We start from the raw sequence: 72,089 nt of genomic DNA on the forward strand, positions 1-72,089 counted from the left end.
CGATTTGGGCGATTCACTCGGTTATGCTGTCTACAGTCACACCAGGGAGTTCATACTGGGGCGAGGCCATTCACCTGCTCTCAATGTGCAAAGGGACTTTGTAATTCATCGCACTTTCTGAGACACCAACAACTGCACAACTAATTACAGGGATTGGATTCTGCTGTTATAGTTTCTGTTCTCAACTACATCAAAGACTGCATTTTATTCATTATGTTGGCCAATGGGGATGGTCAGAGGGTTTCTTTCTGCTGGACTGGCCGGTCTCACGACTTCGCCTCCAGTGGGCTGATTCTCTCTGAGCCATCTTGCGAATATCTGGTTTCATATTTCACAATGAATGAAAGGGGGTTTGGAGGTTTGAAGATGTTTCATGACCATTTCTGTTTGGATACCCCAAAAATCACGCCATATTGCCATGAAGATGGGCTATGGTGGTTACATGGTTCTTTTGTTTAATTTATCTTGGTGCTTCTCACAGAAGAAAACTATCAGGGTATGAGGGGCAAGTTGTCTGAGGTGCACTGGCAAACTACATTAAGTAGTATGGTGGGAGACAGGCAATCACTAATATTTAAGGAATTATTACAGATTTACACGGGGATCGGTTAGCTCAGTTGGCTGGATGGCTGGTTTGTGCTGAGTGACACCAACAGCACAGGTTAAATTCCCATACCGGCTGAGGTTAGCCATGGTCTGTGTCAGTATTTATGCTCCACCTGATCCTCCACCCACCCCTCTACATCTCCTCCCCTCCCCCCCCTCCCCCTCCCCCTCCCTCCCCCTCCCCCTCCCCCTCCCCCCCCCTCCATCAGCACCTCATTCTATTCCTTTCTCCATCATTTGTGTATCTTGCTTTACGTCCAATGTATTCCTGCTGTTCACCTCAACCACTCGCTGTGGTAACGAGTTCCACATTCTCACCACTCGCTGGGTAAAGAGGTGTCTACTGAAATTCCTATTGGATTATTGAATCCATTCATAATCTTAAAGATTTTCTACAGGTCATCATTCAGTCTTCTCTTTTCCCGAAAAAAGCAGCCCCAGCCTTTCCTGGGTGTTAAATGCTCTCAGTTCTGTATATTTTGAATCTTTGTTGCACCTTCTCCAGTGCCTCTATTTCCTTTTTCTAAATGGAGATAATCAATGTTGACAGAGCTCCCAGTGTAGTCGAACCCTGGGTCTAAACAAGTTGAACATTTCCTCCGTGCTTTTCAATTCTATCCCTCTACAATGGAACCCTATATAGGGGCCCCACACTTTAGGAAAGATGTGAAGTTCGTAGAGACAGTGTAGCGGACATTAACAACAATGGCACCAGAGATGAGGGACTCCAGTGAGTTGGAGTGACTGGAACAGCTGAATTTCTCCCCTGAGATCACAGCATCTGGAGGGTGGGGAATGGGGCCATTCAGCCCTTTGAGACCATGTCGGCTCCCTGTGGAGGAAGCCAGTCTGTCCATTGCCCCGTTCTATCCCCAAATCCCCATGGTTTATTTCTGTCAGTGCCCACCCAATTTCCTATTGAAATCCTTCCTTCATCTCCTATGCTCTTGAGCAGTAGGTTCCAGGTTGTTACCACTCCCTTTACATCTACACAAGGCTCATGGAGCATCGAGGAGTCTATTTGGCCCATTTTTCCCGTGCCAGCTCTTTGTACAGCGACGCATTTAAGCTCATAGTTCGACTATTTTGTTTTCTTTTTCAGAATGCACTAAATTTCCTTTTGGAAGTTACAGTCCAATGAGATTCCAGCACCATTTATGGACCGTGCATTCCAAATCACAACAACTCGCTGTGTTTTACAACAAATAATTGTGCATATGGTGTGTCTGGAGTTTCACAGAGTATTCAAAATGGTGTCAACGACGTGCTTATTACACAAAATTAAGACTCTACCTTTATCAATAAATTGGTGAGGACACCAAGTGTAATATATCCTAGTTTGCGGACAGTTAGAACAAATGTACATTTCTATAAAACCTCTCATGACCACTGGACCTCCGAAAGTGTTTTAAAGCCAATGGAGTACTTTTGAAACATATTCACTGTTGTAATGTAGGAAGCTGTAAGTACGCATGTGTAATCACATTTAGTTATAAAATTGTTATTTTCATAGTGTAATCACTATCATTAGTAACAAGGTCAAGGAAGCCCTTTTATACCTCGAACATGTGGCTTCCTGCAGCCATTTCACCTTCTGTATCTTTTCTGTGTTAACTATGTATTGATTTCACAGCAAAAAACAACAATTAAATTCATGATTATTCAGTAGTGAACATTGATTATCATTAGTGAATTGGGTAATTATGTTGTAAAGACTAGATCTTTATTTTAAAAAATAACACTATCAACCAAAATGTTTCCAGAAACTGCAGAGTTATCAGAATTTGGTTGAAAAAATAAATTACTTTATAATTTTGAGAAGTTACTAGACATCATATTCTGCCAAGTCTATGTGGGCTAGGCAGTGGTGTAATGGTATTGTTACTGGGCTGGTAATCCAGAGACCCAGGTTAATGTTCTGGGGATCTGGGATCGAATCTGGCAAGATAGATGGTGAAATTGAATAAAAGTTTGCAATTAGAAGTCCAATGATGACATTGTTGATTGTTGTAAAACCCACCTCGTTCACTAAAGACCTTCATGAAATCTGCTCTCCTTATGTGGCCTAGCCTAAACGTGACACCAGATCCACAGCAATGTTGCGGTTAATTTGTAAGTGTCCCCTGAAATAGCCTCACGCAGTTCAAGGGCAATTGGAATGCACAGTAAATGCTGGCCCAGCCAGTGACTCCCACGAATGAATAATTTTTAAGAAGACTCTTTGTTCAATCTGAAACTAGTAAGAAATTCTCTTTGATTGGATTTTTAATTTTTTTTTTAAATTTAGAGTACCCAATTTTTTTTTTCCAATTAAGGGATAATTTAGTATGGCCAATCCACCTAACCTGTACATCTTTGGGTTGTGGGGACATGGGGAGAATGTGCAAACTCCACACGGACAGTGATCCAGGGCCGGGATTCAAACCCGGGTTCTCCGCGCCGCAGTCCCAGTGCTAACCGCTGCGCCACATGCCACCCTCTTTTTGATTGGATTTGATTTGTTGTCACGTGTACCAAGGTACTGAAAAGTATTGTTCCATCCATGAAAAAACATAGGACATGCGATACATATACAATGTAAATACACAGACACCAGGTGAAGCATATGGAGTTTAGTACGACTCAGTAGAGAACAGTGCATCTTGTATTAACCAAATGTATTAATTACAAATTACTGTATTAATTATTTTGTAACATGATTAAATGTGTAGTGATCCTTAATTGAGTTACAGTTAATGAAACAATTTGTTTTTATTCATTGGACGTGGGCGTCGCAGGCTGTGCCAGCATTTATTACCCATCCCTCATTGCCCTTGAGGGGGCTGATAAGAGTCAACCACATTGCTATGAGTCTGGAGTCACATGTAGGCCAGACTGGGTAAGGACGGCAGATTTCCCTCCCTAAAGGACATTAGTGAACCAGCTGGTTTCATAGATTTTTAATTCCAGATATTTTATTGAGTTTAAATTCCATCACCTGCAGTAGTTGGATTCAAACCCGGGTCCCCAGATCATTATCCTGGGTCTCTGGATTACTTGTCCAGCGACGATACCACTACACCACCACCTCCTCACTGTGTAACTGGTTAAATCTCTTTCCACTGTCAGTTCACTGGAACACTCTCACTCGGCTGCGTGTGTATTTCGGTGCTTTTCCAGTCACACTGATGTTTGAAATCTTTTCTCACAGGCAGAACAGAGAAACATTTCTCCTTCCACATTCGAAGGATGATATTCAGTTGCTGATGAATCAACTGACTTCTGTCCGAACTTGATGCAATATTTAATTTGAATTTCCTGAATGTAAACTTCTATTGTCCTGTGAAAGGAGTTTACAAAAGTCATCACTGTCAGGACAGGATAGATATTCACAACACCTAGTGCTCGTTTCTATGGAATATTCCTTCCTCTCCCATCCCCAAAACCTGTATATCTCCATCTCACACACTCCCTCCATTCTCTCTGCTGTGCCTAATATACACCGTCCCAATTCTTATGAATGACAAAGAACAAACAAAGAACAAAGAAATGTACAGCATAGGAACAGGCCCTTCGGCCCTCCAAGCCCGTGCCGACCATACTGCCCGACTAAACTACAATCTTCTACACTTCCTGGGTCCGTATCCTTCTATTCCCATCCTATTCATATATTTGTCAAGATGCCCCTTAAATGTCCCTATCGTCCCTGCTTCCACTACCTCCTCCGGTAGTGAGTTCCAGGCACCCACTACCCTCTGCGTAAAAAACTTGCCTCGTACATCTACTCTAAACCTTGCCCCTCTCACCTTAAACCTATGCCCCCTAGTAATTGACCCCTCTGCCCTGGGGAAAAGCCTCTGACTATCCACTCTGTCTATGCCCCTCATAATTTTGTATACCTCTATCAGGTCGCCCCTCAACCTCCTTCGTTCCAGTGAGAACAAACCGAGTTTAATAAATCGCTCCTCATAGCTTATGCCCTCCATACCAGGCAACATTCTGGTAAATCTCTTCTGCACCCTCTCTAAAGCCTCCACATCCTTCTGGTAGTGTGGCGACCAGAATTGAACACTATACTCCAAGTGTGGCCTAACTAAGGTTCTATACAGCTGCAACATGACTTGCCAATTCTTATACTCAATGCCCCGGCCAATGAAGGCAAGCGTGCCGTATGCCTTCTTGACTACCTTCTCCACCTGTGTTGCCCCTTTCAATGACCTGTGGACCTGTACTCCTAGATCTCTTTGACTAATTCATGCTGATGAACATATCCATGTTCACTAATTCCTGTGCAGGGCAGAGACCTGAAAAGGATCATATAGGTAGGATATATGTATATATTACTGGATTAAAAATGTGTGTAACGTACACTGCATCACTCGGTGAGGCGATGACATATTGTTAATATCACATGACTAGTATGGGCAGCATGGTGGTTAGCACTGCTATCTCATGGTGCTGAGGTCCCAGGTTGATCCGACTCTGGGTTATTGTCCGTGTGGAGTTTGCACATTCTCCCCCTGTTTGCGTGGGTTCCATACCCACAACCCAAAGATGTGCAGGCTAGGTGGATTGGCCACGCTAAATTGCCACTAAATTGGAAAAAATGAATTGGGTACTCTAAATTTACTTTTAAAAAGTAGAAGTCCAACACACTATCCATTGCCCATAGAGCCATACATATCCTTTGATCACTTTAGCCCTAAGAGCTATATCTCACTCCTTCAACGATTTTAGTATTGACGGGCAGCATGGTCAGCGCAGGCTTGGAGGGCCGAAGGGCCTGTTCCTGTGCTGTACTTTTCTTTGTTCTTTGTTCTTGAAATTGCACAATGTTTCGGCCTCAGTGACTTTCTGTGGTAATGAATTCCACAGGCTCATCACTCTCTGGGTGAAGGATTTCTCCTCACCTCAGTTTTATTCCTTATCCTCAAACTATGGGCCCCTAGTTCTGGACTCCCCACCAGCGGGAGCATTATTTCTGAATCTACTCTGTCCACTCCTGTTAGAAATTTATATGTTTCTATGAGATCCCCTCTCAGACCCACAACAATGTGGTTGATCTCAAATGCCCGAACAAATCAACCCAGTTCAAGGGCAATTAGGCAATAAAGGCTGACCCAGCCAGCGAGGTCTAGATATCATGAATGAATGAAAAAAAATTACAACAAAGAAGATCTTTATTTATGAGTGAATGCACATGACCAGGAACTTGTTACCTATGAGATGAATGAGTTCTAAATGAAATTGGATCAGCACTTGAAGAAATAAACTTGCTGGGGAAGGGGATACAGGCAGGGGATATAGACCGGGGAATGGACTGACTGGATTGATCTAAAGAGAGTCAACATGGACACAAGTTGTTAAATTTGACTTTGTGTGCTTTAGTGACACTATAACTGGAAAAATATAACACAACTAGAGTAATATATTACAAGACTAGAAATAATTATGAATGAAATTTATTGCAGGCCAATAAATATCTAAAACATACCATATAACATCACGAGACATATCTCTATCCTCTCTTAATTTACTGCCCCCTTAAATGTCAATCGCCTCCTGAGGAAACCAGCCCTTTAATTGCGAACATTAGGAAAGAGACCATCCTTTTAGCCAGACAAATAAATGTCATGCTGAGAGTGCAAAGGATGTTAATGTCTTTAAGAGAGAGAGTGAGAGGAAGGCATGGTGGCTAGCATTGCTGCCTCACAGCTCCAGGGTCCCGGGAGATAGGATGGAGGTGTGGGCTTAAGTACTTACCTACCCTTAAGTAGGGTGCTCTTTCCAAGGGCCGGTGCAGACTCGATGTGGCCGAATAGCCTCCTTCTTTACTGTAGGGATTCTATGACCTGGACCAACCTTTCCAGAGTGTCCAACCTCCCTGGATTCACTTCCTTTCCCTTCAGTTTCAGCAAATCAACAATTGAAATCCAGAATTAGAAAAGAAATGGAAAGGGGAAAGAAAGTAAAGTGATTTTCTCACAGATGTTTGAAACAGGAGGAAGTTTCAGTCTCCGTGAAGCTCAATCTTCATTCACACAAAGCCCGTTCTCTGATTGCCTGGAGGTGCAGAGTCCTTCCGGTCCTCCAGAGCTCCTCGTTGGCCGGTTACCGGGAAACCTTGGCTGGAAGGGGTCTTGGGGTGGGACAGGGTAACAATGACGTCACTGTGAAGCAGTGATTCTTATTGGCTGATTCAGGCAGGACTCCGTTGTGGCGTCACAATGGCTCAGAGGGTTTACCCAGCACACAATTGGAGTCCTATTGGGAGAATATCACTGGTTCCTGCAGTAAAACACTGCGGATTGGACAACAGTTCAGCGCATCAAAGTGTCTCCCAGCCCCACGTGGGGTCGGAATCCGCTCCGCGCGAGTTGACCAATGGGAAGAGTCAGCGCACCGGAAGCACTATGATCATCTCGCATCTGAATACGGAAGTTGGACAATGGGTCTGTGAACCTGTCCATTGCTGTGCAGCAAAGCGGCTGCTGCTCCATCGCTGAATGAAGATTCAGATTCACACAGACTAAACCTCCTCCCGTGTCCAATATCTGTGAGTAACACACTTCTTTTTCTCCACATTTCTAATTTTGAACTAAATTGTTGACTTGCAGGTGGGACAGGAGGTGAATTTAGGAAGGGTGCAGACTCTGGAAAGATTGTCCCAGGTCTTTCTCAGAGACATTGACATAATTTGCTCCCTCAGCTTGAAACATTTATTTCTAAGACAAAAGCAAACTACTGTGGATGCTGGAATCTGAAACAAAAACAGAAAATGCTGGAAAATGTCACGTCTCGAGCCTGGATGGCTTTGTCAAAGAGTCGTCCAGACTCGAAACATTAGCTCTGTTCTCTCTCCACAGATGCTGTCAGACCTGCTGAGGTTTTCCAGCATTTTCTGTTTTTGTGACATGTATTGTCTGGCTAAAAGGATGGTGCTTTCTAATGTTCATAATTATAGGGATGGTTTCCCCAGTAGATGGTTGACATTTAAGGAGACAGTGACTTCCGGGTGCGGCGATGACCAGCTGAGTCGCACGTTTCGGCAGCTCCCTGTGAAACAGACTTTTGGGCTATTGATAGGAGCCCCAACGGCAATTTTGACGGCTAAAAACGCTGTGCGGTAAACCAGAAGGGAATCCCCCCTGGATACGGATGGAAAAAGGAGAAGAAAGTGGCCAGATTGCAGTGGATCCTTTAGAACAGCGGCAAGGAAGGCAAGCAAAAACCAAGATGGCGTCGGAAGGTGGCAGTTTAACATGGGGCCCTGAACAACAAGAGTTCTTGAAATGCTGTGTGGAAGAGATCAAAAAGGAAATGAAGAAAGAGCTGTTGGCCCCGATACTACAGGCGATCGAAGGGCTAAAGGAGGAACAAAAGACCCAGGAGCGGGAGCTTCGGGTCGTGAAGGCAAAGGCAGCCGAGAATGAGGACGACATACAGGGCCTGGTGGTGAAGACGGAGACGCAGGAGGCACATCAGAAACGATGTGTGGAAAGGTTGGAGGCACTGGAAAACAACGCAAGGAGGAACAACCTGAGGATTCTTGGCCTTCCTGAAGGTGTGGAGGGAGCGGACGTCGGGGCATATGTGAGCACGATGCTGCACTCGTTAATGGGAGCGGAGGCCCTGGTGGGTCCGTTGGAGGTGGAGGGAGCATACCGAGTGATGGCGCGAGGACCGAGAGCAGGAGAAATTCCCAGAGCCATAGTGGTGAGATTCCTCCGTTTTAAGGATAGAGAAATGGTCCTTAGATGGGCGAAGAAAACTCGGAGCAGTAAATGGGAGAACGCGGTGATCCGCGTTTATCAAGACTGGAGTGTGGAGGTGGCGAGAAGGAGGGCGAGCTTTAATCGGGCCAAGGCGGTGCTTCATAAAAAGAAGATAAAATTTGGAATGCTGCAACCGGCAAGACTGTGGGTCACATATCGAGGGAGGCACCACTACTTTGAGACGGTGGATGAAGCGTGGACTTTTATTGTGGAAGAAAAACTAGAATGAGCGGGTTATTAAAAAGAACGTTCAAACAAAGTGGTGGGCAAATGTGGGGGGCAAAGAGGGGTTTTATGTACTAATCCTGCGATGTGGTAACTTTTCTCTCTCCCACAGGTGGTGATGGGGGGAGGAGGGGAGGTGGAGGAGATGGGGCGTTGGCCATTGGGGGCGGGGCCAAGGGAGAAGCGCGGGCTTGGTTCCCGCGCTATGATAATCATGGCGGGAAGAGAGAAGCAGGAAGGAGGGGGCGTCGCACGGTGCGAGCCGAGGTCACGGGGGGAAGCCGAGGTCAGCCAGAGTTTGCTGACTTCTGGGAGCAACATGGGGGGAGTAATTACGCTAGCGGGGGATCTAGCGGGGGGGGGGGGGGTGGGAGGGGTGAATTACTGGGTTGCTGCTGCTGGGGAGAGGGGGGAGCTGGTATGGGAGAGGATGGGCGGGGGGGCACCGCCTGGGGGAGATACAGCTGCGTGGGAACCGGGTGAGGAGCTGGAAAAAGGTGATGGCTAATCGACAAGGGGGGGGGGTAGGAAGCCCCCCAACTCGGCTGATCACGTGGAACGCGAGAGGGCTGAACGGGCCGATAAAGAGGGCACGGGTACTCGCACACCTTAAGAAACTTAAGGCAGATGTGGTTATGTTACAGGAAACGCACCTGAAACTGATAGACCAGGTTAGGCTACGCAAAGGATGGGTGGGGCAGGTGTTCCATTCGGGGCTAGATGTGAAAAACAGGGGGGTGGCTATATTAGTGGGGAAGCGGGTAATGTTCGAGGCAAAGACTATAGTGGCGGATAACGGGGGCAGATACGTGATGGTGAGTGGCAAACTACAGGGGGAGATGGTGGTTTTGGTAAACGTATATGCCCCGAACTGGGATGATGCCAATTTTGTGAGGCGGATGCTAGGACGCATTCCGGACCTAGAGATGGGAAAGCTGATAATGGGGGGAGATTTTAATACGGTGTTGGAACCAGGGCTGGATAGGTCGAAGTCCAGGACTGGAAGGAGGCCGGCAGCAGCCAAGGTACTTAAAGATTTTATGGAGCAGATGGGAGGTGTAGACCCGTGGAGATTTAGCAGACCTAGGAGTAAGGAGTTCTCGTTTTTCTCCTATGTCCATAAAGTCTACTCGCGAATAGACTTTTTTGTGCTGGGTAGGGCATTGATCCCGAAGGTGAGGGGAACGGAGTATACGGCTATAGCCATTTCGGATCACGCTTCACACTGGGTGGACTTGGAGATAGGGGAGGAAACAGGAGGGCGCCCACCCTGGAGAATGGACATGGGACTAATGGCAGATGAGGGGGTGTGTCTAAGGGTGAGGGGGTGCATTGAAAAGTACTTGGAACTCAATGATAATGGGGAGGTCCAGGTGGGAGTGGTCTGGGAGGCGTTGAAGGCGGTGGTTAGAGGGGAGCTGATATCAATAAGGGCACATAAAGGGAAGCAGGAGAGTAAGGAACGGGAGCGGTTGCTGCAAGAACTTTTGAGGGTGGACAGACGATATGCGGAAGCACCGGAGGAGGGACTGTACAGGGAAAGGCAAAGGCTACATGTAGAATTTGACTTGCTGACTACAGGCACTGCAGAGGCACAATGGAGGAAGGCACAGGGTGTACAGTACGAATATGGGGAGAAGGCGAGCAGGTTGCTGGCACACCAATTGAGGAAAAGGGGAGCAGCGAGGGAAATAGGGGGAGTGAGGGATGAGGAAGGAGAGATGGAGCGGGGAGCGGAGAGAGTGAATGGAGTGTTCAAGACATTTTATAAAAAATTATATGAAGCTCAACCCCCGGATGGGAGGGAGAGAATGATGGGCTTCTTGGATCGGCTGGAATTTCCCAAGGTGGAAGAGCAGGAAAGGGTGGGACTGGGAGCACAGATCGAGGTAGAAGAAGTGGTGAAAGGAATTAGGAGCATGCAGGCGGGAAAGGCCCCGGGACCGGATGGATTCCCAGTCGAATTCTATAGAAAATATGTGGACTTGCTCGCCCCGGTACTGACGAGGACCTTTAATGAGGCAAAGGAAAGGGGACAACTGCCCCCGACTATGTCTGAAGCAACGATATCGCTTCTCTTAAAGAAGGAAAAGGACCCGCTACAATGCGGGTCCTATAGACCTATTTCCCTCCTAAATGTAGATGCCAAGGTCCTGGCCAAGGTAATGGCAATGAGAATAGAGGAATGTGTCCCGGGGGTGGTCCACGAGGACCAAACTGGGTTTGTGAAAGGGAGACAGCTGAACACGAATATACGGAGGTTGTTAGGGGTAATGATGATGGCCCCACCAGAGGGAGAAACGGAGATAGTAGTGGCGATGGATGCCGAGAAAGCATTTGATAGAGTGGAGTGGGATTATTTGTGGGAGGTGTTGAGGAGATTTGGTTTTGGAGAGGGGTATGTTAGATGGGTGCAGCTGTTGTATAGGGCCCCAGTGGCGAGCGTGGTCACGAATGGACGGGGATCTGCATATTTTCGGCTCCATAGAGGGACAAGGCAGGGATGCCCTCTGTCCCCATTATTGTTTGCATTGGCGATTGAGCCCCTGGCGATAGCATTGAGGGGTTCCAAGAAGTGGAGGGGAGTACTTAGGAGAGGAGAAGAACACCGGGTATCTTTGTATGCGTACGATTTGCTACTATACGTGGCGGACCCGGCGGAGGGGATGCCAGAAATAATGCGGATACTTGGGGAGTTTGGGGATTTTTCAGGGTATAAATTGAACATGGGGAAAAGTGAGTTGTTTGTGGTGCATCCAGGGGAGCAGAGTAGAGAAATAGAGGACCTACCATTGAGGAAGGTAACAAGGGACTTTCGTTACCTGGGGATCCAGATAGCTAAGAATTGGGGCACATTGCATAGGTTAAATTTAACGCGGCTGGTGGAACAGATGGAGGAGGATTTCAAGAGATGGGATATGGTATCCCTGTCACTGGCAGGGAGGGTGCAGGCGGTTAAGATGGTGGTCCTCCCGAGATTCCTCTTTGTGTTTCAGTGCCTCCCGGTGGTGATCACGAAGGCTTTTTTTAAAAGGATTGAAAAGAGCATCATGGGTTTTGTGTGGGCCGGGAAGACCTCGAGAGTGAGGAAGGGATTCTTACAGCGTAGCAGGGATAGGGGGGGGGCTGGCACTACCGAGCCTAAGTGAGTATTATTGGGCCGCTAATATTTCAATGGTGAGTAAGTGGATGGGAGAGGAGGAGGGAGCGGCGTGGAAGAGATTAGAGAGGGCGTCCTGTAGGGGGACTAGCCTACAGGCTATGGTGACAGCCCCATTGCCGTTCTCACCGAGGAACTACACCACAAGCCCGGTGGTGGTGGCTACACTGAAGATTTGGGGACAGTGGAGACGGCATAGGGGAAAGACTGGAGCCTTGGGGGGGGTCCCCGATAAGAAACAATCATAGGTTTGCCCCGGGGGGAATGGATGGGGGATATGGAATGTGGCAACGAGCAGGAATAACGCAACTGAAAGATCTGTTTGTGGATGGGAAGTTCGCGAGTCTGGGAGCGCTGACCGAGAAATATGGGTTGCCCCAAGGGAATGCATTCAGGTATATGCAACTGAGGGCTTTTGCGAGGCAACAGGTGAGGGAATTCCCGCAGCTCCCGACACAAGAGGTGCAGGACAGAGTGATCTCAAAGACATGGGTGGGGGATGGTAAGGTGTCAGATATATATAGGGAAATGAGGGACGAAGGGGAGACTATGGTAGATGAACTAAAAGGGAAATGGGAAGAAGAGCTGGGGGAGGAGATCGAGGAGGGGCTGTGGGCAGATGCCCTAAGCAGGGTAAACTCGTCGTCCTCGTGTGCCAGGCTAAGCCTGATTCAGTTTAAAGTATTACACCAGGCACATATGACTGGAGCACGGCTCAGTTAATTTTTTGGGGTGGAGGATAGGTGTGCGAGGTGCTCGAGAAGCCCAGCAAATCATACCCATATGTTTTGGTCATGCCCGGCACTACAGGGGTTTTGGATGGGGGTGACAAAGGTGCTTTCAAAAGTAGTAGGAGTCCGGGTCGAACCAAACTGGGGGTTGGCTATATTTGGGGTTGCACAAGAGCCGGGAGTGCAGGAGGCGAGAGAGGCCGATGTTTTGGCCTTTGCGTCCCTAGTAGCCCAGCGCAGGATATTGCTAATGTGGAAAGAAGCCAAGCCCCCGGGGGTGGAGACCTGGATAAATGACATGGCGGGGTTTATAAAGCTAGAGCGGATTAAGTTCGTCCTGAGGGGGTCGGCTCAAGGGTTCACCAGGCGGTGGCAACCGTTCGTCGAATACCTCGCAGAAAGATAGACGGAATGGGGAAAAGAAGGCAGCAGCAGCAGCCCAGAATCGGGGGGGGGGGGAGGAGGAACCAGAAGGACTCTCAGGGTTGTTAATATATACTGTATAGTATGTATAGGTTGTTGCTACAGATAATTATATATTGGACTGTTAAATTATATTTTTGGAGAGTGTTACTTGTGACAAGGCAGTTGCCAATTAGGGCTAGTTTTCATTTTTGTTATTTATTATTTATTCATTTTTTGTTTATAAAATAGGTCATTGTTATTTGTGTTGTTATAATATTGTGTAAAGGATGCACAATGTACTGTTTTGGTTGACCAAAAATTTTCAATAAAATATTTAATAAAAAAAAAAATTTAAGGAGACAGTAAATTAGTATAGGATAGAATGTATCTAGTGGTGTTATATGGTACTTATTTTATCTAAATTATTTTGATTATGTGAAAAACTGCATTTATTATTTCTATTTTTAAAAATATATTACTATATATATTCCCAGCCATAGAATCATTAAGGCACAAAAAGAGTCCATTCGGTAACTCGAGTCCATGCCGAGACTCTCTAGAGCAATCCAGTCAATCCCTTCCCCCTCTATAATCCAGTTTCTGAGTCGGTTTATTTTCTCCAATTGCCCATCGAATTTAATTTTGAAATTATTTGTCTCCACTTCCACCATCCTCCGAGATGGGGATTTCCACGTTATGACCACTGGCTGTTTAAATAAAGCTCTTCCACATGTCCCCTTCCAATTGTATGTCCCTCCAATTAAGAAATACATTACTGTATGTCACACACACACATACATGCAAGCAGTCTCTATAAAGATTTTTAATCCACTGTCCTGGACAGAAAGCAATGACCGTGGATCTGTCAATCAGCATGAATCGCTCCTTCAGAAGAATTGGGAGTGTGAATATTAAGTACGGCAAAGTGCAAAAGGGAGTCTGTCTGGGATAACTTTAGGCAAAAGAGTGATGAAAGAATAATCCATTGAAACTAGATTTGTCTGTTGTATTTCTGTACTGTACTGACAGTGATGACATTTGTAAACTCTTACAGGATAGTCAAAGGGGAGGATTTGAAGTAAGAAATCTCAAACCAAACTTCACATTAAGATCTGACAGAGTCACTCAATTCGTTGGGACGGGGGAAACCGTCGGCCGTTTTACTGTCAGTGTGACTGGAAAAGCACTGAATCAGGGACACCCGCACCATGGGGAAACCGTGGAAATGTGGAGATTGTGAGAAGGGATTCGGATCCCCATCTGAGCTGGAAACTCATCGACGCACTCACACCGGGGAGAGACCGTTCATCTGCTCTCAATGCGAGAAGGGATTTAGTACGTTATCCAATCTGCGGACACACCAGCGAGCTCACAGCGAGGTGCCACTGTTCATCTGCTCTGAGTGTGGGAAAGGATTTACTACTTCATTCAACCTATGCACACACCAGCAAGTTCACACTGGGGAGAAGCCATTTACCTGCTCCGTATGTTTGAAGGCATTTGGATGTCAATACAACCTGCAGAGACACCAGCGAGTTCACACTGAGGAGAGACCATTCACCTGCTCAGTGTGTGGGAAGGGATTCACTCAGTTATCCCACCTGCAGAAACACGAGCGAGTTCACACTGGGGAGAGACCATTCACCTGCTCCAAGTGTGGCAAGGGATTTACTGATTCATCCAACTTGCTAGCACACCAGCGAGTTCACACTGATGAGAAACCGTTTAACTGTTCCGTGTGTGGGAAAGGATTCAGAAGTACAGCCCACCTGCAGAAACACCAGCGAGTTCACAAGTCATTACAGGGGTTGGATTCTGCTGTTCATGCTGCTGTTAATCACATCCAGGACTGACCCATGTTCATTCTGACAGTTGAAGTGGGAGGGTCAGAGAGTTTGTTTCTGTTGTACTGGCTGGTCTCCCAATTTACAATCCAGTGACTGAATTTCCTTGAACGAGGGCACATTTCCACTGAAATGATTCACAGAAGCAGATGTAATGTATTAATTTTATCTTGTACAGTTATGATGAATGTTTATTATATTAAATATATTGTATTGTAGGGACATAGGAACCGGAGTAGGCCATTCAGCCCCTCGATTCAATGAGATCATGGCTGTTCTGTGGCCTATCCCCATATACCTGCCTTTGGCCCATGTCCCTTAATATCTTTGCTTAACAAAAATCTATCTATCTCTGATTTAAAATGAACAACTGTTCTAGCTTCAACTGCTGTGTGTGGGAGAGAGTTCCAAACCTCTCCCACCCTGTGTGTGAAGAAGTTCTTCCCAACATCTCTTCTGAATAGTCTGGCCCTCATTTCCAGATTATGCCCCTAGTTTTAGAGCCTCCAACCAATGAAAATAGTTTACCTTTATCGACCTTATCTTCTCCTGTTAATATTGGATTGGATTGGATTTGTTTATTGTCACGTGTACCGAGGTACAGTGAAAAGTATTTTTCTGCGAGCAGCTCAACAGATCATTAAGTACACGAGAAGAAAAGGGAATAAAAGAAAACACATAATAGGGCAACACAAGATATACAATGTAACTACATAAGCACTGGCATCAGATGAAGCAGACAGGGTGTAGTGTTAATGAGGTCAGTCCATAAGAGGGTCAGTTAGGAGTCTGGTGACAGTGGGGAAGAAGCTGTTTTTGAGTCTGTTCGTGCGTGTTCTCAGACTTCTGTATCTCCTGCCCGGTGGAAGAAGTTGGAAGAGTGAGTAAGCCGGGTGGGAGGGATCTTTGATTATGCTGCCCGCTTTCCCCAGGCAGCGGGAAATGTAGATGGAGTCAATGGATAGGAGGCAGGTTCGTGTGATGGACTGGGCAGTGTTCACGACTCTCTGAAGTTTCTTGCGGTCCTGGGCCGAGCAGTTGCCATACCAGGCTGTGATGCAGCCCGATAGGATGCTTTCTATGGTGCATCTGTAAAAGTTGGTAAGGGTTAATGTGGACATGCCGAATTTCCTTAGTTTCCTGAGGAAGTATAGGCGCTGTTGTGCTTTCTTGGTGGTAGCGTCGACGTGGGTGGACCAGGACAGATTTTTGGAGATGTGCACCCCTCGGAATTTGAAACTGCTAACCATCTCCACCTCGGCCCCGTTGATGCTGACAGGGGTGTGTACAGTACTTTGCTTCCTGAAGTCAATTACCAGCTCTTTAGTTTTACTGGCATTGAGGGAGAGATTGTTGTCGCTACACCACTCCCCTAGGTTCTCTATCTCCCTCCTGTATTCGGACTCGTCGTTATTCGAGATCCGGCCCACTATGGTCGTATCGTCAGCAAACTTGTAGATGGAGTTGGAACCAAGTTTTGCCACGCAGTCGTGTGTGTACAGGGAGTAGAGTAGGGGGCTAAGTACACAGCCTTGCGGGGTGCCGGTGTTGAGGACTATTGTGGAGGAGGTGTTGTTGTTCATTCTTACTAATTGTGGTCTGTTGGTCAGAAAATCGAGGATCCAATTGCAGAGTGGGGAGCCAAGTCCTAGGTTTTGGAGCTTTGATATGAGCTTGGCTGGGATTATGGTGTTGAAGGCGGAGCTGTAGTCAATAAACAGGAGTCTAATGTAGGAGTCCTTGTTTTCGAGATGCTCTGGGGATGAGTGTAGGGCCAGGGAAATGGTGTCTGATGTGGACTGGTTGCAGCGGTATGCGAAATGCAGTGGATCAAGGCCTTCTGGGAGTATGGAGGTGATGCGCTTCATGATCAACCTCTCGAAGCACTTCATTACCTCTGAAGTCAGGGCCACTGGTCAGTAGTCATTGAGGCACGTTGCCTGGTTCTTCTTTGGTACCGGTATGATGGTGGTCTTCTTGAAGCAGGTGGGGACCTCGGAGTGGAGTGGGGACAGGTTAAAGATGTCCGCGAATACCTCTGCCAGCTGGGTGCGCAGGCTCTGAGTGCACGACCAGGGATCCCGTCCGGGCCTGTCGCCTTCCGAGGGTTCACTTTCAGGAAGGCCAATCTGACTTTGGAAGCTGTGATGGTGGGTATGGGTGAATTATGGGCTGCTGGGGCACACGACAGCGGATTGTTGGTTACCTGCTTGAACCGAGCATAGAATGCATTGAGTTCATCGGGGAGGGGTGCACTTCTGCCAGAGGTACTGTTCGGCTTCGCTTTGTAGCCCATTATGTTGTTTAGTCCTTGCCACAACGCCGAGAGTCTGTCTGTGAGTCTAGCTTGGTTTGATATTCTCTCTTGGCATCTCGGATGGCTTTGCGGAGGTCGTACCTGGATTTCTTGTATAGGTCAGGGTCGTCTGCCTTGAACGCCTCAGATCTGTCCTTCAGTAGGGAGTCAATCTCACGATTGAGCCATGGTTTCCGGTTGGGGAACGCACGTACTGCTTTATTTGGCACGCAGTCGTCCACACGTTTGCTGGTGAAGTCTGTGATGGTGGTGGCATACTCATTAAAGTTGGTCGCTGAGTTCTTAAATATGGACCAGTCCACTATCTCTAAGCAGTCACGTAAGAGTTCTTCTGTCTCCTCGGACCAGCACTGCACAACCTTCTTAGTTGGATCTCCCGCTTGAGTTTCTGCTTGTATGCCGGGAGAAGGAGCAACGTCTTATGGTCTGATTTCCCAAAGTGCGGTCGGGGGATGGAACGGTAGGCGCCCTTGATTTTTGAGTAGCAGTGGTCAAGAGTGTTGTCGCCCCTGGTGGGACAGGAGATGTGCTGGTGGAATTTTGGCAGTACACTCTTGAGGCTGGCCTTGTTGAAGTCTCCGGCCACGATGAACAAGGCCTCCGGGTGTTCTGTTTCGTAGTTATTTATTACTGTGTATAGTTCGTCCAGCGCCTTCCTCACTTCTGCCTGGGGTGGGATGTAGACCGCTGTGATAATGGCTGAAGTGAACTCACGTGGAAGATAATATGGGCGGCACTTCACGGTCATGGCTTTTTCATATTTTCTCCTAAATTTACACCCACCGAATACAATGTCAATCCCCATCTCAACAACAACAATCCCATCTTCCCACCAAACCCCCAAACAACTGCTCGCATGTTAAAATAAACAAATCACAAAAAGGAAACAGGAATCACCCACCATCACCATTACCACATACAGTCCCAACCCACCCCCCTCCCTAATGTTCGATGTTATCCAATTCTTGAAAGTGCATAATGAATAACGCCCATGAATTGTAGAACTCCTCCATCCTTCCCCTCAGTTCAAACTTAACCTTCTCACGAGTTAAGAATTCCAATAGGTCCCCCTGCCACGCCAGGGCACAGGGTGGAGCGGTTGCTCTCCATCCCAACAGGATCCGCCTTCGGGCTATCAACGAGGCGAAGGCTACAACATCTGCCTCCACACCCGTTTCCAACCCCGGCTAGTCCGACACCCCGAATATGGCCTCCCGAGGGCCCGGGTCCTGTTTCACGTGCACCACTTTAGTGATTACCCTAAAAACCTCCTTCCAGTAATCCTCCAGCTTTGGACCGGACCAGAACATATGAACATGATTCGCTGTAAAGTAAAATGGGAAAGATGTCAATTGAAACAAGTAAGTCTGACAAAACCCAAAGGTCTGAGAAAAAGCAAGCAAAAATCCCACAATCAGAAAAGAGGGTTTGAAATGCAAATAGCCTTTATCAGCTTGAAAACCAGCTTGAGACAGCTTAATCTGATGCTGTCCTTTCAAGTTAAAGAAAAACTAGTCATTTAAGTTTTTAGTTACATCGAGGAAAAAATACTTCACACTTTCATAGAAGTTAATTATTTTAGCAAGCGGTTGATACGAATTGCCAGAGTCTAATAAAGCAGAAATTAACACCAAGAAGGAGTCTGTTTAAACATGACCAGAACCAGAGGTATCACTCCTCTAAGATTAAGAGACAAATATCAAAGCATTTTTACCAATGCTTATCATTGAAGCATCCTCTTGTTAGACATGATGGAAACTAGGAGTGTACAACAGACAAATAAAATTACATAAATGAGCAGAAGATATTACTTGAAGATAATAAAATGTAACCAGCACTGCTGTGAGAAGGAAATAAATATCGTGAATTGGGGCAGTCATTCACTTCCAGCTCTCAGAGCTGTTTCGGTAGATGGGAATGATTGAATGCACGAACCTAACAAGGGATCGAAGCTACTGAGAACACCCACAGATAAGAAGAGAGATTGTCAAGGATGCCACGAAGGTCTGATCAACTCGAACGGAAAATCCAGAAGCAAGATCTTTTTTACTTGTTGTAAAGTCAGTGATGTTATGTTTTGAAGTAAAATAAAGTAATTTAAAAATTAACCGTAACCTGAAACAGGTTATTACAAAATATCGATGAGTCTACTATACGTTCTTAGCAAGGCGGGCCCCAGGATCAAAGCTATTAAGTGGTAAGTAGATAAAACCTTCTTTGAAGATATAGATTATATCTTCTAACTTGAAACACTAGTTTGGCCTGAATAGCACCTACTTAAATCTGCGAAGGAATCGAGGAGTGAAAATCCTTGTTCACCATTTGGAACATCTTTTTTGATCCTTTTTGGTTCAGGGGGAGATTTCTAAGAATAGTGGTGATTTTACCTTCAAGGCGTTCACTCTCCGGGGCACCTCACAACAGAACCCCTCCTCCATACCCTCTCCCAACTCTTCCTCCCACTTTGCTTTGATCCCTTCCAGTGGTGCCTTCTCCTCTTCCAAATTAGCCCGGTAAACCGCCGACACTACGCCCTATGTGTAGGTTAAGTTAAGGAGTTATTGGGACAGAGCAGAGGAGTGAATTTGGATGTAGTGCTCTTTCAAAGGGTTGGTGCAAACTCAATGGACTGAATGGCCTCCTTCTGCACTGTAGGAATTCTCTGATTCTATCATTTATTGGTCCAAAATGAACAACCTCACATTTGCTAACTATTCCATCTGCCACAATTTTGCCCATTCTAGTCTGTCAATATCTTACAATTTTTTTGTTTTTTAAAAATAAATTTAGAGTACCAAATTATTATTTTTTTCCAATTAAGGGGCAATTTAGCCTGGCCAATCCACCTAACCTGCACATCATTGGGTTGTGGGGGTGAAACCCACGCAGACACTGGGTGAATGTGCAAACTCCACACGGACGGTGACCCAGGGCCGGGCTTCAAACCCGGGTCCTCAGCGCCTCAGTCCCACTGCTAACTGCGCCATATGCCACCCTATCTTGTAATTTTATGCTATCATCTAGCCTGTCGACAATGTCACCTAACTTTGTATCATCTGCAGATTTGGATGTATGACTTTCTATGCCATCATCCAAGTCATCAATGAATAATTGCGGTCCCAACACATCCCTGTGGTACACCACTAGTCACATCCTGTCAATTAGAGTACTTCCCATTATCCCCACTCTGTCACCTGCCACTCAACCAATTTCTAACTATCCTGGCCGCGAGGTTTGCTAGTGTCACACGGGAGGGTTTAAACTAGTATGGCAGGGGGGTGGGCACGGGAGCAATAGGTCAGAAGGTGAGAGCATTGAGGGAGAACTAGGGAATAGGGACAGTGGGGCTCTGAGGTAGAGCAGACAGGGAGAAGTTGCTGAACACAGCGGGTCTGGTGGCCTGAAGTGCATATGTTTTAATGCAAGAAGTATTACGGGTAAGGCAGATGAATTTAGAGCTTGGATTAGTACTTGGAACTATGATGTTGTTGCCATTACAGAGACCTGGTTGAGGGAAGGGCAGGATTGGCAGCTAAGCGTTCCAGGATTTAGATGTTTCAGGCGGGATAGAGGGGGATGTAAAAGGGGTGGCGGAGTTGCGCTACTGGTTAGGGAGAATATCACAGCTGTACTGCAGGAGGACACCTCAGAGGGCAGTGAGGCTATATGGGTAGAGATCAGGAATAAGAAGGGTGCAGTCACAATGTTGGGGGTTTACTACAGGCCTCCCAACAGCCAGCAGATAGAGGTGCAGATAGGTAGACAGATTTTGGAAAAGAGTAAAAACAACAGGGTTGTGGTGATGGGAGACTTCAACTTCCCCAATATTGACTGGGACTCACTTCGTGCCAGGGGCTTAGACGGGGCGGAGTTTGTAAGGAGCATCCAGGAAGGCTTCTTAAAACAATATGTGGACAGTCCAACTAGGGAAGGGGCGGTACTGGACCTGGTATTGGGGAATGAGCCCGGCCAGGTGGTAGAAGTTTCAGTCGGGGAGCATTTTGGGAACAGTGACCACAATTCAGTAAGTTTTAAAGTGCTGGTGGACAAGGATAAGAGTGGTCCTAAGATGAATGTGCTAATTTGGGGAAGGCTAATTATAACAATATTAGGCGGGAACTGAAGAACATAGATTGGGGGCACATGTTTGAGGGCAAATCAACATCTGACCGATTGGGGCAGCACGGTGGCATTGTGGATAGCACAATTGCTTCACAGCTCCAGGGTCCTAGGTTCGATTCCGGCTTGGGTCACTGGCTGTGCGGAGTCTGCACATCCTCCCCGTGTGTGCGTGGGTTTCCTCCGGGTGCTCCGGTTTCCTCCCACAGTCCAAAGATGTGCAGGTTAGGTGGATTGCCATGATAAATTGTCCTTCGTGTCCAAAATTGCCCTTGGTGTTGGGTGGGGTTACTGGTTATAGGGATAGGGTGGAGGTGTTGACCTAGGGTAGGGTGCTCTTTCCAAGAGCCGGTGCTGACTCGATGGGCTGATTGGCCTCCTTCTGCATTGTAAATTCTATAATCTATGACATGTGGGAGGCTTTCAAGTGTCAGTTGAAAGGAATTCAGGACCGGCATGTTCCTGTGAGGAAGAAGGATAAATACGTCAATTTTCGGGAACCTTGGATAACGAGAGATATTGTAGGCCTCGTCAAAAAGAAAAAGGAGGCATTTGTCAGGGCTAAAAGGCTGGGAACAGACGAAGCCTGCGTGGAATGTAAGGAAAGTAGGAAGGAACTTAAGCAAGGAGTCAGGAGGGCTAGAAGGGGTCACAAAAAGTCATTGGCAAATAGGGTTAAGGAAAATCCCAAGGCTTTTTACACGTACATAAAAAGCAAGAGGGTAGCCACGGAAAGGGTTGGCCCACTGAAGGATAGGCAAGGGAATCTATGTGTGGAGCCAGAGGAAATGGGCGAGGTACTAAATGAATACTTTGCATCAGTATTCACCAAAGAGAAGAAATTGGTAGATGTTGAGTCTGGAGAAGGGTGTGTAGATAGCCTGGGTCACATTGAGATCCAAAAAGACGAGGTGTTGGGTGTCTTTAAAAATAATAAAGTAGATAAGTCCCCAGGGCCTGATGGGATCTACCCCAGAATACTGAAGGAGGCTGGAGAGGAAATTGCTGAGGCCTTGACAGAAATCTTTGGATCCTCGCTGTCTTCAGGTGATGTCCCGGAGGACTGGAGAATAGCCAATGTTGTTCCTCTGTTTAGGAAGGGTAGCAAGGATAATCCAAGGAACTACAGGCCGGTGAGCCTTATTTCAGTGGTAGGGAAATTACTGGAGAGAATTCTTCGAGACAGGATCTACTCCCATTTGGAAGCAAATGGACGTATTAGTGAGAGGCGCATTGGTGTTGAGAAGGGGAGGTCGTGTCTCACTAACTTGATAGAGTTTTTCGAGGAGGTCACTAAGATGATAGATGCATGTAGGGCAGTAGATGTTGTCTATATGGACTTCAGTAAGGCCTTTGACAAGGTCCCTCATGGTAGACTAGTACAAAAGGTGAAATCACACGGGATCAGGGGTGAGCTGGCAAGGTGGATACAGAACTGGCTAGGTCATAGAAGGCGGAGAGTAGCAATGGAAGGATGCTTTTCTAATTGGAGGGCTGTGACCAGTGGTGTTCCACAGGGATCAGTGCTGGGACCTTTGCTCTTTGTAGTTTTTATAAATGATTTGGAGGAAAATGTAACTGGTCTGATTAGTAAATTTGCAGACGACACAAAGATTGGTGGAATTGCGGATAGCGATGAGGACTGTCAGAGGATACAGCAGGATTTAGATTGTTTGGAGACTTGGGCGGAGAGATGGCAGATGGAGTTTAATCCAGACAAATGTGAGGTAATGCATTTTGGAAGGTCTAATGCAGGCAGGGAATATACCGTGAATGGTAGAACCCTCAAGAGTATTGAAAGTCAAAGAGATCTAGGAGTACAGGTCCACAGGTCACTGAAAGGCGCAACACAGGTGGAGAAGGTAGTCAAGAAGGCATACGGCATGCTTGCCTGCATTGGCCGGGGCATTGAGTATAAGAATTGGCAAGTCATGTTGGGGGCAGCACGGTAGCATTGTGGATAGCACAATTGCTTCACAGCTCCAGGGTCCCAGGTTCGATTCCGGCTTGGGTCACTGTCTGTGCGGAGTCTGCACATCCTCCCCGTGTGTGCGTGGGTTTCCTCCGGGTGCTCCGGTTTCCTCCCACAGTCCAAAGATGTGCAGGTTAGTTGGATTGGCCATGATAAATTGCCCTTAGTGTCCAAAATTGCCCTTTTGTTGGGTGGGGTTACTGGGTTGTGGGAATAGGGTGGAGGACCTTGGGTGGGGTGCTCTTCACAAGAGCCAGTGCAGACTCGATGGGCTGAATGGCCTTCTGCACTGTAAATTCTATGTTGCATCTGTACAGAACCTTAGTTAGGCCACACTTGGAGTATAGTGTTCAATTCTGGTCGCCACACCACCAGAAGGATGTGGAGGCTTTAGAGAGGGTGCAGAAGAGATTTACCAGAATGTTGCCTGGTATGGAGGGCATTAGCTATGAGGAGCGGTTGAATAAAGTTGGTTTGTTCTCACTGGAACGAAGGAGGTTGAGGGGCGACCTGATAGAGGTGTACAAAATTATGAGGGGCATAGACCGAGTGGATAGTCAGAGGCTTTTCCCTGGGGTAGAGGGGTCAATTACTAGGGCGCATAGGTTTAAGGTGAGAGGGGCAAGGTTTAGAGTAGATGTACGAGGCAAGTTTTTTACGCAGAGGGCAGTGGGTGCCTGGAACTCGCTACCGGAGGAGGTGGTGGAAGCAGGGACGATAGTGACATTTAAGGGGCATCTTGACAAATACATGAATAGGATGGGAAGTGTAGAAGATTGTAGTCTAGTCGGGCAGCATGGTCGGCACGGGCTTGGAGGACCGAAGGGCCTGTTCCTGTGCTGTACATTTCTTTGTTCTTTGTTTGTTCTAACCAAGTTAATAATTTTCCCTCAACTCCATGGGCTTTCACTTCCGTTAATGGACTCTTATGTGGGACTTGGTCAAATGCCCCTGGAAGTCCAAGTTAATAACATCAATAGACATTCTCCTGTCCACTAGCTCAGTCACCTCTTCAAAATATTCACTGAGATTTGTCAGGTATACCCTTCCCTTCACAAATCCATGCTGGCTCTCCCTGATCGATCAAAATCTTTCAATCTGTTCAGTTACCCTCTCCCTGAGTATAGAATCCAGCAATTTCCCCACCACAGATGTTAGGCTAACTGGTCTGTAATTCCCTGGTTTCCCCTTTCACTCTTCTTAAAAAGTGGAGTGACATGTCCAATTTTCCAATCCAGGGAGAGTACTCCTGAATCTCTGGAACTCTGAAAGTTTATAGTTTGGGCATCTACAATGTGCTGCCCTCCTTCCTTTAACACGCTCGTTTGGAAACCATTAGATCCTGGTGAATTGTCACTCTTCAGTGTCATTAATATCCTAATTACTGATGCTATACGTACGTAAATTGGATTAAGTTCCTGTCCTCTAACGACATTACATTTTCAGGACTACCGGCAAGTTATCCTCCTTTTCAACTATAAACACTGAGGCAAAGTAATTGTTCAACACGTCTGCCATTTTCCCATTATCACTGACAATCTCTCCATTTTCAGCTTTTAGTGGCCGACACTACTTTTGTCCACCTGCTTTCCCTTTATATAACTGCAACATTTCTTCTTATATACTTGCGCTGTATCTCATTAAATGTTTCTTAAATATTCTCCACAGATCTTCAGTTGTTTGACCCGTTAACAGATGTTCCCAGTTTACCGTGGACGGTCTCTGCCTCATCCCGTTAACGTCAGCCTTACCCAAGTCTGAAACTCCAGTATCTGAATCGTGCTTTTCACTTTCAAATGCTACATTGAGTTCAATCATGTTGTGATCACTATTTGATAAATGTTTGTGCACACTTAGGCCATTAATAGAATTTGGTTCATAACTAAATCTATTACTGATCCCCTGGTTACATCTCGAACATGTTGCTGCAGGAAACTACATGTTCCAGAAATTCACTACCTTTCTGATAGCTGCTTGTCTGCCTCTCCCAATCTTGTGTAAGTTAAAATCTCCCATTAATATTACACTGCCTTTGTCACACATGTGCCTAATTTCTGGATTAAGCATTCTCCTCCCCACTACCTCAGTCACCTCTTCAAAAAATTCAATGAGATTTGTCAGACATCACCGTCCCTTCACCAATCCATGCTGGCTCTCCCTGTTTGATCAAAATGTTGATAGATGCTGTACACCTCAGAGCTCCCAATGGGGAAGTCTGGGATGAAACGGTTCCTTGATGGACTGGACATTCCAGTCGTGGGGGAGGGCAAAATACGGGGCTTGGAAGCACCACTAGCACTGGGAGAGATCATGGACAGCATTAGCTCCATGCAGGCGGGGAAGGCGCCGGGACCCAACGGGTTCCCGGCGGACTTCTACAAAATATTTGCGACAGCACTGGCCCCGCATCTGCGGGAGATGTTCACAGACTCGCTAGCGAGGGGCACACTGCCGCCCACGCTAGCACAGGCCTCAATCTCGCTGGTACCTAAGAAAGACAGACCCAATGGAATGTGGGTCATACAGACCCATCTCACTGCTGAATGCAGACTCCAAAATACTGACCAAAATCCTAGCCAAAAGGTTAGAAGACTGTGTACCTGAGGTGGTCGCAGAGGACCAGACAGGCTTTGTCAAAGGTAGACAGCTTACCTCGAACATCAGGCGCCTGTTGAACGTGATAATGACCCCCTCCGGGGAGAGAACACCAGAGGTGATGGTCTCCCTAGATGCAGAAAAGGCCTTCGACAGAGTCGAATGGAAATACCTCATAGAGGTACTGGAGCGGTTCGGACTTGGAACAGCGTTCACCTGGGTAAAGCTCCGATACAACACTCCCATGGCGAGCGTACGGACCAACAATACCAACTCCCGATACTTCCAGCTGCACAGGGGCACCAGACAAGGATGCCCACTGTGGACGGAATCATCGCGCTCCTGAAAGAGTTTGGCACCTTCTCGGGCTACAAACTCAACATGAGCAAAAGCGAGATCTTCCTGGTACACCCAAAAGTAGGTGAGGCAGCCCTAACGGGACTGCCATTTAAACAAGCCCGACTCAAATTCCGCTACCTGGGGATCCAAATAGCCCATGACTGGAAAGGCATCCACAAATGTTACCTCACCAGTCTGACAGAGGAAGTAAAGATGGAACACACTCCCACTCTCCTCGCGGGGAGAGTCCAGACGATCAAAATGAATGTGCTGCCCAGGGACCTCTTCCTATTCAGATACATCCCGATCTACATCCCCAAGGCCTTTTTCAAAGCACTAGACAAACTAATCATGCCGATTGTATGGGGGGGGGGGGGGGAGAGAGAATGCTAGGATCCCAAAGAAGGTCTTACAAAAAACAATATCCAGGGGAGGGGGGGGGGGCTTGCCCTCCCAAACCTACAACTTTACCATTGGGCGGCAACGGCCGAGCGAATAAGGGGATGGATCAAGGAGCCAGAAGCCGAATGGGTGCGCGCGGAAGAGGCCTCCTGTATGGGGACCTCCCTCCGGGCCCTCGCCATGGTGGCGCTCCCATCCCCCCCAAAAAAACACTCCAGCAGGAGTGAAGGACAGGACAGGACACTGACAGTCAGGGGCCTATACACGGATGGCAGGATCGCAACACTGGGCGAACTGACAGAGAAATTCCAGCTAGCCAGGGGGAACAAGCTAAGGTACCTGCAACTAAAAAACTTCCTACGAAAGGAGACCGGGACATACCCACAACCACAACAACAGAGACTACTGGAAAAGTTACTGGATGCAAGTAGACTAGATAAAGGAAACTATAGTACAGGGGAAAACAGCAGCAGCCAGAGCAGTGGCACCACGGCTGGCTCTGATGTTCAGAAGGGAGGGTCAAAGCGCAGAAGAGCAATAGTAATAGGGGACTCTATAGTCAGGGGCACAGATAGATGCTTCTGTGGATGTGAAAGAGACTCCAGGATGGTATGTTGCCTCCCTGGTGCCAGGGTCCAGGATGTCTCCGAACGGGTAGAGGGCATCCTGAAGGGGGAGGGCAAACAGGCAGAGGTTGTTGTACATATTGGTACTAATGACATAGGCAGGAAGGGGCATGAGGTCCTGCAGCAGGAGTTCAGGGAGCTCGGCAGAAAGTTAAAAGACAGGACCTCTAGGGTTGTAATCTCGGGATTACTCCCTGTGCCACGTGCCAGTGAGGCTAGAAATAGGAAGATAGAGCAGCTAAACACGTGGCTAAACAGCTGGTGTAGGAGGGAGGGTTTCCGTTATCTGGACCACTGGGAGCTCTTCCGGGGCAGGTGTGACCTATGTAAGAAGGACGGGTTGCATCTAAACCGGAGAGGCATAAATATCCTGGCCGCAAGGTTTGCTAGTGTCACACGGGAGGGTTTAAACTAGTATGGCAGGGGGGGTGGGCACGGGAGCAATAGGTCAGAATGTGAGAGCATTGAGGGAGAACTAGGGAATAGGGACAGTGTGGCTCTGAGGCAGAGCAGACAGGGAGAAGTTGCTGAACACAGCGGGTCTGGTGGCCTGAAGTGCATATGTTTTAATGCAAGAAGTATTACGGGTAAGGCAGATGAACTTAGAGCTTGGATTAGTACTTGGAACTATGATGTTGTTGCCATTACAGAGACCTGGTTGAGGGAAGGGCAGGATTGGCAGGTAAACGTTCCAGGATTTAGATGTTTCAGGCAGGATAGAGGGGGATGTAAAAGGGGAGGCGGAGTTGCGCTACTGGTTCGGGAGAATATCACAGCTGTACTGCAGGAGGACACCTCAGAGGGCAGTGAGGCTATATGGGTAGAGATCAGGAATAAGAAGGGTGCAGTCACAATGTTGGGGGTTTACTACAGGCCTCCCAACAGCCAGCGGGAGATAGAGGAGCAGATAGGTAGACAGATTTTGGAAAAGAGTAAAAACAGCAGGGTTGTGGTGATGGGAGACTTCAACTTCCCCAATATTGACTGGGACTCACTTAGTGCCAGGGGCTTAGATGGGGAGGAGTTTGTAAGGAGCATCCAGGAGGGCTTCTTAAAACAATATGTGGACAGTCCAACTAGGGAAGGGGCGGTACTGGACCTGGTATTGGGGAATGAGCCCGGCCAGGTGGTAGATGTTTCAGTAGGGGAGCATTTCGGTAACAGTGACCACAATTTAGTAAGTTTTAAAGTACTGGTGGACAAGGATAAGAGTGGTCTTAGGATGAATGTGCTAAATTGAGGGAAGGCTAATTATAACAATATTAGGCGGGAACTGAAGAACATAGATTGGGGGCGGATGTTTGAGGGCAAATCAACATCTGACATGTGGGAGGCTTTCAAGTGTCAGTTGAAAGGAATTCAGGACCGGCATGTTCCTGTGAGGAATAAGGATAAATACGGCAATTTTCGGGAACCTTGGATAACGAGAGATATTGTAGGCCTCGTCAAAAAGAAAAAGGAGGCATTTGTCAGGGCTCAAAGGCTGGGAACAGACGAAGCCTGCGTGGAATATAAGGAAAGTAGGAAGGAACTTAAGCAAAGAGTCAGGAGGGCTAGAAGGGGTCACGAAAAGTCATTGGCAAATAGGGTTAAGGAAAATCCCAAGGCTTTTTACACGTACATAAAAAGCAAGAGGGTAGCCACGGAAAGGGTTGGCCCACTGAAGGATAGGCAAGGGAATCTATGTGTGGAGCCAGAGGAAATGGGCGAGGTGCTAAATGAATACTTTGCATCAGTATTCACCAAAGAGAAGAAATTGGTAGATGTTGAGTCTGGAGAAGGGTGTGTAGATAGCCTGGGTCACATTGAGATCCAGAAAAAAAGGTTTTGGGTGTCTTAAAAAATATTAAGGTAGATAAGTCCCCAGGGCCTGATGGTATCTACCCCAGAATGCTGAAGGAGGCTGGAGAGGAAATTGCTGAGGCCTTGACAGAAATCTTTGGATCCTCACTGTCTTCAGGGGATGTCCCGGAGGACTGGAGAATAGCCAATGTTGTTCCTCTGTTTAAGAAGGGTCGCAAGGATAATCCAGGGAACTACAGGCCGGTGAGCCTTACTTCAGTGGTAGGGAAATTACTGGAAAGAATTCTTCGCGACAGGATCTACTCCCATTTGGAAGCAAATGGACGTATTAGTGAGAGGCAGCATGGTTTTGTGAAGGGGAGGTCGTGTCTCACTAACTTGATAAGAGTATTTCGAGGAGGTCACTAAGATGATTGATGCAGGTAGGGCAGTGGATGTTGTCTATATGGACTTCAGTAAGGCCTTTGACAAGGTCTCTCATGGTAGACTAGTACAAAAGTGAAGTCACACGGGATCAGGGGTGAGCTGGCAAGGTGGATACAGAACTGGCTAGGTCATAGAAGGCAGAGAGTAGCAATGGAAGGATGCTTTTCTAATTGGAGGGCTGTGACCGGTGGTGTTCCACAGGGATCAGTGCTGGGACCTTTGCTCTTTGTAGTATATATAAATGATTTGGAGGAAAATGTAACTGGTCTGATTAGTAAGTTTGCAGACGACACAAAGACTGGTGGAATTGCGGATAGCGATGAAGACTGTTAGAGGATACAGCAGGATTTAGATTGTTTGGAGACTTGGGCGGCGAGATGGCAGATGGAGTTTAATCCGGACAAATGTGAGGTAATGCATTTTGGAATGTCTAATGCAGGTAGGGAATATACAGTGAATAGTAGAACCCTCAAGAGTATTGAAAGTCAAAGAGATCTAGGAGTACGGGTCCACAGGTCATTGAAAGGGGCAACACAGGTGGAGAAGGTAGTCAAGAAGGCATACGGCATGCTTGCCTTCATTGGCCGGGGCATTGAGTATAAGAATTGGCAAGTCATGTTGCAGCTGTATAGAACCTTAGTTAGGCCACACTTGGAGTATAGTGTTCAATTCTGGTCGCCACACTACCAGACGGATGTGGAGGCTTTAGAGAGGGTGCAGAAGAAATTTACCAGAATGTTGCCTGGTATGGACGGCATTGGCTATGAGGAGCGGTTGAAGAAACTCGGTTTGTTCTCACTGGAACGAAGGAGGTTGAGGGGAGACCTGATAGAGGTCACAAACATAGACAGGGGCATAGACAGAGTGGATAATCAGAGGCTTTTCCGCAGGGTAGAGGGGTCAATTACTAGGGGGCATAGGTTTAAGGTGAGAGGGGCAAGGTTTAGAGTAGATGTACGAGGCAAGTTTTTTACGCAGAGGGTAGTGGGTGCCTGGAACTCGCTACCGGAGGAGGTGGTGGAAGCAGGGACGATAGTGACATTTAAGGGGCATCTTGACAAATACATGAATAGGATGGGAATAGAGGGATATGGACCCAGGAAGTGTAGAAGATTGTAGTTTAGTCGGGCAGCATGGTCGGCACAGGCTTGGAGGGCCGAAGGGCCTGTTCCTGTGCTGTACATTTCTTTGTTTGTTCTTTGTTTGTTAGTGACATGTATGACCGACTGGTAGAAGGGGCCGACATCTTACTGGAAGCAACAAGAATGAAGTGGGAGGAGGACCTGGGGATCGAGATAGGATGGGGACTCTGGAGCGAAGCACTGCATAGGGTCAACTCCACCTCCACGTGCGCAAGGGTCAGCCTGATGCAGCTAAAAGTGGTACATGGAGCCCACTTAACAAGAACCCGTATGAGTAGCTTCTTCCCGGAGGTGGAGGACAGATGTGAGCGGTGCCAAGGAGGCCCAGCCAACCACGCCCACATGTTCTGGTTCTGCCCCAGACTTGTGGAGTACTGGACTGCCTTCTTCGAGGCAATGTCCAAAGTGGTGGGGGTGAGGGTGGAGCCATGCCCGAAAGTGACGGTCTTCAGTGTTTTAGACCAGCCAGATCTATTCCTGGGGAGGAGGGCGGACGCCCTTGCCTTTGCCTCCCTGATCGCCCGCCGTAGAATCCTGTTCGGCTGGCGGTCAGCAGCACCACCCAAAGCTGTCCGACTTCTCAGAATATCTCCAAATGGAGAAAATCAAATTCGCCATCCGAGGGTCAGACGACGGCTTCCACAGAACGTGGGAGCCATTCACCCAATTGTTCCGGGACTCGTTTGTGGCCAACAAACAAGCAGAAGAATAGCCAGGTAGCCAAGAAACAGGGGAGAGTAGCCAAAACATGAGAGGGAGAGATAGACCGGGAGGAGGACGGGGGGGGGGGGGGGGGGGGAGAGACCGCTAAATCTAAGAGGAAGGAAAGGTGAGCCACAGGGGGAGGTGGGGGGGGTGCAGGAGGGGGGGGGGTAGAGGGAAGAGACAGGGAACAATAGAGGAGAGCCAGGGAGGGGGGAGGCAGGGAAACGTTAACAAACTTAACGTCCAAAGGAACAGAGAAAACGGGAAGATGGGAGGGCCGCAGAAGAGGAACGAGACGACAGCGGCAGCGCCCTCCGTCTGGGAGAAGCAAGGGACGACAACACCACAAACAGATACCTACTTGTGTGTAAATAATTTTGCCAAGTGTACAGAGCTGCTGCTGTTGAGCACCGAGGGCGTAATACCGTCCGATGGCTTCTCAGGGAAAATTAAAACGTCAGCAGCAGCAGCGACCCGTAGGGGAGTGGGGGGTGAGTGCTCCGTTGGGAGGGTGTGGGAAGACTGAGGCGCATGTGGTCACGTCTAGTCAATTGCTATTGTATATTCTCTTTTTGCACTATGTTAATGTTCACTCTATTTTGCTGTGTTAGGATTATTACTATTTATTATGAAAAACTTTGCAAAACTTTATTTAAATTTTTTTTTTTTTAAAGTAAAGAATTGGCGATATGTTTCCAAGTCTGGATCGTGAGTGGCTTGGAGGGAAACTTTCAGATGGTGGCGATCCCTTGTATCTGTTGTCCTTCTAGACGGTAGAGTTTGTGGCTTCAGAAGGTGCTGCCCAAAGAGCCGTGGTTAGTTCCTACAGTCCATCTTTTGGATGGTACAATCTGCTGCTATTGTGCATCATTGGTGGAGAGATTGAATGTTTGTGGATAGCGTGCTCATAAAGGTGGCTGCTTTATCTTGGATGGTGTTGAGCTTCTTGAATGGTGTTGGAGCTACACTCATCCAGGTTGGTGGAGAATATTCCATCAGACTCCTGACTTGTGCCTTGTAGATGGTGGATGGGCTTTGGAGAGTCAGGAGGTGAGTTATTAGCCACAGGATTCCCAGCCTCTGAACTACTCTTTTAGCCACAGTATTCATATGGTTAGTCCAGCTGAGTTTCTGACCAATGGTAAATGCCAGGTTGTGGATAGTGGGGGATTCAGTAATCCTGTCATTGAAAGTCAAGAAGCACGATTAGATTCTATTTGGAGATGGTCATTGTGTGGCATGAATGTTAGTCGTCACTTCCCAGTCCTGGCAAGATATTGTCCAAGTCTTACTGCATTTGAAGATGGACTGCTTCAGTATCTGAGGAGTGATGAATGTTGCTGAACATCAGTAATCCTGACCTTATAATGGAGGTTGTTGAGGAAGCTGTTAAAGACGGTTGGGCCTCGGACAATAACCTGAAGATTTCCTGCAGTGATGTCCTGGAGCTGAGATGACTGACCTCCAACAATGACAACCATCTTCCTCTGTGCTCGATATGATTCCATCTTTATCTTCATTGCACATTCTTTACATAAACAGTAACTAAAGTTTGACATTTTACCGCAAGTAAAATTCAACCTTGTTGTATAACTACTCATTGATTATTGATTCATTAATTGCATTAGAATTAAGGATCACTACTTATTCAATCTTCTGTTACTGACAGGTAAGTAGTGAATACAGTAATCTTTAATGAATACAGGTATCAGCCCACACTTTTCAGGCTTAAATTCCATTTGCCACAGATCTGCCCATCTGACCATCCCGTCTACATCATCCTGTATCAGAAAAACTGAGAGCATTTAGCCCTCAGGAAAGGCGGGGGCTGCTTTTCTTTAAAAAAAGAGAAGACTGAAGTGTGACTTGATGCAAGTCTTTATTATGCAGGTGTTCAATAATCCAATAGGAATTGCATGAGAAACCTCTTTGTCCAGCGAGTGGTGAGAATGTGGAACTCACCACCACAGCGGGTGGTTGAGGTGAACAGCATGAATACATTGAGGGGGAAGCTGGATCCACACATGATGGAGAAAGGAATAGAAGGTGATGCTGATGGGGGGATATGAAGAGGGGTGGGTGGAGGCTCATGTGGAGCATAAATACTTTTTAAAAAATAAAAAATTTAGAGTAACCAATTCATTTTTTCCAATTACGGGGCAATTTAGCGTGTTCAATCCACCTATCCTGCACATTTTTGGGTTGTGGGGGCGAAACCCACGCAAACACAGGGAGAATGTGCAAACTCCACACGGACAGTGAACCAGAGCCGGGATCGAACCTGGGACCTCGGTGCCGTGGGACTGCAGTGCTACCACTGCACCACCATGCTGCCCATGGAGCATAAATACTGACACAGACCAATTGATCTGACCGGCCTGGCCCTGGTTTGTAGACTCAATGCAACAGACAAATGTATTTATTTTCTAGCTACCTGCAATGGTTGTTAAAAAAAACAACTAAAATTTAATATTACTATCCAGGGTAAAATAAATGTCCTTCATTAACTTTTGTGGATACTTTCCATAGAAACGTGCTCTATCAGGCTCAATGAACATCAACCCACTCGAAGCAGAGAAGTGAGACCGGCCAATCCAGCTGAAAGAAACCCTCCGATCCTCCCACTCAACTGTCAGAATGATCATGGTTCAGTCCTGGATTTGATTAACAGCAGCAAAAATAGCAGGACCCAACCCGTGTAATTACTTGTGAACTCGCTGATGTGTCTTCAGGTGAGATGACTGAATGAATCCCTTCCCACACACAGAGCAGGTGAATGGTCTCTGCCCAGTGTGGACTCGCTGGTGTGTTCGCAAGTTGAATGAATTACTGAATCCCTTCCCACACTGAGAGCAGGTGAACAGCCTCTCCCCAGTATGAACTCGCTGGTGAGTCAACAGGGTGGATGAATCATTAAATCGCTTCCCACACTTGAGAGCAGTTGTAGGGCCTCTCCCCGGTGTGAATTTGTTGGTGTTTCCGAAGACTGGATGACGTTCTAAATGTCTTTACGCAGTGAGAGCAGCTAAATGGTCTCTCCTCAGTGTGAATGCGCTGGTGAACCCACAGATCAGCAGCTATTTTGAAGCAATTCTCGCAGGTCGAGCATTTGAAAGGTCTCTCATTGGTGTGAGTGACATGGTGTGTCAGCAGGCTCGCTGACGGAGTGAAACGTTTCCCACACAGCGTGCAAGTGAATGGCCTCTCCCCAGTGTGAACTCGCTGATGTGTCCGTACAGAGGAAGAATGAGTGAATCTCTTCTCATAGATGTGCAAGTGGGAAACAGCCTCTCCCCAGTGTGAACTCGATGGTGTATCAGCAAGTTGAATGAATTGCTAAATCCATTCCCACACTCTGAGCAAGTGAACAGACTCGCCCCATTGTGAACTTGCTGGTGAGCCACCAGGTTGGATGATCGAGTGAATCCCTTCCCACATTCACAGCAGGTGAATGGCCTCTCCCCAGTGTGAACTCGGTGGTGTTTCCGCAGGGTGGATGAATCGCTGAATCCCTTCCCACACACAGAGCAGGAGAATGGCTTCTCCCCAGTGTGAACACGCTTGTGTGTCAGGAGATTGGATGAATGAGCGAATCCCTTACCACACTTGGAGCAGGTAAATGGCCTCTCTCCAGTGTGACTGTGTTGATGAATCTCTAGCTCTGATCGAGATTTGAAACCCTTCCCACAGCCAGAACAGGTGAACGGTCTCTCACTGGTATGAACTCGTTTGTGTTTCAATAAGTTGGATGAATTAGTGAAGCAATGCTTATGCAAGCTGTGTTACTGGTTAAAGCTCGTTCCACTGTCAGTTCACTGGAACACTCTCACTCAGGCCTGTGTGTGTCTCGTGCTTTTCCAGTCACACTGATGTTTAAAATCTTTTTGAGATTTCTGTCTGCAAATTCTCCCCTTCTATAATCCTGTAAACGGAGAACACAAAAGTCATTGCTATCAGTACAAGATAGAAATACAAAATCAAAAATCTAGGGCAGCACGATAGCATAGTGGTTAGCACAAATGCTTTACAGCTCCAGGGTCCCAGGTTCGATTCCCGGCTGGGTCACTGTCTGTGTGGAGTCTGCACATTCTCCCCGTGTGTGCGTGAGTTTCCTCCGGGTGCTCCGGCTTCCTCCCACAGTCCAAAGATGTGCAGGTTAGGTGGATTGGCCATGCTAAATTGCCCTTAGTGTCCAAAATTGCCCTTAGTGTTAGTTGAATGGGGTCACTGGGTTATGGGGATAGGGTGATGTGGGCTTGGGTAGGGTGCTCTTTCCAAGAGCCGGTGCAGACGCGATGGGCCGAATGGTCTCCTTCTGCACTGTAAATTCTGTGAAAAATTCTAGTTTCTGTGAATCCTTCTTTCATCTATCATTCCTCAAAGATCAACCCAGACACATTCTCTCCATTCTCACTGTGCTGTACCTAATATTCACCCAAACAATTCTCGTGAACGACTGATTCATACTGCTCAACAGTTTCTACTCCACGCAGTCTCCTGGAATATATATATTATGTGTACATGTAACTGTTTGAAACTGTGTAATATGCTGCGGTGGCAGAGGATATGCGAAAGAACATTATTTATACAGTGAGTGGTTTTACTCTGCATCTCTACCTATGTTTCCACATGAAATTTGATGGATACTTGAAGGAAATAAACTTGCACGAGTACAGTAATATAGGGGGAATGCAAGTGACTGGGTGGCTCAGCAAAGAGTTAAGAAAGACTGGAGTTGCTGTTTGATCTCCTCTGTATTGTGAGGACTAAAGATATACAGAACTATATTTTAAAAGTGGAAATAAATGATTTTATGACAGAACCATAAATATATACCACATAACAACACCAGGTATATCTCTGTCCCATATTAATTCATTGTCCCCTTAAATGTCAGCCATCTCAAGGGGAAACCACCCTTTTAATTGTGAACATTGGGAAAGTGACCACATTTTTGGCCAGACAAATAAATGTGCCAATGTGAGAGTGGAGTTAATGTGTTGAAAATGAAAAAACGAAAATCGCTTATTGTCACAAGTAGGCTTCAAATAAAGTTACTGTGAAAAACCCCTAGTCGCCACATTCCGGTGCCTGTTCGGGGAGGCTGGTACAGGAATTGAACCGTGCTGCTGGCCTGCCTTGGTCTGCTTTCAAAGCCAACGATATAGCCCTGTGCTAAACAAGCCCCTTAAGAGGGGAAGAGACCTGGGCCAACCTTTCTGGAGTCTGCACCCTCCCTGGATTCACTTCCTTTCCCTCCAGTTCCTGCAAGTCAACAATTGAAGCCTAGAATTGGAAAATAAATAAAAGTGGGAGAAGAGAAAGTGTTTTACTCACAAATGTTACACACGGGAGGAGGTTTTATTCTGTGTGAATCCCAATCTTCATTCAGAGATGGAGCAGCAGCAGCTTTGCTGGGCTGCAATGAGCAGCTTCACAAGCCCCATATTCGCACAAGCGAGGAAGCTGCTTGCAGCCATTGGCACAAAGCCAGCGTTCTGATTGGCTGGGTGTTCAGCGTGCTTCCGTTCACCCAGCTCCTCCCATTGGTCAATCCCTTGCATGACGACAATGGGGAAGCAAATCCCGAGTTTACGTGGGGGTGGGAGACACTTTGACTCCAGACGGGCGTTGAGCTGTTGTCCAGTCCGCAGTATTCTGTTTCTGGACCCAATGGATCACGGTGTGCTGAGAAAACGTCACAAAGGACTCTGTCGGAATCGTCCAATAGGAATCACACTGCTCCGCGGTGACGTCCACAGGCGCGCGGCCACGGGAGCCCGGCCCCCACATTTGTTTCCCCCAACACCACCTAGAGAGAATGTTTCAAGGCTTCCGGCCAGAGCGAGCAGCCGCTCACTGACATTCCCCTCCCCTCCCCTCCCCCCCCCCCCCCCCCCCCCCGTCTCCCCACAGCGGCTGGCTGGTCCAAAACGGCATCGGGAGCACTGCGCTTGCTCCGGACAGCAGCGCGTTTTGCGCTTGGCCTGCAGCTGAGGGAGTGGGGGAGTTCACTTTGCAAAATGTCTTCCCATCATTTTCTTCGCAGTCCTGCAGCTTGATTTGACACAGCACAGCATTGTTTTTTTTAGCTTCACACACAGGCTAAAGCGTCCTCCTCTGTTCAACATCTGTGAGTAAAATACTTTCATTCTCCCTCTGGGAAATACAGAGTTGTGGGACTCTGGAACTGGAATTAGAGACACATCTGCTGAGGGGGAAATGCTGTGATTTTGTGGAACCTGTTTTTATTGTCTGAGATATTTAAAGTCAAATTTGTCCTGTCCATTCATTAGACCAATAGATATAGGAGCAGAATTAGGCCATTTGGTCCATCATGTTGTTCCGTCATTCAATCATGGCTAATAAATTTCTCATTCCCATTCTCCTGGCCTCTCCCCATAAGCCCTGATCCCCTTGTATTCAAATATTGTTTGTCTGTTAATACATGATTTATTTATGTTGATTTACGTAGGCAGCACATTAACACAGTGGTTAGCACTGCTGCTTCACAGCGTCAGGGATCTGGATTTGATTCCCGGCTTGGGTCACTGTCTGTGCAGTGTCTGCACTTTCTCCCCGTGTCTGCATAGGTTTCCTCCGGGTGCTCCGGTTTCCTCCCACAAGTCCCAAAAACGTGCTTGTTAGGTGAATTGGACATCCTGAATTCTCCCTCTACCCGAACAGACGATGGAGTGTGGTGACTGGGGAGATTTTCACAGTAACTTCATTGCAGTGTTAGTGTAAGCCTACTTGTGACATTGATAAAATTTATTATTTTTTTTATTTTTTTTTTAAAGTGAAACCTTATCCTGCAATTTAATCCATGGAAGTCCAACAGTGGAGATGGAGGCCATTCGACCTATCGTGTCTGCACTGACCTTCTGAAAGAGTACCCTACTTAGGTCTTATCCCCGTAACCTCAGTTAGCCTGCATTAGCACAGTGGGCTAAGTAGCTGGCTTGTAATGCAGAACAATGCCAGCAGCGCAGGTTCAATTCCTGTACTGGCCCCCCAGAACAGGTGCCGGAATGTGGCGACTAGGGGCTTCATTGAAGCCTTCTTGTGACAATAAGCAATTATTATTATTATATCCTTGGACACCAAGGGGTAATTGTAACATGGCCAATCCACCTAACATGCACATCTTTACACACCCAAGAGGCAATTTTAGCATGGCCAATCCACCTAACCTGCAAATCTTTGGACACTTAAGGGATATTTTTCACACAGCCAACCTCCCTAACCTGCGAATCTTTGGACACTTAAAAGAGTATTTTTTGCATGGCCAATCCACCTAACCTGCCAATCTTTGGACAGTTGGGGTTCTCTGGAAATGTGTTTATTTTCAGGTTATTGGTCCCGACGGAGATTGTAGCAACATTAATATGTGTAGTTCTTGTATGGTACATATTAAATATATTATTTATGGCTGTGCAGTAAAGTTAATTTATAATTATTTTTATTCTGTAAGATAGTACCAAAGCTACTTTACATATTTCCAGTCAGTTATTACAGTAGAGAAGGAGTCCATTCAGCACCTCGAGTCCATGCTGACTCTGTGCAGAGAATCTAATCAGTCCCATTCCCCCTCTATATCCCCATTCATCTGTAGGTTTATTTCCTTGAATATCCATTTTGGAATTTTTGATCATCTCCTCTTCCGCCACCCTTGGAGACAATGAGTTCCATATAATGATCACACAATGCCAAAATAAATGTCATCTTCAAATCACCTCTGTGTATCTAATGAAGTAATATCTCACACATTATTGAGCCGACTAAAATGCACTTATAAATTTAGACCAACTACTTGCATGAAGATTTTTCGATCCCTGTGTGCTGAAAAGGAAGTAGTGAGCATGAATCTAGATAAATGGCACCTTGAGAATTGGAAGTGTGTATATTAGGTAAAGCAGAGTGAGAATGAACAGAGAGTGTGTGAGACGGTGATTTACAATTTTTGGGGGAAAAGAAAGGAAAGAATTTTCCATAGAAACTAAAATGATCTGTTCTGAATTTCTATCCTGGATTTACAGTGATGACTTTTGGAAAAACTATTTTTACAGGATGTCAGAAGGGAAGGATTTTCAGACACAAATCTAAAAACAAATGTCATGCCGCGATCTGACACAGCCAATCGATTCATTGAGAGCTGAATATCATCAGACTTTGAATCTAGAGTGCAAAATGTTTCTGTCAAAAGATTTTAATTATCAGTGACTGGAAAAGCACCGAGACACACACACGCTCGAACGAGAGTGTTCCAGTGAACTGACTGTGGAAAGAACTTTAACCAGTTACACAGCCTGAAGAAACATCACACCATTCACAGCGAGGAGAAACCATACACATGTTCCATGTGTGGACAATGCTGCAACTGATTGTCAAACCTGGAGAGACACAAGGACACCCACTGATGGAGAAACTGTGGAAATGTAAGGACTGTGGGAAGGGATTTCTGTTCCCGTCTGCTCTTGAAACACACCGACGCATTCACACTGGAGAGAGACCGTTTACCTGCTCTGTCTGTGGAAAGGGATTCAGTGATTCATCCACCCTGCGAAAACATCACCATGTGCACACCAAGAAGAGGCCGTTCACCTGCTTGGAGTGTGGGAAGGGATTCAGGGATTCATCACACCTGCTGACATACCAGCGGGTTCACACTGGGGAGAGGCCATTCACCTGCTCTGACTGTGGGAAGGCATTCAGGAATTCAGCACACCTGCAGACACACCAGCGAGTTCACACCGGGGAGAGGCCATTCACCTGCTCTGCATGTGGGAAGGGATTCAGTCAGTCTTGCAACCTGGTTGTTCACCAACGCGTTCACACCAGGGAGAGGCCATTCACCTGCCCCGAATGTGGGAAGGGATTCAGCGATCCATCTGCCCTACAGAGACACCAACTTGTTCACACTGGGGAGAAACCATTCACCTGCTCAGTGTGTGGGAAGGGATTCACTCAATTATCCAACCTGCTGAGACACCGGCGAGTTCACAAGTGATTCCATTGGCTGGATTCTGCTGTTAATCACATTCAGGACTGAACCGTGTTCTTTCTGACAGTTGGTGAAGAGGGAGGATCAGAGAGTTTATTTCTGCTGGACTTGCCGGTTTCATTACTTTGCTTCCAGGGGGCTGATACTCTTTGAGCCTGGGAAAGCACATTTCCACTCATTCAGTCCATCACGTTCCTGCTGGTTCCGCGAGAACAATTCAGTGAGTCCCATTTCCCTGTTCCATCCAGGTAAGTGTATTTTCCACAAGTGTCCTTTCTAAATTATTCCATCATCTCTGTTTCTCCCACACTCATGGGGCGTGTATTCCAGGTCATTACCACTCACTTGAGAGGCAGACAAAATCAAGAGGTTAGGAGATGGCCACTCTGCCCATCTTGATCATGCTGCCTGTTTGAAAGAGCTACCCAGTTAATCCCTTTTCCCTGCAATTTTCATTTCCTTTCTTTTGGAAAACAGTCTCGCAATGCAGGCAGCGGATTCCAAATCACACAACTTCACTGTGTTTTCAAACAAATAATGTCAAAGACATGGTCATTTTATAAAATTAAAACATGAATCTTTATTAATGACTAAATGTACCATATACAAATTTGTGGCCAATTGAAAAAAATGCATTTCTATTACACCTCTCATGACCGCAGGACTTCCCAAAGCATTTTGCAGCCCATGGAGTACTTTTGAAGTGGAGTCACTGTTGCAATGTGGGAAAATGGAGGGAGGCCTGGGGAGTCATTTTTAGTTTTAAAAATCAATCTTGTTCACACTGTATTCATTGTTATAAGTAACAAGGTCAAGTAAGCCATTTTATCTCCAATTTCTTTCAGCTGTTTCACATTTAGTAACTCTTCTTTATTAACTATAGATTGAACTACATAAAGCCACTGATGATGAAGGTGATAATTAATTAAGTTTTCACAGTAACTTCATTGCAGTGTTAAACTGAAATTGAACTGGACCAGCCACATTAATACTGTGGCTACCAGGGCAGGTCAAAGGCTAGGAATCCTACGGCGAGTAACTCACCTCCTGACCCCTCAAAGGCTGTCTACCATCTACAAGGCACAAGTAAGTGTAATGGAATACTCTCCACTTGCCTGGATGAGTGCAGCTCCAACAGCACTCAATAAGCTTGACACCATCCAGGACAAAGCAATCCGCTTGATTGCTCCAGCTTCCTCAAACATTCAAACCCTGCACCACAGACAACAAGGAGCAAACTTGTGTACCTCGACAAGATCACTGCAGTAACTCACCAAGGTTCCTTCGGCAGCACCTTCCAAACCCACAACCCCTACCATCTAGAAGGACAAGAGCAGCAGATACCTGGGAACCCCACCACCTGGAGGTTCCCTCCAAGTCACTCACCACCCTAAATTGGAAATATATTACCGTTCTTTCATTGTCACTGAGCAAAATCCTGAAACTCCCTCCCTCACAGCACAGTGGGTGTACCTACAACTGAAGGACTGCAGCGGTTCAAGAAGGAAACTCCCCACCACGTTCTGAAGGGCAACTAGGGATGGGCAATAAATGCTGACCTAACCAGCGATGCCCACATCCCATAAAAATGAATTTTAAAAATGTAAGCCTATTTGTGACAATAAGAAAGATCATTGGATAATTGTTAGTAATGAACCTTGATTCGGCGATGCTGAGTGCTGCAAAACCCATTGTGCTTCATTAGATGTGATCCGCAATTGGATAATATTTGTTAAGCAATCCTGAATGTTGTAAGAATTACGCTGGCACCCAATTTAAGATTGTCATTCGGGCTTTCAGAGTGGTGCACTTCTGTGTTCCAGAAGCTACATCTGTGACTACACAGAGCCCTGATTGATGCAGACAGAAGAAGCTGGAAACTCATATGCTTGCTTGAATTGAACAAAATAGTGACAGGTGTGTTCCATTGGCTGGATTGCGGGTTTGGGATGTGGAGCAAGGCCAGCAGCGCGGGTTCAATCCCGATACCGGCTGAGGTTATTCAGGAAGGCCCCTCCTTCTCAACCTTGCCCTTCATCTGGGATGTGGTGATCCTCAGGTTAAATCACCATCAGTCATCTCTCCCCCTCAAAGGGGAAGCAGCCTATGGTCATCTGGGTCGATGGCAACTTTACATTTTACATGGTTCATTCCACAGGAAATGCCTGATTCAATCAGAGTCAACCTGCCTGGTTTGAATTTAAACAAAGCTTGTCTCTTCAGTTAACTGGTGCACTCTCCATGGCAATGCCTCTCCACGGCAATGCCTCCCCATGGCAACGCCTCCCCATGGCAACACCTCTCCCAATCAGAGTCCACTTACCAACAAATCAACACTCTCTTCTCGTGAAGTTTAAATTGTTGTTCCCTTTAAATTTTCTATTCTTGCGAATGTCCTGATGAGTGGAAGATGAAAAGCTTCAACTCTTTTCTCGATTACTGTTTTAATTACCTACCAGTATGTAATGCTTGAGTAAGAAGTGAGCCTTCATTGAGTTACAATTACTTAATCAGTAGTTATAGTGAAAGGCTCAGTTTTATTTGTTGTAAAAATGTAAAAGCCTAATTGTAGTGTATGTAAAGAATGTGCAATGAGGATAAATGTACCGGCAAGAGAGACCTTCCAACTCTGATTAACCTCAACATTTGAAACGGTATGAATAAGGGATTGTACAGAATCCGATAAAGGGATAGTATGAAACAGTTCAATTGTCTTCCTATCCAAGATAATGAGAGATGGTGATATAAGTAATTACCATCCAGTCATAAATTAATCTCTAGATCAAATTGACCAATTTTCATGTTACCACAGGCCCAATTCTTGCCTTTGACAATGTGCCGCATAGGAGACTTAAATAAGTTGAAGAGCCCATGGTGGTCAGGGTAAGATCCTGGCATGGATAGAGGATTGGCTGACTGGCAGAAGGCAGAGAGTGGTGATAAAGGGGTCGTTTTCAGGATGGCCGCTGGTGACTAGTGGTTTGCCTCAGGGGTCTGTGCTGGGACCACAAATTTTCACAATATACATTAATGATCTGGAAGAAGGAACTCAAGGCACTGTTGCTAAGTTTGCAGATGATACAAAGATCTGTAGAGAGACGGTTGTATTGAGGGGGCTGCAGAAGGATTTGGATAGGCTAGGAGAGTGAGCGAAAAGTGGCAGCTGAAATACAATGTGGAAAAGTGTGAGGTTATATTGGAAATATATTGCCATTCCTTCACTGTCACTGGGTCATAATCCTGAAACACCCTCCCCAAAAGTACTGCGTGTGTACAAACACCTCAGGGACTTCAGTGGTTCAAGAAGGTAGCTCACCACCACCTTCTTGAGGTCAGGTAGGGATGAGCAATAAATGTTGGCCGAGCCCGTTAATGCACATCCCTTGAATGAATAAAAATAAAATAATAATGAACTTTATTAGTGTCACAAGTAGGCTTACATTAACACTGGGATGAATTTACTGTGAAAATCCCCAAGTCGCCACACTCCGGTGACAGTTCGGGTACACGGAGGGAGAATTCACCTAACAAGCACGTCTTTGGGACTTGCGGGAGGAAACCGGAGCGCCCGGAGGAAATCCACGCAGACACGGGGAAAACGTGTGGACTCCGCACAGACAATGACCCAAGCTGGGAATCGAACCTGGGACCCTGGTGCTAAGAAGCAGCAGTGCGAACCACTGTGCTACCAGGCCACCCCCTTTCACTTGAACTATACACAATGCAGCCATCCTGAATCCTACCCCTGCCATTTCACATTATCCAATTCATATCGAGGTTATAAATACCTACGATTACCTTTCTCACAAGTCCCTATTATTTCTGCAGCTATTATAAATCGACCAGGCTGCTACTGTTAGGTGACATTTAAACTACTAAATACAACCGAGACTTACTAAGCTTATTTTGCTTATCTCCAGACAAGCTAATTCTACATCTTCATCTTCTGAGCCGAGATCATTTCTCACGATTGTGTTGATCTCAAATGTGATCAACAGAACTAACCCATACCCTTTCATCTCGTCCTATCCTCTGTGAAGTCAACTACCCCGTAATATTCAGTTTCCAGCCTGAGCAACTTTCCAAACACATCCCTGTATTGGCTGCGATACCATGCACATTTATTTCTATCTTGCCATCAATTCATCTACCTTATTACAAATACTGGTGTATTCAGATGGAGAGCATTTAAATCTCTTTCTATCCTGTTTCCCTACTCTGACCCTCTGTTGCATTATTATATTTGTACATAACTGATAACTCTGGTTATCATTGCCTGTATTGCTACTTTGACTATTGCCTTGGCTTTGCTCGTTAAATTTCAGTCTTTCCCCTCGCCTCAACCCTGTTGCAGTTTGTTTAAATCTGTCTTTCACCAGCCCTATATATGTGATTCACCCGGGTACTAGTCCCAATCTGGTTCAAGTGAAGGTTATCCCATTGATACAACTCTCTCTTTCCCCACTCCTGACGCTAGTGCCTTTTGAATCAAAAGTCATTTCTCCCACACGAATAACGCATTCGACATTTTGACCCCATTTACTCTCAGCAAATTTACTCATGACTCAGATAGTAATCTGAAGGCTATTACTTTTTTGTTCGCTATTTAATTCAAATCGAAGGTGCTCATGCTCCCTGAGGAGAACCTCTTGCTGTATTCTACCTATGTTGCTGGCAACAACATCTACCACAATAAGTCCGCCATCCCTCTCCTTCTCTATATTCTGTGGAGCAGATCCCCACCATTCATAATGTGGACTTAAGCGTTTTACATCTGTGGTTCAAATTATAATCGGACCACGAAAGTTGAATTTGTATTCAACAATATCGCGTCGTAATGGCGATTCGGCTACCCAGCATGCACTGAGAGGGGGAATATACCCTAACTTCACCATGGGAGGCGCAGGCGCAGTATCGCTCATGCTGGAGCGTGCGCAGTGCGGGTGTTGGCAGTGGTTGGATGGGTTGATGTTGGAGTCGCAGGAAGACCAGAAACTGATTGGAGACAACAGGTGAGTGAGGTTAAATGGAGGCGGTGGGCAAGAGGAGAGGCTTCATAAACACCCGGTGCAGGAAGGGCAGCTTTAATAAAACCGGATCGAGGTCTCATACAACAAATGAAAAGCTCGAGGTCCCGTGTTTGGACCGATTATGCAGCCGCCATCTTGTTCAATAGACGAAGTTGGGGCCATCTTTATAGGGGGCACTGGGCAGCAGAGCGCATGCATGGCCGCCATCTTTATTGGGGGCAATAGGATCCGCCCATGAGACCAGGGTGGAGTCGGTCAATCTTGCTATCGTGGGAATAGGCGGTCCAGTTGGTGATGTGAATGTGTGCTCAGAATCTCGGTTTGGGAATTAATAAATAGTTTACTTCAGCCAATTCCCAGGGAGAGGGCTGGAGTCAGTGGCTAAGGAGTTTGTACTGGAGACTGAAGACAAAGATCTCGCTCTGCCCCATATTCAAATAGAGGAAATCCAATACTGTCAGGCAAGTCACGAAGATGACCTGGTCCATCTAGAAGGTGGAGGTTGAGGGTTTGGGAAATTGTAGTTCAGTTGTAGGTTTATAAAATACCTCTCCATCGCTCTGTGACTCCCACACCTTTTCCTGTCCCACTGCTCCCATTCTCGCTCTGTGTCTCTCACTTCCCCTCTCTGCTTTTCTTATCACAGAATTCTCTACCCCATAGGGTTGTGGATGCTCCATCATTGAATACATTTGAGGCTGAGATGAAGGGAATTGAGTGCGGCATGGTAGCACAGTGGTTCGCACTGTTGCTTCACAGCACCATGGTCCCACGTTCGATTCCCGCTTGTTCTCCCTGTGTCTGCGTGGGTTTCCTCCCACAAGTCACAAATACGTGCTGTTTGGGGAACATTATGAATTCTCCCTCTGTGTACCCCAACAGGCACTGGAATGTGGCAACTAGGGACTTTTCACAGTAACTTCATTTCAGTGTTAATGTAAGCCTACTCGTAATAGTAGAGATGATTATTATTTTGGTCTCTTGGGAAGTCAAAAGGATCTGGGGAGCTGATGGGAAAGTGGAGTTGAAGATTAAGATCAGGCATGATTGTGCTGATTGGTGGAGCAGGCTCGATGGGCCAAATGTTCTACTTCTCCTATTATGTTGTTACAGAGGTCAGAGTCTTGACTCGGTCCACAACGGTGGCAAATTTCCTTCCCTGAAAGACATTAATGAACCAGTTGGTTTTCGACAACAATCCATTAGCTTTCATGGTCATTTTTCCGAGTGCCGGCCCACAAATGACCAGATTCATTCAGCTCAATTTCAGAACCTGCCTTTGTATTTTTGTGGTTTTTTTCTCACTCCCTATTTTCTGTTTCAAATCAATTTCACAGAATACTCGAAAGGGAGGATTTTCAAGAAACACAAAGCAAACCACGTCATAATCTGACACAGTTCCCCATTTAGTTGTAAACTGAATATCGATGAATTTTTAACATGGAAGAAAACGGCAACATTCACAGTGAGGAGAAACCCTGGAAATGTGGAGACTGTGAGGAGGGATTTAGATCCCCATCTGAGTTGGAATCTCATCGACGCAGTCACACTGGGGAGAGGCCGTTCACCTGTTTTGAGTGTGGGAAGGGATTTGCTCGATCATCCAATCTGCTGCAACATCAGCGGGTTCACAGTGTGGAGAGAACATTCACCTGTCCACATTGTGGGAGGGGATTCACCCAATCCTCCCAGCTGCTGAGACACCAGCGAGTTCATAGTGGGGAGAAACCATTCATCTGCCCCGATTGTGGGAAGGGATTCACTCGCACATCAGGGCTGCTGACGCACCAGCGAGTTCACACAGGGGAGAGGCCATTCACCTGCTCCAAGTGTGGGAAGGGATTCGCTCAGTCATCCAACCTGCTGAAACACCAGCGAATTCACACTGAGGAGAGACCGTTTAAATGCCCAGACTGTGGGCAGTGCTATAAAAGTTCCGTGGACCTAATGCGTCATCAAATTGTTCACACTGATGAGAGACCGTTCAAGTGCTCTCACTGCGGGTCGGGGTTCAGGCGATCAGAAGAACTCACTGTACACCTACGAATTCACACTGGGGAAAGACCGTTCACCTGCTCAGAGTGTGGGAAGCAATTCACTCAGTCATCTGCACTGCTGACGCACCAGCGAGTCCACACTGGGGAGAGACCATTCCCTTGCTCAGAGTGTGGGAAGAGATTCACTGATTTATCCACCCTGCTGAAACACCAGAGTGTTCACACTGATGAGAGACCGTTTAAATGCTCGGACTGTGTAAAGTGCTATAAAAGTCCCCGAGAATTGATGTATCATCAACGTGTTCACACCACTGAGAGACCATTTAAATGCCAAGACTGTGAGAAGTGCTATAAAAGTCCTGGGGAACTGATACGCCATCAACGCGTTCACACAGGCGAGAGACCATTCAAGTGCTCTTACTGCGAGACAGGATTCAGGGGAGCAGAACAACTCTCTGCACACCATAGAATTCACACAGGGGAGAGGCTATTCACCTGCTCTAAATGTGGGAGGGGATTCACTCAGTCATCCACACTGCTGCGACATCAGCAAGTTCACACTGGGGCGAGACCATTCACCTGCCCAGAGTGTGGGAAGGGATTTACTACCTCATCCACCCTGTGCAAACATCAGTGAGTTCCCAATGAACTACAGTGATTGGATTTTGTGATTAATCGTATTCACACTGAACTATATTTCTTGGGGTCTGTTTCTGCTGATGTTAGTAAACTCCAGCCCATATATCTTGACAAATTAATCAGTTTTGTGCTAAACACAGTGTGTTGAGTCTCTAACATAAGTTCTTTTTGAAGTGTTCTCCCTCTCCCCTGTCTCCTCCATCCTCACCTCCAACAACAAGTGTGAGGAGCTCATGGAGTTTCTTTGTCACTAAGGTTGAGACAATCTGATCAGCTGCCTCTGCTGCTTCCCTCCCACTAACCCACTAGGCCAAACCATTTCTACATTTCCTAAAAGTCTGAGCCCTGAACTCCCATCTTTCTCCAGTTTCTCTATCTCTTCCCCTCTCAGAGCTCATCTTGTCCATGAGATCCACCGTCTGCTTCCTTGACCCTATCCTCAGAAAAATGCTGACCATCCAACTTATCCATGTGACTGATATCCTTAATGATTCTCTCTTAAATTCACTGTCATCAATCATCCTTTTTTTTTCATCCCACCATCCTTGCAAACTAGCACCCCATCTCCAACCTGCCTTTCCAAAATTCTTGTACTCTTGTGTCCCCCAAGGATCTGTCCTCAGCCCCTCCTATTTCCCATCTACACGCTGTCCCGAGGTGACATCATCCAAAAGCACTGTGTTAGTTTTCACATGTACACTGACAATACCCAGCTCTACCTCACCACCATCCCTCTCCATTCCTCCACTGTTCCTAAATTATAAAACTGCTTATCCCACACTCAGTACTGGATGAGCAGAAAATTCTTCCAATTAAATATTGAGAAGATCATAGCCATTGTCTTCAGTCACCACTACAAATTCTGTTCCCTAACTACCGAGTTCATCCCTCTCCCTGGGAACTGTCTGAGGCTGAACCACACTCTGCACAATCTCCGTGTCAGATCTGACCCCAAGATGAGTTTCTGACCACATATCCACACCATCACTCATACCAGATATTTCAATCTCCGTAATGTCACCTATCTCCACCCCAGCTCACCTGCGACTGAAACTCTCATCCATGCCTGCGTCACCTTTAGGTGGATTAGGTGGTCAGGTGGATTGGCCATGCTAAATTGCCCGTAGTGTCCAAAAAGGTTAGGAGGAGTGTCATGCCTTTAAGAACTGGATGTTTAAGCAATGTACCTTTAAGAAAACAGTTATGTCATAGAGTGGGTGGAGCTCCGCTCAGTTCAGCCATTTTGGAGTTTGGTTTTGCAGTTTGAAAAGTGCCTGGCTGGTTTTGCTGAGAGCAGTTTAAAAGTGCCTGGCTGTTTTGCTGGAGCTGAAATCAACCAAGCTAATATATCTCTGCATTCTACAGAAAATATATATATCCTTTAACCTGATGTGATTTTGTTTAATGTTAAGTCTCTTGGAAGTTTGAAGGAACATTTTAAGAAGTTATTTACTGTTGCAATATTTTCTGAGTTATCTTTCAAGTAAGAGGTGTTAAGAGATCCAATGTTTATTTAAGATGTTAAGTTGAGTTCATGGAATAAACAGTGTTTTGTGTTTAAAAACCACGTGTCCATAATTGTAATCCCACACCTAGGGAAAATCCGTGTGCTAGGAAAAGCAACAAATCCATTAAAGGGAGAGGTTGGTTGAACTCCATGATACATTTTGGGGTTCTGAACACCCCTCGCCCATAACAATTTGGGGCTCGAGGGGGATACAAGTCTATCTATTGGATTGGCTTTTGTGAACTTAAAGACAGTGAAGGATTGTTGCTTTTCCGGTGTGGTATTTTAGTTTAAGTGGGGCGAGTGTTGTGAACAATGGCTCTTTCAGAGGCTCAGAAGTTTTTGGAGATGGTGAATGGTACACGTAGTACCTTACGGACAGAAACAAAAAGCAGACTGTTAGATTTGGCAAGAACATTGCAGTTAACATTACCTGACAAAATGCGAAAAGATGAGGTAATTATGGCGGTGGTGAAGCATTTAAAGTTGCCTGAGATAGAGTTTGACTCATTGGAAATGGCAAAAATTCAGTTGCAAATTAAACAAATGGAACATGAGAAAGAATTAAAGCAGCTTGAATACGAGAGAGAGAGAGCGGAAAGAGAGAGAGAGAGAGGAAAAAGAAAAGAAGAGAGAAGAAAGGAGAAAAGAAAGAAGAGTCCTAGCAGAACAAAAAGAAAAAGAAAGGGAGATACAGATCAGTGAAAAAGATAGAGAGGGAGTTTGAACTTCAGAAAATGGCCATGAAACATGACAATCAGTTAAAATTGGCAGACGTAAAGGGACACGTACAGTTGGAGGAGATGGATGAGGATAATGAGAAAGAGCGTCATAGTCGAAGGCTTGGTGGGAATCTATTTAAATATGTCCAAGCATTGCCAAGGTTTGACGAGAAGGAAGTGGAAGCCTTTTTCATTTTATTTGAGAAGGTAGCTAAATAAATGAAATGGCCACAGGACATGTGGGTATTACTGATACAAACAAAGCTGGTAGGTAGAGCTAGTGAACTGTTTGCATCACTACCGGAGGAGGTATCTGGAACGTATGAGGAGGTGAAGAAATCCATCTTAAGTGCATGTGAGCTAGTGCCTGAAGCTTACAAAGGTTTAGAAATTTAAAGAAAGAATTTGGTCAAACATACATGGAGTTTGAAAGGCTCAAACAGACTAATTTTGATAGGTGGATTAGGGCTTTGAAAATAGACCAAACGTATGAAGCTCTCGGAGAAATTATACTTTTGGAGGAGTTCAAAAATTCAATTCCTGATGTAGTGAGAACTCGTGTGGAAGAACAGAGGGTTAAAACTGCGAGATTAGCAGCAGAAATGGCAGATGATTATGAATTAGTTCATAAATCAAAGATTGGTTTCCAACATCAGTTTCAGCCGGTGAGGGATAGAAACTGGGGACATGAGAAATATTCAAGTGGTAAAGGTAAAGGTGATCTGACGGGAGACAATAAAGGGAGTGTACCTCAGATTAAAAAAGAAATCCAGGACGGTGGAAAAGAAATGAAAAGTTTCAGATGTTTTCACTGCAATAAACTCGGCCATGTAAAGTCACAGTGTTGGTGGTTGAAGAAAAGCACTGGGAAGGCTGATGTGGTAAAACAGGATAAGACAGTGGGGTTTGTTAGAGTGGTAAAGGAAAGCCCAAGGGATGCGAAGGAGGTGCAAACGATTATACAGTCTGTTCAATAAGTAATTGTGAAGAAGGTGCCAGATGTCTTTAAAGAATTTACTTGTGTGGGTAAAGTTTACTCGTGTATCAGGAGCAGGTAAAGAAATCACAATTTTAAGAGATACAGGGGCTAGTCAATCTTTAATGGTAAGAGATGAGGAATTATGTAGTTTGGGAAGAATGTTGCCAGAAAAGGTGGTAATATGCGAAATTCAGGGTGAGAGGAGTAGCATTCCATTATATAAGGTAAGGTTGGAAAGTCCAGTGAAGAGTGGTGAAGTGGTAGTAGGAGTAATAGATAAACTGTATTCCTGGACAAGATAGTTTATCTTGGGTAATGATATAGCTGGATCGCAGGTGGGAGTGATGCCTACTGTGGTTGATTAGCCAATGGAAAATCAGAGAACTGAAGTGTTGAAGGACGAATATCCTGGGATTTGTCCAGATTGTGTAGTAACAAGGTCGCAAAGTCACAGGTTAAGACAAGAGGAGAAATCAAAGAGTGAAGATGAAGTTGAAGTGCAATTATCAGAAACGATTTTTGATCAGATGGTTGAAAAAGAACAAGAACAGGTGGAGGATGAGGCGGATATTTTTAATTCAGTAAAATTGGCACAGGTTAACAGAGAGATTGAGAGTATGCTGAAAAATGGCATAATTGAAGTGGGTTGCAGCCAATGGAGCTCACCCATACCAATGGTACCTAAACCAGACGGTACCCAACGATTGTGTGTGGACTATAGAAAGGTGAATGCAGTTACAAGAACGGACTCTTATCCTGCCCCACCATTGAAGGATTGCATGGAGAAAGCGGGACAACCTGCTTTTATTCCCAACTTCCAGACATGGAAAGAACATTTAAAACATCGTATGGAGTTCTTTGATCGACTTCTGGAGGCGAGTTTGGTGATAAACCTAGCCGACAGTGAATTTGGAGAAGCCCGAATCACTTTCCTTGCGGAGTTTCCGTTATCCTCAAGACGAAGGGAAATAAGGCGATTTCTTAGCATGAGTGGATTGGATCGAACAGCTGTGCAAAAGTTTTGTGGCGTGATTACTCCACTGATGGAATCGCTGAAGAAACGTAAAAAAATTCAATGGACAGCAGACTTTCAACAGGTATTTGACTGCCTGAAAGCTGTGATCACCAATGCTCCTGTATTGGAGAATTGCAAGGGGCTCTGTGGTCAGATTGAACTAAATTATTTGATTCTGAAGAGAAATGCCGAGGAGTAGAGGAATGGATGGATCGTACAGAGACTTTGTTCAAAGAGACTGTCAATCGAGAAGGATTTCGGTTGGAGGAAGAAGAACAAAGAAATATATTATTATACCTGTTTGCGTGTGTTGTTTTCTTTAAATGAAAATGCATATTTACTGTGTGCATTTCTTTGTGGATGGTGCAAAAGTGAAAAATGAAACCATCTTGAAGTTGACGGGTTTTTTTTCTTGGGGGGAGGTGTCATGCGAGAGTGCCTTTAAGAACTGGATGTTTAAGCAATGTACCTTTTAAGAAAACAGTGATGTCATAGAGTGGGTGAAGCGCAGCTCAGTTCAGCCATTTTGCAGTTTGGTTTTGCAGTTTGAAAAGTGCCTGGCTGGTTTTGCTGAGAGCAGTTTAAAAGTGCCTGGCTGTTTTTCTGGAGCTGAAGTCAACCAAGCTAATATATCTCTGCCATTCTACAGAAAATATATATATTCTTTAACCTGATGTGATTTTGTTCAAAGGTATTAAGTCTCTTTGAAGTTTGAAGGAACATTTTAAGGAGTTATTTACTGTTGCAATATTTTCTGAGTTATCTTTGAAGTAAGGGGTGTTAAGAGAGCCAATGTTTATTTAAGATGTTGAGTTCATGGAATAAACAGTGTTTTGTGTTTAAAAACCCACGTGTCCATAATTGTAATCCCACACCTAGGGAAAAGCCGTGTGCTAGGAAAAGCAACAAATCCATTAAAGGGAGAGGTTGGTTGAACTCCATGATACATTTTGGGGTTCTGAAAATGCCTCGCCCATAACAAGGGGTTATTGGGTTACGGGGATAGGGTGGACGTGTGGGCTTAATGTGGGTTGGTGCAGACTCGATGGGCCGAATGGCCTCCTTCTGCACTGTATGTTCTATGTAACTTTTCACTTGATGATTCCAATACATTCCTGACCAGCCTCTCCCATTCACCCCACCCCCACACGGAAATGTGAGATCATCCAAAACTCTGCTGCCTGAGTGCTTTCTCACACCAAGTCCTGTTCACCATCAGCCCTGTGCTCACTGACTTTACTCCTGGTTTGGTAATGCCTCTATTTAAAAATTAACATCCTTGTTTCAAATTCCTCCCTATCTCTGTAATCTCTGAGATGTCTGCACTCTTCTCATTCTGGCCTCTTCACATCTCTGAATTTAATAATGTGGCAGGACCTGGGTATGAAACTCTGAAATTCACTCCCCAGAAGCACCATCTCTCTCCTGATTAAAGAGTGTTGTTAAAACCTGCCTCTCCAATCATGTGTTTATCCATCTGTTAAAATATCGCCCAATGTGACTCAGTGTCAATGTTTTTCTTTATGAATCTCCCCTGAAACACATTGGGATGTTTTATTACATTAATCATGTTGTATAAATACAAGTTGTTGCCATTTCATGACAGCCTGTTGAAGCAGAGTAAGATTCCACAAACAGGAGTCAGATGACTAACTGATGTTTTTTCATGGTGTCAGTTAAAACATGAATGTTGGTCCCACTGCACCAGGAGAACTTCCCTGTGAACAGGATGTGGAGTTGAGCTCTCCTGAGCTGAGAGTGGAGCTGATTGTGCTGTCGGGTATCCGGTGTACACAAGTTACAAACCTTATCTCGTACTTTAATGTTCTCAGTCAGAACACAGTTCACGCAAACCAATGGGTGAAATGTTAGACAACCCACACTCTCAAACCAAGTGACCGACACCATCCAATACAACGTCTATGGATTTCTCTTCAATTCCCCAGACCTTTGTCACACTGTGAGCCACTTCAAAGTTCATGCTGTCCCAATATAACCCTGGTTGCTAAGCTACAGTCTAGATTTTCTAAACCCGTACATTTGTTTTACTTTCTGTATACTGTAAATGGCAGAACCCTGAGGAACATTAACATACAGAGGGATCTGGGTGTGCAGGTCCACAATTTCCTAAAAGTGGTAACACAGGTGGCCAAGGTGATTAAGAAGGCTTATGGTATGCTTGCCTTCATCAGCCGGGGCATTGATTTTTGAAACCTTTTGAAACAGGGAGCAAGGATTCCTATCTTTACTTTGAATCGTTGATGTTAGCTGTGTCCCAATGAATAGAGATATTTCCAACTGCAAATCCTTCCATTCCAATCCCTTGTAAACACATCAATCAAAGTCATCACTGCCAGGACAGGATAGAAATTTGAAACCGATATTCCAGTTATCACACAACATTCTCTCCCTCAATAATCTCTCCCTCAATGTTAACAAAACGAAGGACATTGTCATCGACTTCAGGAAGCGTAGTGGAGAATATGCCCCTGTCTATATCAATGGAAATGAAGTAGAAAGGGTCGAGCGCTTCAAGTTTTTAGATGTCCAGATTGTTGTGTTATGTACTTCGGAATAACACGGGCTGCAACTTGATGCAGCTTTGAGTAAAAGATGCTCCAGACTTTGAAGTAAGTTCAATGTGATTTATTGAACCATTAGCACAGTTCTTAATGAGTTCGACTCTCTGTTAATCTAAATGTAGTAACTCAGTCTAACTGAACCAGCCTTGCTCTCAGCCACGTGCTGGGGTGTGATGCTGAGGATACACCCTGTCTCACTCTATAGATGTTGGTCAGTGGAAAGAGGTGGGGTGTGAGTGCCTCATCGCTTTTATAGTGAGATACCACCCCATAGTATCCTGACTGCTCACTGGCCGTGTCCTATTCTCTGTGTTCATTATCTGCATGTTTGCATATCATGACACAGATTACCAACAACCTGTCCTCGTTCCCCCCATGATGACACTATAGTTAAGAAAGCCCACCAACGACTCTACTTTCTTAGAAGACTAAGGAAATTTGGCATGTCAGCTCCGGCTCTCACCAACTTTTACAAATGCACCATAGGAAAGCCTTCTTTCTGGTTGTATCATGGCTTGGTATTGTTCCTGCTCTGCTCAAGACCGCAGGAAACTACAAACGGTGAATGTAGCCCAATCCATCACGCAAACCAGCCTCCCATCCATTGGCTCTGTCCACAATTCCCGCTGCCTCGGAAAGGCAACCAGCATAATTAAGGACCCAACGCACTCGGGCCATACTCTCTTCCACCTTCTTCCATCAGGAAAAAGATATAAAAGTTTGAGGTCAAGTACCAACCGACTCAAGAACAGCTTCTTCCCTGCTGCCATCAGACTTTTGAAAATGAAATGGACCTACCTCATATTAAGTTGATCTTTTCTCTGCACCCTAGTTATGACTGTGACATTGCATTTTGTAGTCTCTCCTTCCTTCCCTATGTACGGTATGCATTGTCTGTATAACAAGAAATAATACAGTTCACTGTATACTAATACATGTGACAATTCTCCTCTCTCTAAACTATCCATAGACTTCCTCCTATCAATTGTAGCCCTAATTCTTTTGGCCATCCTCCTAATTTTTGCCCAGTTCTCCTCCCTCATGCTGCTGACTCTCGGATTCTATTTTACACTCAGCTATTTACCTCCGTAATATATCACTCTGATGGCTAAATCTTAACACCTGAATTTAACAAACTCTTTTGCTGAACGTGCGTCATAATTAATTCCAGTGACGACCGATATGTATTTTCTATCCGGGTGGGTTCACTGCGCCATCTCCCGATTACCTGTCCCCCAGTGCCAGGAGTTCAGACACTGGGCTCCGAACGAGCAATGGCAGCTCTAGCTCCCACAAGCCTCCGCGCCTGGGAAACCGCGCAGATGTGCGGCCCGAAATGCGCATGTTCACCGTAAGAAGGGTTGCGCATGTGCGACGATTTGCTCTTTCTGTTGGTCAACATTGAGTGTGATTTGGAGTCAAAGTGTCTCCCAGCCGACGTACCTTCCTTCCCCTTGCCCATCGTGCGGGGCATCAACCAATGGAAATTGTCGGGGGAATCGGGAGAACTTTATTCGTCCAGCCAATCAGAGCACGGCTTTGGGTGCATTCAGATTGAGCTTCACAGAAGAGTAAACCTCCTCCTGTCTCCTAATCTGTGAGTGAAACACTGTCTTTTCTCCCCCTTTCCATTTACTCATTCTGGGGTTAAATTGTGGCTTGCAGGAACTGAAGGGAAAGGAAGTGAATCCAGGGAAGGTGCAGACTCTGGGAAGGTTGGGCCAGGTCTCTCTCCCTCAGCTTGACACATCTATTTGTCTGGCTAAAAGGATGGTCTCTTTCCTCATGTTCACAAGGGCTGGCATCCACAGAGATGGTTGACGTTTAAGGGGCAGTAATTTTTTTTAAATTTAGGAGGCGCAATTCTTTTTTTTCCAATTAAAGGACAATTTAGCATGGCCAATTCATCTACCCAGCACATCGTTTTGGGTTGTGGTGGCGAAAGCCACGCAGACACGGGGATAATATGCAAACCCAACACAGACAGTGACCCGGGGCTGGGACTGAACCTGGGTCCTCGGCGCTGTGAGGCAGCAGTGCTAACACTGCACCACCATGCTGCGCCTAGGGGATAGTAAATCAATGTAGGACACAGATATGCCCAGTTTTGTAATTATGGTACATATTAAATAGAGTATTTATGGTTAAGTAATAAAGTGCTAATTATTTCTAGTCTTGAGATATAATGCTGTAACTAACTTATACATTTACAATCATAGTGAGAATGCGGGAAGAATGTGTGGGATGGAGATAACCGATTCAGGGGAAAGGAAGAGGAATATTATACAGAAACTAGCATTGTCTGCTCTGAATTTCTGTCCTGTACTTTGTGAAGACTTTTGTAAACTCCTTTTCCAGGATGTCAGAAGGGGAGGATTTGCAGCCAGAAATCTCAAAATGCAGCAAGACTTAACAGAGCCACTCGAATGACCAGAATCTGAATGCCATCCGTCTCTGAATCTCGAAGGATAAATTGTCTGTTTTGGCCGTCACATCAGTATGACTGGAAAGGCACCAAGAAACACAGATCTGAGTGAGAGTGTCCATTGCACTGACTGTGGAAAGGGCTTTAACCAATTAAACAGACTGCAGAAATATCACACCATTTACAGCAAGGGCGAGACTGTACACATGCTGTGTGTGTGGGAAGGGATTCACTCAGTCATCCCACCTGCTGACACACCAGCAGGTTCACACCAGGGAGTGACCGTTCACCTGCCCCGAGTGTGGAAAGGGTTTCACTCAGTCATCCCACACTAGGCCGTTGAACTGCTCCAAGTGTGGGAAGTGTTTTATTCAATCCTCACTCCAGTGACACATCAGGTAATCCACACCAGGGCGAGGCCATTTGCCTGAGTGTGGGAAGCGTTTAATTCAATTATCGCACCTCGTGACACACCAGGGAGTTTACACAAGGGAGAGGCCATTCACATGCTCGGAGTGTGGGAAACGTTTTATTCAATCATCCCACCTAGCATCACATCAGGGGGTTTGCAGCAGGGAGAGGCCTTTCACCTGCTCCGAGTGTGGGAAGCGGTTTATTCAATCATCTCACCTAGTGTCACACTAGGAGGTCACACCTGGCAGAGGACATTCATCTGTCCTGAGTGTGGGAGGGGTTTCATTCAATTATCAGACCTGCAGGCTCACCAGCAAGTTCACACTGGGGAGAGGCCATTCTCCTGCAGAGTGTGGGAAGGGATTTATTTGTTCAGCCAACCTGCAGGCACACCAATGCATTCACACCAGGGAGAGACCATTCAGTTGCTCTGAGTGTGGGAAGGGATTCGCTCTTTCATCCGATCTGCAGAGGCACCAGCAAGTTCACACCGGGGAGAGGCCATTCACCTGCTCTGAGTGGGAAGGGATTCATTCAGTCATCCCACCAACAGACACACCGGAAAGTTCACAAAGGGATTTACTCAGTCACCCCGCGTGCTGAGACACCAGCAAGTCAATAAGTGATGACAGGGATTGGATTCTGCTGTTTTTGCTGCTGTTAATTACATCCAGGACTGAACCATGTTCATTCTGACACTTGCTGAAGTGGGAGAGTTGGAGGGTTTCTTTCTGCTGGACTGGCTGGTGTCAAACCTTGCTTCCAGTGGCCTGATGCTGAGCCTGGGAGAGCACATTTCCACTGAAATGATTCTCAAAAGCTGCTGAAGGACATTTATTTTATCCTGGACAGTAAATAGTGTTAATAACACTACAGGTAGATCTAAAATAAATATATTTGTCTCTGTTTCATTGAATCTACAGCACAGGGCCAGGCCAGTCGGCTCAATTGATCTGTGTCAGTATTTAGCTCCACATGAGCCTCCACCCACCCCGCTTCAGCTCCCCCATCAGCATCTCCTTTTTTTCCTTTGTCCCTCATGTATGTATCCAGTTTCCCCTTCAATGTATTCACGCTGTTCATCTCAACCTCTTTTTTTTTTAATTTAGAGTGCCCAATTCATTTTTCCCACTTAAGGGGTAATTTAGTGTGGCCAATCCACCTATCCTGCACATCTTTGGGTTCTGGGGGCAAAACCCACGCAAACATGGGGAGAATGTGCAAACTCCACACGGATAGTGACCCAGAGCCGGGATCGAACCTGGGACCTCGGTGCCGTGAGGCAGCAGTGCTAACCACTGCACCACAGTGCTGCCCTAGGTTAAAGAGGTTTCTACTGAAATTATTGAATGCTTGCATCATCTTAAAGACTCCCATCAGATCACCCTTCAGTCGTCTCCTTTCCAGTGAAAGGCAGCCGTAACATAGAACATCGAACATTACAGCGCAGTACAGGCCCTTCGGCCCTCAATGTTGAGCCGACCTGTGAAACCACTCTAAAGCCCATCTACACTATTCTCTTATCATCCATATGTCTATTAGTGTTGGCGAGTCCACTACTGTTGCAGGCAGGGCATTCCACGCCCTTACTACTCTCTGAGTAAAGAACCTACCTCTGACATCTGTCATATCTATCTCCCCTCAATTTAAAGCTATGTTCCCTCGTGCTAGACATCACCATCCGAGGAAAAAGGCTCTCACTGTCCACCCTATCCAATCCTCTGATCATCTTGTATGCCTCAATTAAGTCACCTCTTAACCTTCTTCTCTCTAACAAAAACAGCCTCAAGTCCCTCAGCCTTTCCTCATAAGATCTTCCCTCCATACCAGGCAACATTCTGGTAAATCTCCTCTGCACCCTTTCCAATGCTTCCACATCCTTCCTATGATGCGGCGCCCAGAATTGCACCAGAGTTTTGTACAGTGGCAACATGACCTCATGGCTCCGAAACCCAATCCCTCTACCAATAAAAGCTAACATACCATACACCTTCTTAACAACCCTCTCAACCTGGGTGGCAACTTTCAGGAATCTATGTACATGGACACCGAGATCTCTCTGCTCATCCACACTGCCAAGAATCTTACCATTAGCCCAGTACTCAGTCTTCCTGTTATTCCTTCCAAAATGAATCACCTCACACTTATCTGCATTAAACTCCATTTGCCACCTCTCAGCCCAGCGCTGCAGCTTATCTATGTCCCTCTGTAACTTGTAACATCCTTCCGCACTGTCCACAACTCCACCGACTTTAGTGTCATCTGCAAATTTACTCACCCATCCTTCTACGCCCTCCTCCAGGTCATTTATAAAAATGACAAACAGTAGTGGCCCCAAAACAGATCCTTGTGTTACACCACTAGTAACTGGACTCCAGTCTGAACATTTCCCATCAACCACCACCCTTTGTCTTCTTCCAGCTAGCTAATTTCTGATCCAAACTGCTAAATCACCCTGAATCCCATGCCTCCGTATTTTCTGCAGTAGCCTACCGTGGGGAACCTTATCAAACGCTTTACTGAAATCCATATACACCACATCAACTGCTTTACCCTCATCCACCTGTTTGGTCACCTTCTCAAAGAACTCAATAAGGTTTGTGAGGCACGACCTACCCTTCACAAAACCGTGTTGACTATCTCTAATCAAATTATTCCTTTCCAGATGATTATACATCCTATTTCTTATAAGCCTTTCCAAGATTTTGCCCACAACAGAAGGCTCACTGGTCTATAGTTACCGGGGTTGTCTCTACATCCCTTCTTGAACAAGGGGACAACATTTGCTATCCTCCAGTCTTCTAGCACTATTCCTGTAGACAAAGATGACTTAAAGATCAAAGCCAAAGGCTCAACAATCTCCTCCCTAGCTTCCCAGAGAATCCTAGGATAAATCCCATCTGGCCCAGGGGACTTATCTATTTTCACACTTTCCAGAATTGCTAACACCTCCTCCTTATGAACCTCAAGCCCTTCTAGTCTAGTAGCCTGAATCTCCGTATTCTCCTCGACAACACTATCTTTTTCCTGTGTGAATACTGACGAAAAATATTCATTTAGCACCTCTCCTCTCTCCTCGGACACCACGCACAACATCCCGCTACTGTCCTTGACTGGCCCTACTCTTACCCTAGTCATTGTTTTATTCCTGACATATCTATAGAAAGCTTTAGGGTTATCCTTGATCCTACCTGCCAAAGACTTCTCATGTCCCCTCCTGGCTCTTAGCTCTCTCTTTAGGTCCTTCCGAGCTAACTTGTAACTCTCGAGTGCCCTAACTGAACCTTCATGTCTCATCTTTACACAAGCCTCCTACTTCCTCTTGACAAGTGTTTCGACTGCTTTAGTAAACCACGGTTCCCTTGCTCGACCACTTCCTCCCTGCCTGACAGGTACATACTTAGCAAGGACACGCAGTAGCTGTTCCTTGAACAAGCTCCACATTTCCATTGTGCCCATCCCCTGCAGTTTTCCTCTCCATCCGATGCATCCTAAGTCTTGCCTCATCACATCATAATTGCCTTTCCCCCAGATATAACTCTTGCCCTGCGGTATATACCTATCCCTTTCCAGCACTAAAGTAAATGTAATCGAATTGTGGTCACTATCACCAAAGTGCACACCTACCTCCAAATCTAACACCTGTCCTGGTTCATTACCCAGTACCAAATCCAAAATGGCCTCGCCTCTCGTTGGCCTATCTACATACTGTGTCAGGAAACCCTCCTGCACACATTGGACAAAAACGGACCCATCTAAAGTACTCGAATTATAGCGTTTCCAGTCAATATTTGGAAAGTTAAAGTCCCCCATAACAACTACCCTGTTGCTTTCGCTCCTATCCAGAATCATCCTTGCAATCCTCTCCTCTACATCTCTGGAACTTTTCGGAGGCCTATAGAAAACCCCTAACAGGGTGACCTCTCCTTTCCTGTTTCTAACCTCAGCCCATACTACCTCAGTAGACGAGTCCTCATCAAACGTCCTTTCTGCCACCGTAATACTGTTCTTGACTAACAGTGCCACCCTTTCCCCCTCTTTTACCACCTTCCCTGAGCTGACTGAAATATCTAAACCCTGGCACCTGCAACAACCATTCCTGTCCCTGCTCTATCCATGTCTCCGAAATGGCCACAACATCGAAGTCCCAGGTACCACTCCATGCCGCAAGTTCACCCACCTTATTCCAGATGCTGCTGGCATTGAAGAAGACACACTTTAAACCACCTTCCTGCCTGCCGGTACACTCCTGCAACTTTGAAACCTTACTCATGACCTCACTACACTCAACCTCCTCTATACTGGAGCTACAATTCAGGTTCCCAAGCCCCTGCTGAACTAGTTTAAACCCTCCCGAAGAGCATTAGCAAATTTCCCCCCCAGGATATTGGTACCCCTCTGGTCCAGGCGTAGACCATCCCGTTTGTAGAGGTCCCACCGACCCCAGAATGATCCCCAATTATCCAAAAATCTGAAACCCTCCCTCCTGCACCATCCCTGTAGCCACATGTTCAACTCCTCTCTCTCCCTATTCATCGTCTCGCTAGCACGTGGCACGGGTAACATCCCAGAGACAATAACTCTGTTTGTGTTAGATCTAAGTTTCCACCCTAGCTCCCTGAATTCCTGCCTTACATCCCTATCCCTTTTCCTACCTATATCGTTGGTACCGATGTGGATCACGACTTGGGGCTGCTCCCCCACCCCCTTAAGAATCACGATCCGAGACATCACGGACCCTGGCACCTGAGAGGCAACACACCAACCGCGAGTCTTTCTCGTTCCCACAGAATCTCCTATCGTTCCCCCTAACTATGGAGTCTCCAATGACTAATGCTCTGCTCCTCTTCCCCCCTGCCCTTCTGAGCAACAGGGACAGTCTCTGTGCCAGAGACCTGTACCCCATGGCTTACCCCTGGTAAGTCCTCCCCCCCAACAGTATCCAAAGTGGTATACGTGTTACTAAGGGGAACGACCACAGGGGATCCCTGTACTGACTGCTTCCTCCCAGCCCCTCTCACCATCACCCATCTATCTTTATTCTTCACAGTAACTACATCCCTGAAGCTTCTATCTATGACCACCTCTGCCTCCCGAATGATCCAAAGTCGCTCCAGCTCCAGCTCCCTAATGCGGTTTCCTTTTTTTTTTGCGTACATAATAGTTAATAATGATTGTCCAGTGCTCTCCATCACGCGGTGCAAGTTGCATTTTCGTATACAATTCATCCCTAATAATACCAACATGTAGTTTTCACATAAAATCAACGATGCTGAAAAGAAAGACAATGTCCACAATGATAATGAAAAGGAACCATTGGCATAGAACTGGCGTCTTGCGTCAGGAACACGTGCAGAACTCCTTCTCCATTATTCAGGCAAATGGCGTTCCATGAGTAGCTCCTCAGTTTCTCTCAGAAGAACCACCTGAAAGCTTCTCCTCCACCAGGGACGATTACCTTCTCTGGTGAAGAACCTGGCTTTTTCTTCAGCTCTTCACATTTCCGTAGCTTGCTGATCTGGTGGCCGGTTTTGCGGTTCCGGCAGTTGCTGCACTCGCCGCAGTTGATGAGCCTCCTGCAGGGTGCGCTTGGCCCGCACCCTTTCCTCTTCTTCTTGGCTGACTGGCGGCAGCGGTGGGCGGGGCCTGCTGAGGTAGGGCGGTGCAGTCCAGCAGGGCGGTCCGCCATGGCAGCCAGGGCGGCGGCGGGCAAGTGCAGGGCGGTCATGATGATGATGCCGGGGGGCAGGGAGATGGCGCCCAGGACGGGAGGCAGTGCGTCCGGACTCTGCGGCTCACTGGGCCAGGCGCAGGGCAGCCGGCTGTGGGGGGTGCACATGGCGGCCACCCACCTCTCCCACAGCCGCTCGCCGCGCCGTTCACGCCGTAACCTTTCCTGAGGGTTAAATATTATTCTTGTAAACATTTGTTGCACCTTCTCCAGTGTCTCTATTTCCTTTTTCTAAATTGAGATTACCAATGTTGACAGAGACTGCCAGTGTAGTATAACCCTGGTTCAAAACCAGTTAAACATAACCTCCCTGCTTTTCAATTCTGTCCCTCTGGAATGGGACCCTATATATGGGCCCCACACTTACGGAAAGATGTGAAGTTCTCAGAGAGAGTGCAGAGGGGCTTTTCACAGTAACATTCATTGAAGCCTACTTGAGACATAAGCAATTATTATTATTATTAGAGGAGATTTATGAGGATACCAGAGATGAGGGACTTCAGTTAGTTGCAGTGACTGGAGCAGCTGAACTTCCTCTCTTTATATCACAGTCAGCAGAGATAAGGAGGCCACTCAGCCCGTCCTGGCACAAAGGAAGGTGGTTGTGGTTGTTGAGGTCAACTATCTCACCTCCTGAACATCACTGAAGGAGTTCCTCAGGGTAGAGTCCTTGGTCCCACCATCTTCAGCTATGCGATCAATTACCTTCCTTCCATCATAATGTCAGAAGTGGGGATGTTTACAGATCACTGCACAATATTCAGCACCATTCACAGCTCCTCAGATACTGGCACAGTCCATGTCCAAATGCAGCGAGACCTGGACAATATCCAGACTTGGGCTGATGAGTGGGAAGGGACATGTGGGCCACACAATTGTCAGACAGACAATGACCAGACAAGGCCCAAGACCATAAGAAACTACAGAGAATCATGAACACAGCCCAGTCCATCTGGCGAAACCTCCTCCCATCCATTGACTCCATCTACACCTCCCGCTGCCTTGGGAAAACGGAAAGCATAATCAAAGACCCCTCTCCCACCCGGGTTATTCTCTCTTCCAACCTCTTCCATCGGCCAGGAGATACAATCATGTGAGAACACGCACTAACAGATTCAAAACAGCTTCTTCCCTGCTGTTACCAGACTCCTGAATGGCTGTCTTGTGGACTGAACTGACCTCTTCACACATCTTCTCTACTGAGTACTTCTACACTCCATATGCTTCACCTGGTGCCTGTGTCTGTGTATTTACATTGTGTATTTATGTATGTCCTATATAAAAGCAAATTACTGCGGATGCTGGAATCTGAAACGAAAGGGAAAATGCTGGAAAATCTCAGCAAGTCTGGCAGCATCTGTAGGGAGAGAAAAGAGCTAATGTTTCGAGTCCGATGACTCTTTGTCATCGGACTCGAAACGTTAGCTCTTTTCTCTCCCTACAAATGCTGCCAGACTTGCTGATATTTTCCAGCAATTTACCTTTCGTTTTGTATGCCCTATGTTTTTTCCATCTGTGGAAAGATCTGTCTGGACTGTACGCAGAACAATACTTTTCACTGTACCTCAGTACACGTGACAATAAATCCAATCGAATCTCCAACAAAAGAATATTTGACCATTACCCCTTGACATTCAATGGCTGAATCCCCCACTACACCTTGGAGGTTACCATTAATCAGAAGCTGAACTGGACTAGCCACATAAATACTATGGCTGCAAGAGTAGGTCACAGGCTAGCAATCTTGTGGTGACTATCTCACCTCCTGACTCCTCAAAGCCTGTCCGGCATCTACAAGGAAGAAGTCAGGAGTGTGAAGGAATACTCTCCCCTTGCCTGGGTGAGTGCAGCTCCAACTACACTCAAGAAGCTTGGCACAACTCATAACAAATCAACCCGCTTGATTGGCACCTTTTCCACATTCACTGCCCTCATCACTGATGCACAATAGTAGCTGCGTGTACCATCGACAAGATGTGCTGCAGAAACTCACCAAGGCTCCTTTGGCAGCACCTTCCAAACTCACAACATCTGCTAATTAATTATCAAAATCTTTATTAGTGTCCCAAGTAGGCTTACATTAACACTGCAATGAAGTTACTGTGAAAATCCCCTCGTCGCCACATTCCGGCGACTGTTCGGGTACTGAGGGAGAATTCAGAATGTTCAATTCACCGGACAGCACATCGTTCCGGACTTGTGGGAGGAAACTGGACCACCAGAAGGAAACCCACGCAGACACAGGGAGAACGTGCAGATTCCGCACAGTGACCCAAGACGGGAATCGAACCTGGGACCCTGGCGCTGTGAAGCAACAGTGCTACCCACTGTCCTACCGTGCCACCCAATTAGAAGGTAGAAATACAAGGACAGCAGATACACGAGAACACCTCCACCTGGGAATTCACCTCCAAGTCACTCATGTCAGGAAAACAGAGGTAGTTTTAAGTGATCTTTATTTGTGTTGTTAAATATTAAAATTGAGGAGAGATTACAGTGGGTTTGATTTAATTTTTCTGTGTAGGAAGAGTAGAAACAATTCTGGTTGGATTCATGTTGAAACAAAGTTTGCATGTGTCGGTGGGGAAGGTTTCAGTTCAAACTGTTCCAATTGAGCTGGGGAGTTTGCAGCATGAAAAGTAAACATCAGGTTGGAGAAATAATGAATTGTTGCTCAGCAACCAGGAGCACCCTTTAGGTGGAAGGCTTTTTGAGGGAAGTTTTACGTGAATTAATCGCATTTGGGGCGAGGAAGTGAGAGAGTGAACAGCTCTCAGCTCTGCTAGAAGCAGGAGAGCAATAGAATGGGGTAATGTGCACGAAAGCAAGCTCGAGGGGAACTAGATCTATAAAACAGGGAATGGAAAAGCTCCAGGAATATTGAAGTGAGAAGGAGCACAGAGGAACTGCCTTTGGAACAGGCTATTGTTCATGGAAATGAAAGTAAGACCTGGGAAGAGAAGAGCTGATGAGGTTGGCTGCGGACAAGCCCCATATCTGAAGAAACGTAAGGTTTGGTTTCTTTACTTCCAATTTTTGAAGCAATAATATTCTGTTGGGGACTGAGTACCTGAGTTGTGTAGACTTTCGATGCATGTTGCAAGTCAAGACAAAGGAATGCCGAACAGAGAGTTGGAAAACCTGGAGGCGGCTCCTTGCTACAGCAGAGAGGAAGCCTTGTTTGAAAGGATAGTTGGAACATCTGGAGGGGGATCTTTGGTGGAAGCAGCTGAGAGAAAGCATTGATTTGGAAGAAGTTTTTAAAGCGTATCTGTTGGAAAGTCGAGGTTGGAAACATTTGTGACAATCATCTGGGGGGAAATTGAGGAGGAATCCACAGAAGATGGATTGAATTGCACCTACCACTTGGTTTCAGAGTGGGGGGGGGGGGGGGGCGGTGCTGCCTGATCATGGTCAACCTATGGGTTTAAAGGGACTGTGTGTCCACTGAGAACATTATAGCAAAATACATGTAGTAACCTGTGTTGTCCTTGAAAACTATGCACGTTTGTGAAGATAAGTAGGAGTGAAGGAATATTGTATCACAGACAGACTTTTTATGCTTAATAAATGTTTGTTTTTGTTGTTGAAAGCTAATTGGCAATCCTGTGACTCTGTTCCTCGACATTTTCAAAACAAAGTTAGTCTTTTAAGCCAGGGTTCCATTCTGGGATCTTCCCATCCAGTTATTACATCACTGGGATTGTAATACTCACCATCTTGCTGTGGAAATATATCTCCATTCCTTCATGCTCCCTAGGTCAGAATCCTGGTACTTCCTCCCTAACCGCACTGTGGGTGACACCATAGGGACTGCAGCAGTTCAAGAAGTCAGCTCACCACCACCTTCTCAAGGGCAATTAGGGATGGGCAATAAATGGTGACTTAGACAGAGGCACACACTTTGTTTTATTCATTAACGGGATGTGGACTTTGATCTCCGTGAAGGAATAAAAAATATTAGGTAAGACCTGTTTGTAGCCCATTTAATTGTTTTTCAATTACATCATTGCCTTCTCCCTTGTTCCTATGTCCTGGGCCTCTTACAAGTTGATGCCTGAACGAATCAAGCCAGCCTGACTCCACTTTGTGACCTCCGACACAGTGATCAATCCCCAGACTGCTACAACCACCTTTATCACGTCAAACAAACACGTCTTTCTCACAGGTTGAGGCTAGTTCTCCTGCACAATTCAACTCATTTTGCAGCCATTGCTAATTCTGGCAAGGCTGTGACTTGACTAAATTGTCCATCATACTTTGCACTTTGAGCCCACAATGCAGTTCTTCAGATATCCACGGTCTGGGTTCTTCTATCACCTTGATGTTCCATGTTACCACCATGAGACAAACTCCACACACAGGGTTACACCACTGCCCGCCTACACTGATTAATATTAAAGAAATAAAGAGAGTTAAAAATTGATTGCTCATTAACAAGTTGGATATTAATAATCTTTATTAGTGTCACAAGTCGGCTTACATTAACACTGCAATGAAGTTACTGTGAAAATCCCCTTGTCGCCACATACCGGCGCCTGTCCGGGTACACTGAGGAAGAATTCAGAATGTCTAATTCACCTAAGAAGCACATCTTTCGGGACTTTTGGAAGGAAATCGGAACACGCGGAAGAAACCCACGCAGACACGGATAACATGTAGCCTTCCAGTAGAGCCGTTCAGTTAAAAACAGGTAAGGTGGGCAGCACAGTGGCACAGTGGTTAGCATTTCTGCCTCACGGCGTGGAGGTCCCAGGTTCGATCCCAGCTCTGGGTCACTGTCCGTGTGGAGTTTGCACATTCTCCTCGTGTCTGCGTGGGTTATTCCCCCACAACCCAAAGATGTGCAGGGTAGGCAGATTGGCCACGCTAAATTGCCCCTTAATTGGTAAAAATGAGTTGGGTACTCTAAATTTATTTTTAAAAAGCAGGCAAGTTATGCTGAACCTTTATCAATCACTATTAAATCACAATGGTACGCCGCGCCACGTATCGATGGCCTCAGAACTTTGCCTGAGGTCCGCCTCCTGATGCTCCTCCCCCGACTAGCCAATTTCCCGATGCTGTGGGTCGCGTGTGGTCCCATCCTGTCGAGAACTCGGCATGGCGGCTGCGGACTCAGTCCAGCACTGCCACAGTCAGGGGAGGGCTGATCCGTGGGCAGGGGGTTATTAGGGGCTGGGGGCACTGTGGGGGTGGTCCGGGGCATGCGAGCCAGCCAAAGGGGGGGGTCATTATTTTGCAGGCCGGGTCCACGAGTGGCCTCTGCCATGTAGCGCGGCCGCTCAGGCCACCGCCGTGCCCATGTGCGGCCACAGACCCGGCAATTCTCCAGGGCATATTGGCAGCTAGAGCCGGGTGCTCTACGCAGCCGACATGCAAGCCCCCAGCAAAACAGGGAATCGGTAGCCGTTTTACACCACTGTTCCCACGCCGGCGTGGGGCTATAACCCCAGAATGGGAGAATCCAGCCCCATATGTTTCAATCAGATCCCCTCATTCTTTATTCTTTCAAACTCAAGTGGATACAGGCACAGCCTGTCCAAGTTTTCCTCCTATGATAACCCCCTCATCCAGTCAAGTGAACCTTTTCTGACCAGTTTCAAATGAAATTATGTCCTTTCTTAAATAAGGAGACCAAAATCGTACAGAGTACTTTGGATAGGGTAGTGGGTGCCTGGAACTCACTACCGGAGGAGGTGGTGGAAGCAGGGACAATAGTGACATTTAAGGGGCATCTTGACAAATACATGAATAGGATGGAAATAGAGGGATACGGACCCAGGAAGTGTAGAAGATTGTAGTTTAGTCGGGCAGCATGGTCGGCACGGGCTTGGAGGGCCAAGGGCCTGTTCCTGTGCTGTACATTTCTTTGTTCTTTGTTCTGTACAACTGCAGTACGTTCCCCTTGCAATAAACAGCAACATTCCCTTTACCTTCCCAATCGTGTACTGTATCTGCAGAGTAACTGGTCCTGATTCATGCACCAGTACACCTCGATCCCTCTGTACCTCGGAGCTGCAATCTCTGTGCATTTAAATAAGCAATGCAAGATGGCGCCGGAACGGGGCGACTCTCTGCGAGCTCTCTCACACAGATCCTCTTCTTACATCTCCGATAATCATACTAATCTCTTAAAACTTAATTCTAATACTAACACTATGACTAACCTTTCTCTTTTACATTCTCTTCACACAGCTTTATGAATGAGTAGTACTACACTCTATGCTTCACCCGATGTCTGTGTCTATAAATTCTACATTGTGTATTTTGTTTGCCCTACGTATTTTCTTTTCATGGATGGAATTATCTGCCTGAGCTGTGCACAGAGCAATATTTTTCACTGTACCTCGTTATGCGTGACAATAAATAAATTCAATCCAATATGTTGCTTTTCTATTCTTCCTGCCAAAGTGGACAAGTTCACATTTCCCCACACTATGCTCAAATTGCCAAATTGTTGCTCACTTATTTTGCCTATCTGCACCCTTTACAGACTCCTTATGATCACTCACAACTTATCTTCCTCCATACCTTTGCAGCAACAGCAAATTTTGCAACCATACTTTTGATCATGTCAACCAAGTCCTGAAAATAGTTGAAGCCCAGTTCTGATCCCTGTGGCACTCCACAGGTTACATCAAAAATTACTCATTTTTACCTCCACAATATTTCCTGTTCGCTAACCAATCCTCTGTCCATGCTGTTACCAGCTACACAATGAGCTTTTATTTTGTGGAGTGAACATTAAGTGGCACCTTGTCAAGTGCCTGCTGGAAATCTAAATACATCACATCCACAGGTCCCCCTTTATCCACATTGCTTGTTACTTCCTCAAAGAACTCCAATAAATTGGTCAAACATGATTTCCCTATTCATAAAATTATATTGACTCTGCCTAATTGCACTGAGATTATCTAAGTGCCCACTCCAACTTCCTTAGTAACAGAATGAATATGGTTCACCCCTGCATGGGATTAACAGCAGCAGCAACAGCAGAATTTAACCCATGCAGTGACTTGTGAACTCGCTGGTGTCTCAGCAGATTGGATGACCGAGCAAATCGCTTCCCACATATGGAGCAGGTGAATGATCTCTCTCCCGTGTGAACCTGCTGGTGGCTCAGCAGGTGGGATGACTGAGCAAATCTCTTCCCACACATGGAGCAGCTGAATGACCTCTCCCCAGTGTGAACTTGTTGGTGTCTCAGAAGGTCCTTTGTGCTCTTAAAGCTCTTCACACAGACAGAACATTTAAAAGGTCTCTGCTCAGTGTGAACAAGTTGATGTACAGTGAGCTGGGATGGCTGTGTGAATCCCTTTCCACACATGGAGCAAGTGAAGGGTCTCTCTCCAGTATGAATTCGCTCATGTATCAGAAGGTGTGGTGAATCAATAAATCCCTTCCCACACACAGAGCAAATGAATGTCCTCTCTCCAGTGTGAACTCGCTGGTGTCTCAGACGGTGGGATGAATGGGTGAATCCCTTCCCACATACAGAGCAGGTGAATGGCTTCTCCCCGGTGTGAACTCGCTGGTGTGTCACCAGATCCTGTTTGCTTTTAAAGCTCTTCCCACAGTCAGAACATTGAAATGGCCTCTGATCAGAGTGAACTCGCTGGTGTGTCTGTAGCTGGGATAAACGTCCAAATCTCCTCTGACAGAGAGAGCAGGTGAACGGCTTCTCCCCAGTGTGAGTGCGCTGGTGGGCTTGTAAATCATTTTTACTTTTAAAACACTTCTCACAGTATGAACATTGAAAAGGTCTCTGATCAGAGTGAACCAGTTGGTGTGTTAGAAGGTGGGATGACTGAGTGAATCCCTTCCCTCACACTGAGCAGGCGAAAGGCCTCACCTCCATGTGAGTGCGCTGGTGTCTCAGCAAGTCCTTTGTGCTTTTAAAGCTTTTGTCACAATCAGAACACTGAAATGGTCTCTGATCAGAGTGAACTTGCTGGTGAATCAGGAGACTTGATAAAGCATTACACCCCTTCCCACATTCGAGGCAAGTAAATGGCCTCTCACCAATATGAACACGCTGATGTGTATACAGGCTGGATGAGTAAGCAAATCCTTTCGCACACACAGGACAGGTGAACGGCCTCTCTCCAGTGTGAATACGTCGATGAATATCCAATGCAGATGGGTAATTGAATCCCTTCCCACAGTCCCCACATTTCAATAATTTCTCCATGATGTGAGTGTCCTCGTGCGTCTCCAGGTTGTATAATGTTGAAGCCTCGTTTACACAGAATATGTACAGGGTGACTACTCACTGTGAATGTGGTGGTTTTGCTTTCAGGCTGGTGAAAGCTCTTTCCGTATCCAGCACATTGGAAACTCTCTCTCGGGTGTGTGTATCTCGGTGCTTTCTCAGTCACACTGATGTTTCAAATCTTTTCCCACAGGCGGAACAAACATTTTTCCTTCCGTATACAAAGGCTGATGATATTCAGGTTCTGATGAATCAAATCACTGAAGCATCTTGATGTGAAGTTTGGTTTGAGTTTCACATCTGAAAATTCTGCTAATATCCTGTGAAAATAATTTTACAAAATCCATCACTGACAGTCCAGGGGGTTTGGGGCCTCCAGCGGGTGTTTGTGAATCCTCCCCGCCCACCTGCCAGGGTTTCCTTCCTTGCCAGAGATCAGGGTCCTCATTGATTTGAGTGCAAAGTGTAAGCTCTTATTTATTGTCCCCCTCCCCCATCCTCTGATGTGAACCAATCTCCAGTGTCTGAAGCAGGATGGTGCCCGTTAACCTGGGCCTGTTCCCGGGAGGGAGGGAGAAGCTCCGCAGCTGCAAACCAGGGAGCTGACAATGATTGTGAAGGGTTTGCGGATCCACAAAGTGTTTCCAAATTCTCCCAC

The 72,089-nt window shown here is 46.2% G+C and overlaps 2 protein-coding genes across 2 annotated transcripts; one reads left to right on the forward strand and one right to left on the reverse strand.

Annotated features, from left to right (window-relative positions):
- The first annotated feature begins 6,837 nt into the window (after positions 1-6,837).
- On the forward strand, positions 6,838-49,405 carry LOC140421662 (uncharacterized). Its single transcript, XM_072506479.1, has 4 exons — positions 6,838-7,141; positions 13,936-14,617; positions 39,615-40,018; positions 46,765-49,405. Exons 2-4 carry the CDS (start codon positions 14,090-14,092, stop codon positions 47,837-47,839), a joined length of 2,007 nt encoding a protein of 668 aa, XP_072362580.1. The 5' UTR covers positions 6,838-7,141; positions 13,936-14,089; the 3' UTR covers positions 47,840-49,405.
- An 18,252-nt stretch (positions 49,406-67,657) lies between these two features.
- Positions 67,658-71,410, reverse strand: LOC140417857 (uncharacterized). Its single transcript, XM_072501300.1, has 2 exons — positions 71,242-71,410; positions 67,658-71,043 (listed from the first exon to the last, which is right to left on the reverse strand). Exons 1-2 carry the CDS (start codon positions 71,408-71,410, stop codon positions 70,178-70,180), a joined length of 1,035 nt encoding a protein of 344 aa, XP_072357401.1. The 3' UTR covers positions 67,658-70,177.
- Between the last annotated feature and the right edge of the window lie 679 nt (positions 71,411-72,089).

Source organism: Scyliorhinus torazame, chromosome 5 (assembly GCF_047496885.1).
Source record: "Scyliorhinus torazame isolate Kashiwa2021f chromosome 5, sScyTor2.1, whole genome shotgun sequence".
NCBI lineage: Eukaryota > Metazoa > Chordata > Chondrichthyes > Carcharhiniformes > Scyliorhinidae > Scyliorhinus > Scyliorhinus torazame.

Excerpts from the sequence above, each read along its gene's own strand:
- LOC140417857 (XM_072501300.1), bottom strand. The coding sequence starts at position 71,410 with ATGGAGAAATTATTGAAATGTGGGGACTGTGGGAAGGGATTCAATTAC. Across the intron at positions 71,044-71,241 it reads ACATCAGCGTGTTCATATTG|GGAAGGGATTCACTCAGTCA; the intron begins GTGAGAGGCCAT and ends GCTCAGTGTGAG.
- LOC140421662 (XM_072506479.1), top strand. The coding sequence starts at position 14,090 with ATGGGGAAACCGTGGAAATGTGGAGATTGTGAGAAGGGATTCGGATCC. Across the intron at positions 14,618-39,614 it reads AGAAACCGTTTAACTGTTCC|GACTGTGGGAAGGGATTTCT; the intron begins GTGTGTGGGAAA and ends TGGAAATGTAAG. Across the intron at positions 40,019-46,764 it reads CGCGTTCACACCAGGGAGAG|GCCGTTCACCTGTTTTGAGT; the intron begins GCCATTCACCTG and ends CACTGGGGAGAG.